The sequence below is a fragment of the Symsagittifera roscoffensis genome, chromosome 3 (genome assembly GCF_963678635.1).
Source record: "Symsagittifera roscoffensis chromosome 3, txSymRosc1.1, whole genome shotgun sequence".
Lineage (NCBI taxonomy): Eukaryota > Metazoa > Xenacoelomorpha > Acoela > Convolutidae > Symsagittifera > Symsagittifera roscoffensis.
This window is the reverse complement of record NC_087064.1, coordinates 68,683,951-68,756,039: the sequence shown is the minus strand read 5'-3', so window position 1 is coordinate 68,756,039 and position 72,089 is coordinate 68,683,951. Positions and strand designations below refer to the sequence as shown.

Below are 72,089 nucleotides of genomic sequence, written 5' to 3'. Positions count from 1 at the left end.
ATACGTGTAATGTTGTTGCTAATTCCGTGCAATATAAATTAATAAAATTCGCCGTTTATTGATTTACCGATTCTGTTTCCTGTTTTTATTCGAGTTATAAAAAAGGCCACAATATGTTGGAGCCGCGACTCGGGAATTGTTATCCGAAAGCAAAATACATCTCTACATTTTTGTGCCACCTCAAGTTCAACGAAACTCATGCCAATGGTCAGATTACGCGAAAACTCACACTAGTGCAACCGACCGAAAAATCAAAAACAAGTCGATTGGCCGAAAGTCAGAAACTGGGAAAAAAACAACCCAGTTAACGAAATCAAGAACGGTGTCGCTTGCCGAGTTTAGCCGAACCGATACGATCGACAACTTTTGCCACAACAGCAAACTACTTTTGTCGAAACAACCAGTTCTTGTAGCAGTATCATCCCAAAAACTATCACTACTCAAAACAAAGCCGACAACCCAGAGGCCGACATCACACAATGCCAAAAGTGGTAATTTGTGAATTATTTGTGGACTTTTGGTCTGAAGCTCGGTGAAATCCCTGCAGAAAAATTTGTAAGACCGAAACTTTTTTTGTCCGTTTCTCAACTCAATTATGCTATAACTTGACCTATGAGTGCTATGATTCGTAGTTTTTTGTCATTATTAGGATTTGCTAGATTTCAAATTCTGCTGTATAATTACATACGATGTTGTTAATTGCAAACCGATTAAGACCGTACTAGATACCTAATCCTAGTACAAACTCAGTACCTTAGTACCCCAGGAGAGTCTCGAACCCAAAAAAGTTTATGAAAAAAAAATCCAGAAAATTAAATTATACCAACTTTTCCCGAAACTTTCACTGACAAATTTTTTTTTTGCCCGAATTTAGAGCAAAATTGGAAAACACCGTTTTCATCTCTCCCGTTCAACCGTTTAAACCATCAATCGTGTCGAGCAAATTTTTTGAGTGAATCTATACCTCGGTTTCCTCCAGTGGTTGGATAAGCTTTAAAAATTTGCTCGACTCGCCCCATTTCGGCCGCATACCGCCGCGACCGTTACTACTACCATTTCGCCGTAACGTCCTTGAGTTTAACCAATAAACCGTACGCGTTAACTTAAATAGTACTGAATCGAAGCCTTAGTAGAACCTTACAAACCGTCAGCTAAGGGTTCTTAAAGTTATTATTGTCATAATTTTTTTAAACTTATTTATTTCTCTGTGACGACTTTACAACAGCAGACTCCTTAAATTGATTGCCATTAAAATCACCGTATCGCTTATCACTCTCAATGGTGTTCATCATTTCTGCGAGTTCTCTCCATCACTCCGTAAATACATTACCATTAACTCTATAAAAACGCCTCGACGACACTTTTAAAGCAGTTCCAGGTTTAAGCTTTAATTTGAATGCAAATAACCGGCAAAAGACTGTTCAATATCTTTTAGGTAATTCCCCAAAATGTATGATAGAGAAAAACTTTATAATTTGGCACGATGTGATAAGCAATTCATTGAGCAAGCATAGATCAAACAACGATAACCCATTTACACCAGAAAGTCTGATTGAAATTTTAAAAGATTAAAAAAACAAAATATCAGCCATTATTTACGTACACCGTCAAAATACCCCCAATATGTATGGACGTTTGGATGAAACAGGAATATTAACCATTAATGTGACCAAATGTTTAATCTCAAAAGGAAAAACTAGCAACAAAGAACTAATTCGTAAGCTTAAATTAATTCATCTTCCGGCGTTTTTAGAAATAAAAAATTTGAGAATCATTCGACGTTATTTCCCCAATCTGTCCGAACATATCAATAAAGTTAAAAGTCGTCGACCAAGTTCAAAGAAAATAACAGCAGATAAGCATAAGATTTCACAAATGACAACAGTCGAACAATATTTAATATTTGTTAAGCATTACAAAACTTGATTTGTTTTTTTCATTGTTTAATTCATCTTTATTTTCAATCTTGTAGTTTATTGTTCTTCTGTTCCGTAGGCAACGAGAATTGTAGGGGTCTTGCGAGGATCCTCTCGTTCGGTATAGGACGAGGCTACTTGAATTGACTCTAGTTTGATTCCGTCAATCGACAATATTTTTTTTTGCTCTTATTTAAAAACAAATACTTCAAAACGGAGCTTGATCTCGGCCAGAAGCTAAACAAAATTTATCTTGCCAGGAAAGAGTTGGAAACAAATCTTTTCATTTACCATGCCAAAATTACAGAATATATAAGTGCGAATGATAGACCAGCTAATATTGAAACGAGTGAGCGTCGAAGAGAGGCAGCCCTTGCAAAAATTAGACGCAAGGAAGTTGAACGTCAGGCAGAGGCTAAGCTTCGTTTGAAAAAGCAAGAGATCCAGAATCAGTCGATGAAGGGTCAACTTGAACTTGATGTGGTTATAGAGGAGAGCCGTTTAAAGTTAGCCGAAGCAACTATCGAAGAGGCTGAATATCTGGAAGACGCCTCTGAAATCTGTGGATTTCGTCGTAGCAGATCGAAATTGGCAATGGCTGTTCAGGAGAACCAAACGGAGGAAGACAGGACAAGAAGTTTTGTGAACACTCAATTCCCCGTTCAGGAGATAGTTCAGCCCGTGGCACCAGTTCAAAGTATCAACCTGGAACCAGCTTCCGAGTTTTTGTCATTTTCAAGTTTTGAACCGCCTTTCAGTAGAAATGTGGCGTTATTTAATAACTCTCATCCAAATGCTAAGTATTTCGAAACCATGTGTATAAACTCACAGAGTGTTAACGTCCCTAATACATCAAATACAAGTGTCAGCCTGCCAAATCTAAATGTAAACAGTACGTATGAGCCACAGAAACAGCTACCTTTGACCAACCTATACAACTACAACCCTTTAATGCAGAGTAGTTTTCATCATTCTAATATCCCGACGAGCTCAATGCCCATTGCTCAACACACCTTTTTCACAAGTAATTCTGCAAATTTTGTGTACCAACTGCTTTTACCCACTAACGTTGGTCCTCTCAATCCTCCAACAGTCAACTTCTCCCCTAACTCATTTTATCTCACACAGCCATCGAATGTTCAACCCTCCTCTAGGGGAGGAACAACTTTTTATGTCGGTGATCCTAATGCTGTAGACGCCGCTATCTATTCGAAACCGCTGATGGCGCCTTATACAAATGAGAACAAACAATATGGCCCAATTACGTCCTCGGGCAGTAAACCAATCACTAATCAAGATCTAGCTGAAATCTTGACACTGAGCCAGAAAGGTCCCTTGCCTGAGTGGAAATTGTCTTCTTTCGATGGAAATCCATTGCAGTGGCCTGAATGGTTTAGTCAGTTCAAAAGTGCAATCGATGCAAAAGTTTTAAGTGATGATGTCAAACTGACATATCTGAAAACTCTCGTTTCAGGCAAAGCGAAGAATGCAATTGCCGATTTCGCTTACAGTGGAGTATTCTACAAGGACGCTTTGAAAACTCTGGAGAGGAAGTTTGGACAACCACAGACGATTGTGGCAGCTCATCTTGAAAAACTTTTGAATATTCCACCTCTCAAAATGCACAATTCAGAAAGCATTACCAGTTTCGCTTCCTGTATATCCAGTCTTGTCGCTGTTTTAAAATCGTTAGGATATGAGTACGACTTGAAGAGTACATCCCAACTCAACGAGCTCAATTCTCCGCACAGAATAGGTTGTGTTTTGCTTGCTTTCAACCTGACCACATGTTCCGAAAATGCCCTAAAGCCCGCAAGTGCACTAAGCCTGGCTGTGAAAGCACCCATAATGTCTTGTTGCATGGTGCTGAGAAAGTTTTCAGCGTAAGGTCTGCAAACAAAGATTTAAACAATAGCAATAACGCAAACCATTCACATTCAAACAGTACCGTCCCGCCGAACCGTAATAAGCCGCAAACTTCGTCATCGAACGTAGCCGGTTCGCCGTCTTACATGAAATTAACGGGACTCCTTCCTGTGATTCAATTGGAAATAAGTTCACACACAGACGTGACCACTGCTCTTGTAATAGGCGATTCCTGTTTTACCCACTCATGGGTCTCGGCGGGCCTAGCACAGCGTTTAAATTTAACTGGCCAAAAGCTAGATATTCTGGTAAACGGCTTCAATTCGACGGAATCCGTTCCCACGCAACAAGTCGAAGTGAATGTTTTTGCCAAATTTGACCACCATGAATACTCGCTTAGGGTTACTCCGTTTGTGAAAGTCAGTTTGAGCGTTGGTTCCGAAACCATCGACGTTACCATTCTCCAAGACAGATTGTACCCATTCTTTTAAAATTGAAAAAGTGTTCATGTTTATTAGTATAATCGGCTCTTTTCCAGTTTCCCACCCCCCTCGTAAAATTACAAAACAAAGCTGTTCATAAATTGTTCACACGGCAATTTGCATGTTAGAAATGTTGTAGAAATTTGTTCACCTGTTCACGCTGACACGTTTTATTGCAGTTTATAACATCGAAAGTCATTTTAATTAGACTTTAATCTAATGAAATTCAGAAAAAAAAACAAAGGGGGGAAACTGGAAAAGAGCCGTAACTTCATACGTGTAATGTTGTTGCTAATTCCGTGCAATATAAACTACTAAAATTTGCGGTTTTTTGATTTTCTTGAATTAAACCGATTCTGTTTCCTGTTTTTATACGAGTTATAAAAAAGGCCAGAATATTTTGGAGCCGCGACTCGGGAATTGTTATCCGAAAGCAAAATAAATCTGTACATTTTTGTGCGACCTCAAGTTCAACGAAACTCATGCCATTGGTCAGATTACGCAAAAACTCACACTAGTGCAACCGACCGAAAAATCAAAAAATAAGTCGATTGGCCGAAAGTCAGAAACTGTGAAAAACAACCCAGTTAACGAAATCAAGAACGGTGTCGCTTGCCGAGTTTAGCCGAACCGATACGATCGACAACTTTTGCCACAACAGCAAACTACTTTTGTCGAAACAACCAGTTCTTGTAGCAGTATCATCCCAAAAACTATCACTATTCAAAACAAAGCCGACAACCCAGAGGCCGACATCACACAAGGCCAAAAGTGGTAATTTGTGGATTATTTGTGGACTTTTGGTCTGAAGCTCGGTGAACTCCCTGCAGAAAAACTTGTAAGACCGAAACTTTTTTTGTCCGTTTCTCAACTCAATTATGCTATAACTTGACCTATGAGTGCTATGATTCGTAGTTTGTTGTCATTATTAGGATTTGCTGGATTTCAAATTCTGCTGTATAATTACATACGATGTTGTTAATTGCAAACCGATTAAGACCGTACTAGATACCTAATCCTAGTACATACCTAGTACCTTAGTACCCCAGGAGAGTCTCGAACCCAAAAAATTTTATGAAAAAAAAATCCAGAAAATTTTCCAAAAGTTTTCGCAAAAAAGTTTTTTCAAAAAAAAATTTTCTCGAAAAAAAAAATTATACCAACTTTTCCCGAAACTTTCACTGACAATTTTTTTTTGCCCGAATTTAGAGCAAAATTGGAAAATACCGTTTTCATCTTTCCCGTTCAACCGTTTAAACCATCAATCGTGTCGAGCAAATTTTTTGAGTGAATCTATACCTCGTTTTCCTCCAGTGGTTGGATAAGCTTTAAAAATTTGCTCGACTCGCCCCATTTCGGCCGCATACCGCCGCGACCGTTACTACTACCATTTCGCCGTAACGTCCTTGAGTTTAACCAATAAACCGTACGCGTTAACTTAAATAATACTGAATCGAAGCCTTAGTAGAACCTTACAAACCGTCAGCTAAGGGTTCTTAAAGTTATTATTGTCATAATTTTTTTAAACTTATTTATTTCTCTGTGACGACTTTACAACAGCAGACTCCTTAAATTGATTGCCATTAAAATCACCGTATCGCTTATCACTCTCAATGGTGTTCATCATTGCTGCGAGTTCTCTCCATCACTCCGTAAATACATTACCATTAACTCTATAAAAACGCCTCGATGAAACTTTTAAAGCAGTTCCAGGTTTAAGCTTTAATTTGAATGCAAATAACCGGCAAAAGACTGTTCAATATCTTTTAGGCAATTTCCTAAAATATATGATAGAGAAAAACTTCATAATTTGGCACGATGTGATAAGCAATTCATTGAGCAAGCATAGATCAAACAACGATAACCCACTTACACCAGAAAGTCTGATTGAAATTTTAAAAGATTACAAAAACAAAATATCAGCCATTATTTACGTACACGGTCAAAATACCCCCAATTTTTATGGACGTTTGGATGAAACAGGAATATTAACCATTAATGTGACCAAATGTTTAATCTCAAAAAGAAAAACTAGCAACAAAGAACTAATTCGTAAGCTTAAATTAATTCATCTTCCGGCGTTTTTAAAAAATAAAAAATATGAGAATCATTCGACGTTATTTCCCCAATCTGTCCGAACATATCAATAAAGTTAAAATTCGTCGACCAAGTTCAAAGAAAAGAAAAGCAGGTAAGCATAATATTTCACAAATGACAACAGTCGAACAATATTTAATATTTGTTAGGCATTACAAATCTTGATTTGTTTTTTTTTTATTGTTAAATTCATCTTTATTTTCAATCTTGTAGTTTATTGTTCTTCTGTTCCGTAGGGGCCTTGCGAGGATCCTCTCGTTCGGTATAGAACAATTCAGAAAGCATTATCAGTTTCGCTTCCTGTTTATCCAGTCTTGTCGCTGTTTCAAAATCGTTAGGATATGAGTACGACTTGAAGAGTACATCCCAACTCAACGAGCTCAATTCTCCGCAAAAAATAGGTTGTGTTTTGCTTGCTTTCAACCTGACCACATGTTCCGAAAATGCCCTAAAGCCCGCAAGTGCACTAAGCCTGGCTGTGAAAGCACCCATAATGTCTTGTTGCATGGTGCTGAGAAAGTTTTCAGCGTAAGGTCTGCAAACAAAGAGTTAAACAATAGCAATAACGCAAGCCGTTCACATTCAAACAGTACCGCCCCGCCTAACCGGAATAAGCCGCAAACTTCGTCATCGAACGTAGCCGGTTCGCCGTCTTACAAGAAATTAACGGGACTCCTTCCTGTGCTTCAATTGGAAACAAGTTCACACACAGACGTGACCACTGCTCTTGTAATAGGCGATTCCTGTTGTACCCACTCATGGGTCTCGGCGGGCCTAGCACAGCGCTTAAATTTAACTGGCCAAAAGCTAGATATTCTGGTAAACGGCTTCAATTCGACGGAATCCGTTCCCACGCAACAAGTCGAAGTGAATGTTTTTGCCAAATTTGACCACATAGAATACTCGTTTAGGGTTACTCCGTTTGTGAAAGTCAGTTTGAGCGTTGGTTCCGAAACCATCGACGTTACCATTCTCCAAGACAGATTGTACCCACTCTTTTAAAATTGAAAAAATGTTCATGTTTATTAGTATAATCGGCTCTTTTCCAGTTTCCCACCCCCCTCGTAAAATTACAAAACAAAGCTGTTCATAAATTGTTCACACGGCAATTTGCATGTTAGAAAAGTTGTAGAAATTTGTTCACCTGTTCACGCTGACACGTTTTATTGCAGTTTATAAAATCGAAAGTCATTTTAATTAGACTTTAACCTAATGAAATTCAGAAAAAAAAAACAAAGGGGGGAAACTGGAAAAGAGCCGTAACTTCATACGTGTTATGTTGTTGCTAATTCCGTGCAATATAAACTACTAAAATTTGCCGTTTATTGATTTTCTTGAATTAAACCGATTCTGTTTCCTGTTTTTATACGAGTTATAAAAAAGGCCAGAATATTTTGGAGCCGCGACTCGGGAATTGTTATCCGAAAGCAAAATACATCTGTACATTTTTGTGCGACCTCAAGTTCAACGAAACTCATGCCATTGGTCAGATTACGCGAAAACTCACACTAGTGCAACCGACCGAAAAATCAAAAACAAGTCGATTGGCCGAAAGTCAGAAACTGTGAAAAACAACCCAGTTAACGAAATCAAGAACGGTGTCGCTTGCCGAGTTTAGCCGAACCGATACGATCGACAACTTTTGCCACAACAGCAAACTACTTTTGTCGAAACAACCAGTTGTTGTAGCAGTATCATCCCAAAAACTATCACTATTCAAAACCAAGCCGACAACCTAGAGGCCGACATCACACAAGGCCAAAAGTGGTAATTTGTGGATTATTTGTGGACTTTTGGTCTGAAGCTCGGTGAACTCCCTGCAGAAAAACTTGTAAGACCGAAACTTTTTTTGTCCGTTTCTCAACTCAATTATGCTATAACTTGACCTATGAGTGCTATGATTCGTAGTTTTTTGTCATTATTAGGATTTGCTGGATTTCAAATTCTGCTGTATAATTACATACGATGTTGTTAATTGCAAACCGATTAAGACCGTACTAGATACCTAATCCTAGTACATACCCAGTACCTTAGTACCCCAGGAGAGTCTCGAACCCAAAAAAATTTATGAAAAAAAATCCAGAAAATTTTCCAAAAGTTTTCGCAAAAAAGTTTTTTCAAAAAAAAAATTTCTCGGAAAAAAAGATTATACCAACTTTTCCCGAAACTTTCACTGACAATTTTTTTTGCCCGAATTTAGAGCAAAATTGGAAAATACCGTTTTCATCTCTCCCGTTCAACCGTTTAAACCATCAATCGTGTCGAGTAAATTTTTTGAGTTAATCTATACCTCGGTTTCCTCCAGTGGTTGGATAAGCTTTAAAAATTTGCTCGACTCGCCCCATTTTCGGCCGCATACCGCCGCGACCGTTACTACTACCATTTCGCCGTAACGTCGTTGAGTTTAACCAATAAACCGTACGCGTTAACTTAAATAGTACTGAATCGAAGCCTTAGTAGAACCTTACAAACCGTCAGCTAAGGGTTCTTAAAGTTATTATTGTCATAATTTTTTTAAACTTATTTATTTCTCTGTGACGACTTTACAACAGCAGACTCCTTAAATTGATTGCCATTAAAATCACCGTATCGCTTATCACTCTCAATGGTGTTCATCGTTGCTGCGAGTTCTCTCCATCACTCCGTAAATACATTACCATTAACTCTATAAAAACGCCTCGATGAAACTTTTAAAGCAGTTCCAGGTTTAAGCTTTAATTTGAATGCAAATAACCGGCAAAAGACTGTTCAATATCTTTTAGGCAATTTCCTAAAATATATGATAGAGAAAAACTTCATAATTTGGCACGATGTGATAAGCAATTCATTGAGCAAGCATAGATCAAACAACGATAACCCACTTACACCAGAAAGTCTGATTGAAATTTTAAAAGATTACAAAAACAAAATATCAGCCATTATTTACGTACACGGTCAAAATACCCCCAATATTTATGGACGTTTGGATGAAACAGGAATATTAACCATTAATGTGACCAAATGTTTAATCTCAAAAAGAAAAACTAGCAACAAAGAACTAATTCGTAAGCTTAAATTAATTCATCTTCCGGCGTTTTTAGAAATAAAAAATATGAGAATCATTCGACGTTATTTCCCCAATCTGTCCGAACATATCAATAAAGTTAAAATTCGTCGACCAAGTTCAAAGAAAAGAAAAGCAGTTAAGCATAATATTTCACAAATGACAACAGTCGAACAATATTTAATATTTGTTAGGCATTACAAATCTTGATTTGTTTTTTTTTATTGTTAAATTCAACTTTATTTTCAATCTTGTAGTTTATTGTTCTTCTGTTCCGTAGGCAACGAGAATTGTAGGGGTCTTGCGAGGATCCTCTCGTTCGGTATATGAAGAGGCTACTTGAATTGACTCTAGTTTGATTCCGTCAATCGACACTATTTTTTTTGCTCTTATTTAAAAACAAATACTTCAAAACGGAGCTTGATCTCGGCCAGAAGCTAAACAAAATCTATCTTGCCAGGAAAGAGTTGGAAACAAATCTTTTCAATTACCATGCCAAAATTACAGAATATGTAAGTGACAATGATAGACCAGCTAAAATTGAAACGTAAATCGAAAAATCTAGCATTTGCTTACAAAAAATTATAGAGAAAAATGATGAGCTTAAATCTTTGTCTACGCACAGCAACAACGCTTCTGAAACAATAAGTCAACTTGAGTTTTACCTAGCATCTATCACTGCAAGAAATGACGATGTATTAGGTATAGCTAAAAATTACTTTCAAATTAAACCTCAAGAGGACCAGGTAGCAACTGCACGAACCCCAACGCCGAGCGAATCCGTCCTTTCCAAGAAACCCCTTTCACAGCGTTCTAAGACTGCATCAATGACTTCGAGTGAGCGTCGAAGAGAGGCAGACCTTGCAAAAATTAGACGCGAGGAAGTTGAACGTCAGGCAGAGGCTAAGCTTCGTTTGAAAAAGCAAGAGATCCAGAATCAGTCGATGAAGGGTCAACTTGAACTTGATGTGGTTGTAGAGGAGAGCCGTCAAAAGTTAGCCGAAGCAACTAACGAAGACGCTGAATATCTGGAAGACGCCTCTGAAATCTGTGGATTTCGTCGTAGCAGATCGAAATTGGCAATGGCCGTTGGAGAACCAAACGGAGGAAGACAGGACAAGAAGTTGGGTGAACACTCAATTCCCCGTTCAGGAGATAGTTCAGCCCGTGGCACCAGTTCAAAGTATCAACCTGGAACCAGTCTCCGAGTTTTTGTCATTTTCAAGTATTGAACCGCCTTTCAGTAGAAATCTGGCGTTATTTAATAGTTCTCATCCAAATGCTAAGTATTTCGAAACCATGTGTATAAACTCACAGAGTGTTAACGTCCCTCATACATCAAATACAAGTGTCAGCCTGCCAAATCCAAATGTAAACAGTACGTATGAGCCACAGAAACAGCTACCTTTGACCAACCTATACAACTACAACCCTTTGATGCAGAGTAGTTTTCATCATTCTAATATCCCGACGAGCTCGATGCCCATTGCTCAACACACCTTTTTCACAAGTAATTCTGCAAATTTTGTGTACCAACTGCTTTTACCCACTAACGTTGGTCCTCTCAATCCTCCAACATTTTATCTCACACAGCCATCGAATGTTCAACCGTTCTCTAGCGGAGGAACAACTTTTTATGTCGGTGATCCTAATGCTGTAGACGCCGCTAACTATTCGAAACCGCTGATGGCGCCTTATACAAATGAAAACAAACAATATGGCCCAATTACGTCCTCGGGCAGTAAACCAATCACTAATCAAGATCTAGCTGAAATCTTGACACTGAGCCAGAAAGGTCCCTTGCCTGAGTGGAAATTGTCTTCTTTCGATGGAAATCCATTGCAGTGGCCTGAATGGTTTAGTCAGTTTAAAAGTGCAATCGATGCAAAAATTCCAAGTGATGATGTCAAACTGACATATCTGAAAACTCTCGTTTCAGGCAAAGCGAAGAATGCAATTGCCGAATTCGCTTACAGTGGAGTATTCTACAAGGACGCTTTGAAAACTCTGGAGAGGAAATTTGGACAACCACAGACGATTGTGGCAGCTCATCTTGAAAAACTTTCGAATATTCCACCTCTCAAAATGCACAATTCAGAAAGCATTATCAGTTTCGCTTCCTGTTTATCCAGTCTTGTCGCTGTTTCAAAATCGTTAGGATATGAGTACGACTTGAAGAGTACAACCCAACTCAACGAGCTCAATTCTCCGCAAAAAATAGGTTGTGTTTTGCTTGCTTTCAACCTGACCACATGTTCCGAAAAAGCCCTAAAGCCCGCAAGTGCACTAAGCCTGGCTGTGAAAGCACCCATAATGTCTTGTTGCATGGTGCTGAGAAAGTTTTCAGCGTAAGGTCTGCAAACAAAGAGTTAAACAATAGCAATAACGCAAGCCATTCACATTCAAACAGTACCGCCCCGCCTAACCAGAATAAGCCGCAAACTTCGTCATCGAACTTAGCCGGTTCGCCGTCTTACAAGAAATTAACGGGACTCCTTCCTGTGCTTCAATTGGAAACAAGATCACACACAGACGTGACCACTGCTCTTCTAATAGGCGATTCCTGTTGTACCCACTCATGGGTCTCGGCGGGCCTAGCACAGCGTTTAAATTTAACTGGCCAAAAGCTAGATATTCTGGTAAACGGCTTCAATTCGACGGAATCCGTTCCCACGCAATAAGTCGAAGTGAATGTTTTTGCCAAATTTGACCACCATGAATACTCGTTTAGGGTTACTCCGTTTGTGAAAGTCAATTTGAGCGTTGGTTCCGAAACCATTGACGTTTCCATTCTCCAAGACAGATTTCCACATCTGCAGCCAATTAAACCTATTGTCTACAACTATTCTGACGTTGAGATGATATTAGGGCAGGATGTATTTCATGCAATCAAGCCTCTCAAATATTTCCAAGGACGAAAGCAAAATACTGCTGTAGCTGTCCGTATGCCCATTGGATGGGTTCTCAGTGGCCCACTTCCATCACCAATTGGTATTCGAGCCACCACTTTCAAGCGCAATGTTGAAAACGTAGCACTTGCTGACCAAAAGAAGAAATGGTACGAGCTAGAATCGTATGGCACGTTTAAACAAGCTGATCCCCGTTCGTCAGCTGATAAACGTGTTCAAAAAATTCTTGACTCTACCACGCTTTATGATGGCAGCCGTTATGTTGACGGAATGCTCTGGGCTGATGACAACATTCATCTCCCGATAATTTTTACGCTTCATTGGTCCAGTTTAAGTCTCTTGAAAAGCGTCTAGAGAAAGATTTAAACCTGAAAACTCAATACGCATCAGATATCCGAAGCGATGTCGAGAAGGGTTACGTAGTCCCGGTTAGCCCTCATGACTCAAAAACCGTTCAGACCGAGAATGGTACGTATCGCACCACCCAGTTTTAAATCCGAAAAAACCCGGCAAAGTTCGGCGCGTTTTAAACGGTGCTTATAGGTTTCACGGCAAATCACTGAATAACTCCCTTCTCGTCGGCCCCGATCTGCTTCAGAAACTTTTATTCGTTTTAATGCGCTTCCGAGTGCACAAATACGTAATTTCTGCAGATATCGAAAGCATCTTTATGCAGGCCGGCTTACTAGAAAGCGATCAATGTTCCTTGCGTTTTTTGTGGCGGGAGGACCCCACATCAGATGTGAGTGTATTTCAATATACAAGGCACTAAGTTTTTCCAAAGTGTTCATGTGGACTGACAGCACAGTGGTTGAACCCGACAAAAGAACAGCCCTTCTTTGTAGCCCATCGAGTAGCCGAGATTCTGGAGTCAACATCAATTGACCACTGGTTCCATGTTTTTAGTGGAGACAACCCCGCTGACACCGGAACTAGAGGTATTACTGCTGAGTCCCTCAAGCAAAGCAGTTGGGTAAACGGCCCTTCCTTTTTGAAAACTTCTGATTGTTCTTTCAATCCAAATAGGGAAGTTACTGACAAATTCGCCTGTGTCGTCCGGTCTACGATCTAAATGAGGGTTTAGAGGTCTCTTCCATTTTTCCGTGCACTGCAGTTTCGACTGACTTTGCCTTTCCTTGGGAAGAGTATAGCTCGTTCTCCAAGATAAAGCGACCGATCGCATATATGTTGAGACTCTCACCTAAGCATATACATTTCAAATCACCAGATAAGGCCATAATTGATCCAGCAGAACTTGTCATTTCAGAGGAAAAACTTTTGCATTTTCGCAGTTAGAGTCATTCGCAGCTGAAAGTAAACAATTAGCAGCTGGAAAATATGTGAAAATATTGAGCCGTATATCATCGTATTCGCCTTTTATCGGGCCGAACGGTTTAATTAGATCTACCGGCCTTATCCAACGTCTCTCTGCAACCGCATTCAAAACTCGCCATCCAATAATTTTGGATAGCCGCCATTGCCTAATCCGATTGTTTTTCCGTTTTTGTCACATTAAGCATAAACATCAGTCAGTCGACTACCTTCGTTCCGCCATTCATCAGCAATTTGTTGTACTACACTTAAGATCTGCACTAAGAGCTACTGAAACACATTGCGTGTGCTGTAGAAAGCGAAAAGCGAAAACCGTTACTCCAATGATGTCTGATCTTCTCGCGGAGCGTCTAGGTTACCGCCAGCCACCGTTCTCGAACTGCGACGTCGATTATTTTGGACCCTTTCACGTAACCATTCGTCGATCTTCCGAGAAACGCTGGGGTTTTCTATTTACTTGTTTAACGACTCGGGCAATTCATATTGAGTTGGTTCCATCCATGGACACAAGTTCATGTGTGATGGCTATCGAGCGCTTTATTTCTAAGCGACGAACACCCTCAATTATTTGGTTGGACAACGGAACAAACATTGTAGAAGCCGAAAAAGAGCTTCTTCTGTGCATCAAAAATTGGAACGCAGAAGCTCCACTGTCGCTCGTACACAAAGGCATTAAGTGGAAAAAGAATCCACCAAGTGCATCACATCAAGGTCGAGCATGGGAGCGAATGGTGCGCAGTTGTAGGCGTGTGTTTTATTCAATCTTAGGGTCAAGAAAGTTGACTGACGAGATTTTTTGAACACAACCATGTGCCTAGTTGAAGGTTCACTAAGCGCCCGTCCAGATAGTCTTGAGGCTTTGACGCCGAATAATTTCCTCTTAGGTAAACACAGTCTAACGTTTCCGTCTCTAAGGTCGAGTGAAAACTATTCTCACTCTAAACGCTATGCCCGTGCGCAGTCGTACGCAAACGCAATTTGGCAGCAATGGTTAAGTGAGTACGTCCCTACACTCAATAAAAGAGTTAATTGGCATGCTCCTCCCGAATACTCTTTGAAAACGGGAGATGTGGTTAGTTGAATACACTAGCCCTAGGGGCCACTACCCACTAGCACGCATAATGTCGCTAAACTACGGCAAAGACAAAACCGCCCACTCCGCAAACCTATGGACCGTTTCCGGAAACTACACTCGGCCGCTCGTTAAGCTCGTTCCGGTTCTCGCTCCTTCGGGTGTGGAAGATGTTAATGCTACATAGCAATAAAGTTAAAAGTATAGTATAATGCCAGTATGGTTGCTTAGCAATACCAGCTATATAGCTCAGCGTATACATAGTGCGTTCCGGGGAGTTCGGCGTGGGTTCGATTCTCACCTAAGCCGTTTAATTTGAGAATCATATTTGAGCCGAACCTGACAGAACATAAAATGCTAATATTTTAATTGGTCAAAATTGGTTTGCAATTGAGTTTCTGTTAATTAAACTGCGTGAACTAAGTATGAACTCATTGTGAAAAAACCCATAAATCACACAAATCGGGGCGTGAACAAGCCCACTGTTGTAACTTGATACGTGTAATGTTGTTGCTAATTCCGTGCAATATGAATTACTAAAATTCGCCGTTTATTTATTCTCTTGAATTAAACCGATTCTGTTTCCTGTTTTTATTCGAGTTATAAAAAAGGCCAGAATATTCGTAACGTTTGGACATTGTGAATGAATTTTATTACTGATAAAATTGGCTCTTTTCCTACAACCCCCCCCCCCCACCCCCCAGCTCACACGACTATCAATTTTATGGTGTAACGAGTGATTTTACTGGGTGGCTGGTGGCAAAAACTCGAGCAAAACTGGGTGGCTGGTGGCAAAAACTCGAGCAATCAATTTTTTTTTCAGGCGATCATCTCAGTTCAATTTTGATTTCAAAACCTTTAAAAATGCGGATATCAAATTGCGTTAAAACCATAAAGAAAATCAGCTCAAAATCAAAAAATCAGTGTCCATTTCTGCAGCAATTTTTGCACGCGGCTCCACCCATTTGTTCTTTATCCTCCTTCCACCCCCACATGCAAATGTTTTATCAGTAAATTTAGAGTCCACATTATCCAGTTGGTATGAAAGTTGAGGCTTTTTTCCTTTTCCCACCTGCAATTTTTTAATAGTAAATTCACTGTTCACATTGTCCGATCGTTTTGAAAATTGACATGCGGACTAATTAAGATGTGCCAAACATATTTGGTCTTCATAAATAACCGTTCAAAACTACTCATTACACCATGAAAGTTGTGGTCGTGTGAGGTGGAGAGGAAAAAGAGCCAAAGTTGACATAAATTAATTCGACCATGGCAAACAATTTTAGTTTTCATATTATACAGTGAAAACCCACTCTTTACACTATAGATTTGACGCTCATAGGAGGTGGTGAGGGGATGAAAAAAGCCGGCTGGTGAAAAAAAGTATATTTAAACATAATAATTAGGCTGTTTTTCCTATAAGATTTTCAAAAATGAAGAGAAAAACTGGAACTCTTTTATGGTGTACAAGGTGGTTCTACTAGGTTCAGTATGGAGGCTGAATATGTTTGCCAACTCTAATTATTCAGCATGCCAATTTTCTTGACAATACGAAAATTTGAAAAAAAAAAAGGAAGAAAATTCCCATGCAGGGTAAAAGTTAATGAGCCACTACATCAAGTTCAAAGTACCAATATGGTTTTATTTAGTGTAAAAGTAACGTCCATGTTTGAGACGACAAATGTGATGCGTTCAAATCTAACCAGGAACCAATTTTGTCCGCCCATTACCTCGCATGAGCATCAATTTTATGGTGCAATGAGTGATTTACTAGGTTAAGTATAAAGATTAATCAGGTTTATCATGGCCTAATTAATCCGCATGACGGCTCTTTTCCACACCCCCCAAATTTAAATTTCTCCCTATTTCTTAGTTGTCTTACGGGTTATTTTGTCTGACTGCCTGATGATACGATGTAAGGTATGAAGAACAAATGTGTTCACAAGTTTTCAATAGTTTACCATTAAGGCAAGGTAAGAAAAATTTCTTAAAATTGAGTGTCAAATGTCGCGGGAAAATGAAAAAAAAAAACGGCAATTTTGAGGCTTTTTTAATTTTCTCACACCCATAGTAAAATTACAACAAAAAACTCCTCAAAAACTGTTCACACGTCCTTTTACATATGAGAAAGGCTGTAAAAATGTATTTGCATGTTCACATTGACACGCTTTAATGTAGTTCACAACTTTCATTTACTGAATTTTTAAAAAAAAAACTAAAAAGAGGGACTTGAAAAGAGCCGAGCCCTGATTTTTTGATGAAGTTCTTTTGGAAAAAAATGTTGGACTACTTTTGTCTACAGAAATTTTTTTTCAGCTCACCCTGCAAATTAAACAATTTTCTCCTGGTTGAAGAAAGTCTTGATAGAAATGAAAAATGTTTAACATTCAACATGTAATTTGTAAAAGTTCGAATTTACATAGACTAATGGACAAAAATAAATGCAAGTTCTCTAAAACATCTAAATTTCTGGACCATTTTGAACACCATATAATTTAAAAAAAACTTCCATTGGCCGATTGCAAATAATCTGAACTACCCTTTCTGAAAATCTCAAACTTCCGGAATGTCAGAAATTTTTTGTCCGCTTGGTTTGTCAGCTTGTCTGGAAATAACAGTTTTTATCTTTTGTAATACGTCATCTATAGACGTGAACACTTTTTCGAACCAGCGGAGGAGACAAATTTGACCATGCCATGTATGAGTTTTTGAACTTTTTTAAACATAAGCACAAACAATGATGTGAAATACTATGTGAGATGCAAAAATTGTAATGGTTTTATTAACAGGTGCGCAAAAAAAAGTTTTAAATTTTCTACAAGATGTCGGAAAGTGTAATGACTTTTCCAAAACACTTGCAAAAAGTGTTTTGCTTATTAGAGAAATGTGCAAACATCTGTTTACATTTTTACGATTAAAAACTTGTTATATTAGCGCTTAGATGCAAACTTTTTTTTTCGTTTTCCAAGATGTGTGCAAAAAATCTTTTGTTTTTTATAAGATGTCATTTAGGTTTTTTTTTTTCAAAATGTGCGCAAACAAGTTGTGAACATTTTTGCAAATTACAAAATCAGTTTGGTTTTTCAGCTTGATGAAAAATTATTGGAACATCTTTCCAGTAAAATCAGCATTTTGCTGGTGCTTTTTACTTAAAATGTAAAACTTTAGTTGCACAAAAAATTAAATTTCAGGACAACAACCAACTTATTTACAAATCAAAGAGCTGTCACAGCTGATATTTCAAAGTCTTGCAAGATCTCAATGGGGCGCAAACCTGCTCCTGGTTACATCGCAGTGATTTTGTGGGCGTACTGATCAACGGAGTTGTTGGCTCTGCAAGACCCATCCTCTTCAATTACACTTAGATAATTGGCAGATTATTGTTCTTCCCAGGGCAAAAGGAAGTCGTTCACAGGTTGAAACACATACCTGGAGACAGAAAAAATGGGATAGTACATCTCAACGTGACCGGCATTCTCTTACAACATCTACATGGCTTCAAATTGATTCTCGGTAATTGGTACATGCATTTGATAAGGTTCACTGAAGTCTCTTCTGATGATTTTTACTAAGTGCCCCTCTTGAGCTGGAACATTCAAATGGTTAACAAATACTTCAGAAGCTGTAGCCCGTACAGAATCAGAAAAAAATGACTGAATAAAAAAATGTACTTCAGAACTGAGAAAAACCTTTTGAATCAAAAGCTTAGGATGGAGTAGAGGAAAAGAAGCTGCTGATTGAAGATTAGAATTGACTCCAGAGGACTTGACTATTTTTGTTGACCGTAGCTGACTAGAAAAGTGAAACGATTTGACTTGAGGGTGAGGAGTACCTTCAATTCAAATGTGGGTTTAACCAATCAGAGTAGAACTACATTTATTGGTCTGTGCCGTGCCCAATCAAATGTCAGCTCATTCATGGATACTTTTAATAAAAGACTTGTCCAATCAGAATAACACTTTCATTTGATGATTTATTTTTTTTACTTCAAATCACAAAAATGTCCGTTTATGTTGTTTTTTGGTTACCATGCCCAATCAGTAAAAACCTTACTTTCTTAAGCGTTCAACTTTACAATTTAAAAAAATATTCACAAAAAAAACTCAAAAATAAAAAACCATAAGTTGTGTGCTGTAAAAATCAGAAAAATTACTGATACAAATAACAAAAAAATAAAATTTAAAAAAGTAGTTTCTGCATTTTTTTATCAGATCAATTAGAATTCTTACTAATAAACAACAAAACAAATTGCTGATTTTTAAGAAAAAAGTCATATGCTTTGGTTTTGATGCATATTGGAGCGAAAAGCCCAATTTTCATAAAGTTTTTAAAGCAAATCTCTGGATACTTTGTTCCAAACCTAATCAAACAAATTTGGAACAATGAAAAATTTTTAATAAATGAATGAAAAAAAAAGAAATAGGTTTTGGAGCTGAACTGGGGGGTGCTTTGCTGACCCCATGTATTATTATGCGGAATAGATTTCATATCACGTATTAAATCAGTTATATTCACAATTTAGATAACGCGCCACGAGATATTTGTAGAAAAAATAGAGATCTCACAAAAACCAAAAAATACCGTTTTTCTTATTATTCTCTTAGCATTACTCAAAGATTCTAATTCCTATCTTAATACAATTTAGGCTCTATACCCAATGTAAATACATAGCGTGGCTGACCTGAAATCTACAATGTAAGTTAGTACATGTGGTCACCCGCGCACCCCCTAGCCGTTTCAGCTCTAACATCTACTGCTGAGGAACGTAAAGCTTTGACACAGATTTTGACAGCTGTAGGTTTTGAGTAGAAGACAACATATGTCTTCAATTTTTTGTCATACGACTTTTTGAATTAACTCGAAATTTCTTAGAACAATTAAAATTCCATCTTTTTTATGTGTAATTCAAAGTCAGAGCTTTGATAAGCAAAATTTTGTTCAAAAGTAAAATTTGTGAGTACACTTCTGAATTACGCCTTCAACTATCCAATTTAAAAATATACTCACGAAAAAACTCAAAATAAAAAGACCACAAGTTGTGTGCTGTGAAAATCAGAAAAATTACTGATATAAATAACAAAAAAATAAGATTTAAAAAAGTAGTTTCTGCATTTTTTATGAGATCAATTGGAATTCTTACTAATAAACAACAAAAAAATTGCTGAGTTTTGAGAAAAAAGTCATATCCTTTGATTTTGATGCATATTGGAGCGAAAAGCCCGATTTTCATAAAGTTTGTAATGCAAATCTCTGGATACTTTGTTCAAAACCTAATCAAACAAATTTGGAACAATGAAAATTTTTTTAAAGAATGAATGCAAAAAAAGTAATAGATTTTGGAGCTGAACTGGGGGGTGCGTTGCTAACCCCATGTATTAACATGCGGAATACATTTCATATCACGTATTAAATCAATTATACTCACAATTTAGATAACGCGCCACGAGATATTTGTAGAAAAAATAGAGATCTCACAAAAACCAAAAAATACCGTTTTTCTTACCATTCTCTTAGCATTACTCAAAGATTCCAATTCCCATCTTAATACAATGTAGGCTCTATACCCAATGTAAATACATAGCGTGGCTGACCTGAATTCTATAAAGTAAGTTAGTACATGGGGTCAGCCGCGCACCCCCTAGCCGTTTCAGCTCTAACATCTACTGCTTAGGAACGTAAAGCTTTCACACAGATTTTGACAGCTGTAGGTTTTGAGTAGAAGACATCAACTGTCTTCAGTTTATTGTCATACGACTTTTTGATTTAACTCGGAATTTTTTAGAACAATTAAAATTCCAACTTTTTCATGTGCAATTCAGAGTCAGAGCTTTGTTAAGCAAAATTTTGTTCAAAGTGAAATTTGTGAGTATACTTCTGAATCAATTTTTCCCTAATTCGATCTTAACCTAGTCAGAGGACTCTAATTTGGACACAATTTTTCTTTTTTCTTGTAGGAATGTCCGAGGACTCTTTTCTGCAAAACATTTTTTTCTTTTCTCTTGTAAAGAAAGTTTTTTTTGTGGTAGAATAATCCAATGTTAAATATTAAATCTGAATGATTTCTGATTTGTTGTCTAATATCCAAAATAAAATGTAGAATTTTCGTCAACTACACCATTAAAGAAAATTTGCGCAGGCAATGACATGACTTCTATAAAAACGATTTACATCATTACCATACAAAGAAAAATGCGTGGGTAGTGATGTCAATTTTGATAAAACATGATGTCATGACCATAAAAGGACAGATGCCAGTCAATCAGAAGACATTCAATTCAAACTTTACAATTCGTGACTCCACAAATAGACAAGTAAATTAGTTATTCATTTTTTTAAAAATCACCTGCGTCTTTTTCGTGAATAAGTCATGTACATAAACGAACATAATAATCTCGAAAACTTGTCTCTCACACTTCTAGGTACTTTACCGAAGTGATATCTAAGACTGTTACTCAACTTTTTCTCTAAGCCTAAAAAGCTTGCAAAACAGAAAAATTCTTTCTGTATGATTGGTCTGAGAACCCTGAATTGCTCGAGTTTCCAGAACTGCTACCGTATGACGCCTTTCTTAGTAAACTCAGAATCAAAAATCCTTTATAAAAAGATTTTCTGAATATGAAAAACTAGGAAATAGTGGAATTGATCATCAATCAGCCCTAAATGTCTTCAAATAACAATAACAATTACTTGCAAAAGATTTGGCACAAAAACGAAATGACTCTGCTCAAAAAATTTTTGTACTTGTATAAAAACTTAAGATAATGAAAACTCATTTAGTTTCACCACAGCAAAAAACTGAAATGCCTAAACTTTGATGTACACTTCCGTATCTAGCTGAAAACCACGAATCAAAAAATTCCAAGTTTTGCTTTGCGAAGTAGAAAAAACTTGCTGGAAAAAGCAGGAAGCCATGGCTTGTGTACTATCCATTGTGTTTGTTCAAAAAACGTAGTTGATGAGGCTTTCATTAGAAACTCATTTAACAATTATATTTCAATTGTTGGAACTGATCAACTGATCCAAATCAGCTTTACCTCTTCTCAATGTGTCAAGATCTGCCAATACGTCTTTAAAAAGGCAGTATAGTTTCAATATGCAGAAATTCAAAGCTGGACATAACAATCTCTTAACTTTGAGAAAACGGTCTTGCCATTTTCTCAGGAGACAAACCCAGAGTGCAACATTGCGTGTTTTTTAACATCTGGCAACCAAAAAAAAACTGATTGTTTTTTGTGGAAGGTTATTGAGATCATCTTGAAATCGCATTCGAAGCAAGGAGATACTACTTTCACTTTTTTGCTGTCAAGAAGCTTGACGATCTTTGACATTTTAAGATAATAAACAAGGTAACAAGAAGAGAGAGAAGTTGGCAAGAAGCGAAAATACTTTAAAGAGGAAGAATACTCAACTGCAGAAATGAGTGGTGTGATAAGTTCAAAAAAAATAAGTCAGAAACCATTTTCCCTACAAAATACTCACTTTTACCAAACTTTTTCTCTCTTCGGGCTTGTTTCAATGAAGATAAGAAAAATCGATCTTTGTGTAGCTTCGTGCAGTGTCCTTTAGTTGTTCCAGATGAACTGAATTTTAAATTTGCAATTTTCCTAAAAATTTCAAAAATACCTAAAATGGAAAAAATTATATTGGGACTCCTTGAAGAATTTTGCAATTAAGAACGAAAAAACGAAAAGCATGCTGCTAACTAGCTTCAAGCCGGAAATTGAAACAGTTATAACACCGCTTTTCAATTTTTCCACGGAACTTGGTTTGCAGTGCAAATTTCACATTTTTGTACAATAATCTCCTGGAAAATTTTTCAATTATTTCGTTTAGCCAGTCACTGAATCTATAAAAGAAGGAGGTGAAAACTCCCTCTCTCTCTATCAAGAGTTTAGAAGAAATTATGAAATTTTCTGTAATTCTTCTTAAGCTAATCAAATAATAGATCATTTTAGATGCACGATTACGAAATATTTGAATGACGAGAAGACTCGCAAAGCTATCAATGAACCCCTATTCACAAGACTGACTACAATTTAGAAGGAATTTCACAAGGTGGAGTTGCTAAAATCTACAATTAAGCACAGAGAACCCGGTATTTTTGGTTTCTGTGTACTGCACTATGCAAAACTGAGATTGTTGGAGCTCTTCTATAAGTTAATCAATAATTTCAGTGTTTTGCGTAAGTTTGAAGAACTGCAAAATGCATGCAGATTTGCTTTACTCAGCTCTGGCTGAGCATAACTTATGAACATACTTTTGAAGTTTCCAGAGAAAAAACTCATTTTTGTGCAAAAATATTTCCATTGCCGTACCACTTGAACCCAAAAGCATGTTCTAGTATTTCCAAGTTATATTCTAAGCATTGATAATGACCATTGATAATTACCAATTAGATGAAGCGCGCGAGTGCAAAAAATATGGTTTTCTACACAAAAAAGTCAAAACTACCCTTTTTCTCACCCTTTTCCTATCATGGTACTCACACTGAAACCTCACCATTTATCTTCAGTGTCCAAATATTTTGTAGACTCTATACCCTATTTTTATTACATAGCGAGAACGACCTGAACTTTATAATGTATCTTAACTTACGACTAATATTGAAAATGGATCTGTTCTCCGATCAGATCTATTCTCCGGTATCCTTAGTAATCAAACAAAAAGCGAATGAAGTCTATTTTCTCTAGTTCAAATAAAGAATAAAGCTACTTTTCTTCAGTTCAAATCTTCGACAAGAAGCAAGCGGCTTGTCTTGAGTTTTCTTTTTTTTTCTCTAGTTAATCGCTGGTGCTGTGAAGGTCACCTCAGTACACTGATTTTCATGGCCGAACAAAAAGCTTACATCAAAAAACTTAGGATGTATATTATATGTATATAATCTATATAAGTACATGGTTAAATATTTCAGGATGGATAACAATCGCTTTAGCATTCGTTTGTCTAATTTTCATTATGAGAGGGAAACAATTTTTTGATCCAGTCGCGGACCAGCTTCAGTTCTCTGGCGTAGCTCCTTCCACTTCTCTTAGTGACCTTGTCTTGTTCGGATCGTATTAGTTTCAAGCCAATTGCGGTCGATTCCTTCCACTCCACATCTTTATCAGTCATCATTCGCACTTTCCTCACCTGTGTTAAAAATTACATATCAATATGCTCGTACTCTCGAAAAGTTTCCGATCACTTTCAAATAAGAATGCGGACCAGGGGCGGACTTAAAAGGGGGGGGGGGGGCGGGGGGCTTGGACGGACGCCTCCACCCCTCAGGGATTCGACCGCCTGCCGACCCAAAAGGTCCCCCTTTGATACTTTTTCAGAAATCCATTTTTTTCAAAAAGTTCCCAAAAACGGCTTTTTAACAGTTTTTTCCAAAAATTTGCCTGCGGCGCACAAAGTTTCACCAAAATAGGGGCAAAACAGTGCTTTGGGAGAGCTCGAAAAATCAATTTGGTCGACCTAAAAAAAAAGGTCGTCAAAATTTTGGAAAATTTTTTGAAAATCCGCCCCCCCCCCCCCCTCGAGAAAATCCTAGATCCGCCCCTGATGCGGACCAATTAGTTTTTAACTCGTTTAACGTACTCGATAGTCTAACAAAAAAGGAAGTGTGGCTTGTTCTACTTCAACTTTTTTCAGCAAGATTAGTCGGTTGCTGTGCAAGAAGCACTGAATGATCCGACCACGCTGATTAAGGATAAGAAATTCAAAAATATAGATAAATTTTTATAAAAGATTAGAAAAAAATGGAAAAATTGAAATTTTGCCTAATATAGCTTTTTTCTGGGAAATACTATTGGATGGACTGTGGCAGGGTCGGGCAGCTAAATCTGGATGTTTTGAAAACCCTTTGGGTGCCAGGGTGTCGAACTCCTGAACGGGGAGCGCCCCCCCCCCCTTAATTCGCTACTAGATGGAATCATAGCTAAAATAACGTTACTATTGTAGTAATATTGAATTAAAACTTAGTACCTCATTGCGTGTTTTTCTTAAGCTCGCCTGTCATTAAGGCTGAGAAACGAAAAAAAAATGAACCCTTTTTTCTACATTAAAGTTGTTTTTGGAAATTTGATGCGAATCAAGACGAATAGGGCTTTTATGTGCTTCTCAATTTGCTTTGGAGTTTTCTTGGGGTATTCAAAAATGAGAGAAAAAAGTACAACTAGAGTCATTCATAACTTCTTCTCTTTGTTTCGATCGCATACTGTTTCAGAGAGCGCAAGAAAAGATATATCATTAATTCAGATCTCTAAGTATGCATCAAACGCTATTACCGCCGAGCAGCGGACCTATTGATTGCAATAACTTTTGCCACCACGGTTAATTATTTTATATTTTTGTTAATATTGGCCTGAGGCATTCTTGACTGCAATTTGGATTTGAACTACACTTTTTATTGACGTTTTGGGGTAATAATAGAACTGACAGAAGAATATGGCAGTGACTTTGGCAAGTTAGACTAAATATCAAGAGAGTTGGGAAAAATATAAACAGATCACAAGACAGAGAAGATAAACTTCATAAAACTCTCGATCGAACAAGAACTGCTAAAAAATTTGCAACTAGCAAAATTTTCTAGCAAAGACTAGAAAAAAATACTGTATTTAAATTTCATTCCGCTTAACTATATTATAATCTCAATTGTGTACTTTTCAAATAAAAAAATACTATTTAATCGGGACTCAAATTTTAATAATCCTGATTGCAGACTCACAACAGTGAAAACAAAATGTATTTCCGCATCAGAAAAATTTCTTACAAAACTTTAAGGCTCAGATAAAAACTAGACTAAAAAGTCTAATGACATCAGGTCAAACTGCAAGATAGGCCTCTAAATTAATAGTAGCAAGAGATAGTTTGCAAAAAAACAATCCAAAAATAATTGAAAAAATCTGATCGAATAAATCCATTTGTTGTTCTTTAATTACACTCAAAAGTTTTCCAATACAATAATTTTATGTTGATACGATCAGATAACAGGATCAAAAAATAACAGAAAAAAGACGACGAGCAAGTCAGCGACTATAGAAGAACAACTGCATGTTCAGGCCGGAGAAGACACAAAACGAAATTGATGGATCATGGCTGAAAGAAGAAAAATGGACAGTTACGATCGAGAATTTGTTCGCACATACAATAAGGTGAGTCAATTTATGGAGTGGAAAAGATGATCTTGCCGAGTAAAAGCATAATTGGAAACTTTTACAAACGCGCAGATAAAGGGGCAGAGAAAAGTGGGAACAAACAACAAACTGAAAAAACCGACAACAGGTAATCCACATAGTTTTACGAAGACTTCATCAAAGAAACTCAAGAGTATAGTGACCATACTGGCAAGGCCGAAGTGCTTACCGAAAATAAATCTCAATTAAGCTCAGGACTGAGTCAACGACATAATTCCATAGAAACGTTGTTGCATGCCAGCAACCAAATCAAGGACCTCGAAAACTAGCAACTGATAGAAAGAATAGCATAATCAGAGATGAAAAACTGTAAAATGAATCAAGGAGTTTCTGAGCAATAGTCGAAAATGAATATCACTAACGCAGAAGAAGCAGCACGGCTAACTGAGAAGCTTTGTGAAATGAGAAGTTTTTCGTATGACAAAAAACAATGGGAACTCGCAAGTGTCAGAAGCAAAAGATACACGTTTCCACATAGAAAAACTATCATATATGACGAAGTAGGTCCGGAAAAGACCTACACAAATCACTGGTTAAAATTATCAAACCAAAGAGATGGGCAGAAGCTAGAGTCAAAAGCAAGGTTTAAACCTGGAGAACCAAGTAAATCACACGAAGAGCGAACTCATGACAGATACACCGAAGAACTAAATACAGAGTTTAGGCAATGGAATTTACCAAAACCTAGGCCACCAAAAGTAAAGTTAGAAACACTTTTTGGTGATCCACTGGAATGGCTAGAATGGTCAGGATTCTTCACAGCAACAGTGCATGCATAACGCGAACATAACAAAAAGCAATATTGCTTGGTTGATTCCGACTTCTCTGATGGGTCAATAAACTACGATCAATAAAGAATACAAAAGAAGATATCCGCATGTATTGATTCTAACCAGCCAGAAAACTCCGCAGTCCGAAATCAAAAAATTAATTGGTTAGGATAACTTCAGTTTGATAAGACCAACAGAATACAAAAATCTGAGCAAGAAAAGTCCATGACAAGAACAAGTCAAGGTGAAAAAACTCGTTGTATGAGATTTCTATATCCATTTATATCCAGATATCGAAAATAAAAGCGACAAAATAGTGATATACAAATATAACAGACATATATTTGGAGCCAGAAGTTCACCAATTTGTGCAAATTATGCTCTGGAAAAATCAATGGATATTGACAACTTACAAGAAATGCTCAATCATTTCTACATGGATGATTTCATATCCTCAAGCAATAATAAAACATAAGCCGAAAACCTCAAAAAACAGTAGCTAGAAGTTTAAGTAAAAGGAGTTTCAAGCTGGCAAAACTTCAAAGTAACATCGCAGAGTTATCTGAAGAAAAGAAAACATCAACTCTGGGAATCAAATGAAACATAAAATTAGAGAGTTCAGCAGTCTTTCGAACGAAGGATAACCCAGTCGAAGGATTCTCAGAAAAAAATTGCTTAGCGTCGTTTCTTCACTATTTGATCCACTAGGACTGTTGCCAACCTTCAACATTCGGATAAGGAAGATATTGAAGAGACAAAACAAATATTGAATAGACAAAACAATTCCGGAAAACATTGCTAAAAAGTCTAAGTGTTGGAGAAAAAACTTACACAAATCAAAAACATTGAAATCATGAGAAACTACTTCAGTTCCATTCCAACAGAGTATGATCTCCACGTGTTCGCTGATCCTTCACTTGAAGGACTATGTGCGGTAGGTTGATTTTGTGCTTCAGAGTAAGATGGCACTTAAAAAGTATCTTTTGCTAATGGAAAAACGAGAATTTGCGCCAAAGAAATAAATAAGCATACCACCTACAGAGCTGCAAGAGTGATAGCCTAAGAATTGAAAACAATATACTGGAAACACATAGAAACACTGTGAATAAAGTCTACATGTGTTCAGGTTCCAGCACAGTATTAGCTTAGTTGTCTTCTGAAAAGAAATTGACGATCTTTGTAGCAAATGAGTTTCAATGAGTCTGAAGGATTCTCGACACCACAGCAAATAATACATGGAGACATCTTATAGGAGAAAGGAATCCGACAAATCTAGGCACAAAATGACTGACAATAGCTCAAACATTTCAAACTACTTGGTTTCATGGGCCGACCTGGATAAAATTTGAAGAGGAATGGCCGAAGAGAGTGAACTTCAAAAATGATGAAGTGAAAAAAGGTTATTGAAAAAACATATAGTCAATTACAATTATTAAACCTTTGATCGATTGAAATAGGTTTAAGAAGTTTAAACGACTTCAAATCTCAATTTCTTATGTATTGAAAACAATACCAAAATAGAAACTCGAGTGTAACAGTTGAAGAGAAGCAGCATGTTACGAAAACTATCTCAGATGTGTTAGACAAGAAAGTTTCAATAAACACATCTGGAAAAATTGAATCCACTCATTGATGCAGAAGGGTTGATGAGAGCAAGAGGCAGATTGATAAAGTCAAAAGACTTCTCATTTACACAAAAGCATTCATTTATTTTGTATTCAAAACACAGTGTAACTGTAATTTTCATGCGGAGTGAACATCTGGAAAATCATTACATTGGAATCAGACAATTTATAAGCATGGTTCAGGAGACTTATCAGTCTTTTGGTGCAAGAAACAAACTCACACAAATCAAGGCTAATTGTGTACCCTGTAGAATATCATCACAGAGGGTTGAGTCTCCACTCATGGCTGACTTACCTGAGTTCAGGATGGATTTCACAAGAACCTTCACAAATACTGGTGTAGAGTACTTTGGACTTTTTAATGTAAAAATGAGGAGATTGTTAGAAAAAAGATGAATATGTCTGATAACTTGTCTTACATGAGAGCCGTGCATCTTGAAGTTGCTCATGATTTGTCAACCGAATCCTTGTGAAACAGCTTGTTTCGATTCCTCGCTCGAAGAGATAAACCAGATCTTATCATGAGCGACAAAAGAACGAATTTTGTTAGAGCGATTAATCACTTACAAGAAGAAATTTAATTATAGTCACCGAAAATTGAAGAATCAATGGCAAAACGACACATTGAATGGAGGTTTAATCCACCAAATGAGTTTAGCTTTGGGGGTGTATGGAAACGACTAGTGAGAAGTTCAAAAAAAGCAATTTATTTTGTCATGGGAAAACAAAAGATAACAGAGGACGTTTTGACCACAACTGTCTGCATAGTTGAAGTTATAGTAAACCAAAGACATCTCACATCAGTTTCGGATGACATTGATAGTTACGTAGCGATTACCTCAAAGCATTTCTTGAATGGATCATCAGAATCGGAAATGTTCCGAATGTACTCGAAAAAGTATGAACGTCATCGGAAGCTGAAAAAAATGCTTTTCAGATCTGGCGCAGGCTTAAAAAAAACTGCATCCCGATGCATTTGGCAAGAAACAAATGGTTCAAAAATCAGAAAACACAATTCCAAGAAGGTGAAGTTGAACGAATTGTAGACCCACAAGTATTCACAAACAATTTCACGTTAAATATCTGAAAAACAGTTACTCGAATGGTTACCATGAAGCGGAAATCACTTTCATTGGATTATCTGGTTTAAGGGTTAACTGTTGGAAAGATAAGGTTAATACCCAATATTTGCAGAAATTCACTCATATTGCAATACAGTGTGGCGCAAGCGATGCCTGCGATCATCCTAGACAGGAGTTTCTGAAACAAAAAAGGCGCGTGAAATCGCAAAAGCGATGACGGAATGGGTTGACAAAATACCCCACTCACGGATTCTCGTTTAAATTGTTCTACCAAGAGAATTGTGGCAAGCAAAAACAATTGTTTTCAAAAATTTCCTCGAGAAAAAGTTTCGAAAATTTTTTAAATTATGCGACGATATTGGTAGAACTACCAATCAAACACGGACCATGTTCACTACAGTTATCACACGCACTATGCGATAATATCCCAACTAATGCAAATAATTAATGTTTGGCATGAACAGTTTGTTTGTCTGGTTTGGCCGCTGGCATTCAGGATAAACATTCTTACTCAGAATATTTTATTAAGATTAGATTATAATGAATGAAATATTTCTTTATAAATATTTGGTTAATTCAAAGTTTTAATATAACCATTTATTTATTTAATCTTATTTTGTTTTTTTTTTGATGCCAAAAAAGGGCCGACTATTACCGACTATTATCACTGTGATGCAATGCTGGAATTGAGAGGTGTTTATTGCGCTGCTCTTTGACAATTAGACTAAATAACAACAGAAATGGGAAAGAAATCGGAACAGATCACAAGACAGAAAAGAGGGACTAAAACTTGATGCAATTCTCGATCGAACTAGAACTGCTACGAAATTTGCAGTTGGCAAAACTTTCTAGCAAAGGCTAGAAAAAAATACTAATTATTTTTTGTTCCGCTGATTTATATTATAATTTCAATTGTGTACGTTTCAAATCAATAAAAAAGTACCATTTAATCGGGACTCAATTTTTATTAACCCTGATTGCAGACTCACAACAGTGAAAATAAATTGTAATACCGCATCAAAAATTTTTTCCTAAAAAATATCACCTCTATGATAAATAATTAGACTACAAAAACATCAGGTCACATTGTGAGGTAGGCCTCTAAAATTATTTAGCCAACACAATTTTAACTGGTTATCGACCAAACGTACGAGCTTCAGCGATTGAAAAATTCGAAAAAAAAATAATTATCTGAGAGACTTAAAATATCACAAAAGTTGTCGCATCAATTAGTATGTTTTTTGACTTGAAACTTTACATTGAAGCTAAAAAACTTTTAAACTTAGTTATGTCTCAATGGTTCCAGACTGAAGCAAAAAAAAAACCAACTTAGTTATGTCTCAATGACTCCCATTGAAACAAAAATTGTTCAAACTTAGTTTTGTCTCAATGACATACAATTGAAACTAAGTTTCCACCGTTCAATTAAGTTGATATATTTGGCGCTACAATCGAAGTATCTAAACATCTCAATTTTCATTCCTTTATCTTCAATCTTATATATTTTTTATAAATTTCTTGAAAATAGTAGCAATCACCTTAACACGGAGTAGCACTGTGCACCCTTGGTCTGAGTCATCAGAGTCAATTTCTTTCACCCAATATTTCGTTTCCAAAATCCGTTTTATGCAGCACACTCGCCAATCTTCAGTTCCATAGGGAAGTTTGTTGGAGGAGCTACTGGACGAGTCTTCAGAACATCTGTTGAGCACCTCTTGGATACCTTCAGGTAGAACTTGCCTCTCTTTGAGAACTAAACTTGCACGCCATTCTAGAGGAGCAGCGCTCAGCTCACTGATGTTCAAAAATCCAAGTTGTTTCATAACCTTAACAGGTTTTTGAGCAGCATTGTTTGGCGCACATTCAGCTGTGCTTTCAATTTTGAGCGCTGATTCTGTTGGTGAAGCTTCATGGGTCATCCTATTATAAGCATCATCTAATATTTGCAAGGCATCGCGTGTTTGGTTACTGGTTTTGTCGCCCGATTTCAGCAATTTTTTCTTCTTGAAGTGAGTCATTTTGACATCCTTTTTGTCGACATTGTCGAGAACATCTCCAAGTGTTTCAGCACTGAGGATAGCTGAAATGAGTTCACTTTTCTTTTTTTCCTTGATTTCTGCTGCTTGATGATTTTCAGCTATTTCGACACTCATAGTCGCCCGTTTTTCGCGTAGACGTGCAAAAGTTACTAACATATCCCGCTTGGGATACAAGTCTGAAACTTCTTCGAACTCCAACATCTCAAACTGCTTCATTAAATGTCCCTCATGGGTGAAATAATCAGGGTTCAAAATAGGAGCAAATTCTGGTATCAGACCATGTTTATTCGAGAGGTAATAATTTTGGGTAACCAGGTTTTTTTTCTCGAGGATTCTGTTTGTTTGTTTGTTTTTAATTTTCCGGAACACTATCTTTCCGGGCCTGGTGTGGAAACTCAGTTTAGTGTTTGCGTATTGCGGGAAGTTACTCAACACGTGGTCAAAAAGTGACTCAACATTTTCCTCTGAGAAATCAAAAAAGAATGTAAAGTGATCGTGAAACCTGGCATCGAATGTGATTGGTTGAAACTCATCGGGAATTTCGGTTTGAACAAACTTCAAAGCAGTGAAAAGTTTTTGTTCCTCTTGTTCTTCGCGTTGTTGTTTTGGAACCAGTACAGATTCAGATGAGTCTCGTTTAAGCCTCCGCAGCTTGATCGAATCGAAACTTGAAGCGGTTGGGTCGAATGCGGTTGCAAAAAATTGCAACTTGGAGTGAGCTAATTTTTGCTCCACTTAACAAAACATGATTAAAACAATTTAAAACAAGGATATACGGTTACTGTGCAAGTAGCAAGGAATGTTCCGACCATAGTCTTAGAAAAAAAATACAACAAAGTTTTTTCAAATTATTGTTGTTTTTTTTGGAGTGGCGTGATAAAAGGAACTGAAGAAAAAGTTGAGGATTAGGTATATTCGACAGCCATACTGAAACAAGCAAATTGAAAAACTGTTTTTCTAGGAAAATTACTAGAAAAAACTGAAAAAAAAATCAACAATTTTTTTTTTTAATTTTTAATAGTTTTGATTCCAAAAAGGCGCTTAAATACTCATACTAAACTAACGTCACCAGTGTAGGACTAAGTTTTCACATTTGATATTAAGCTGTTGTAAGCCTTTAAGCAATACGCATTCGCTCGAAATAAGACGAAAAATCAAAAATTACGAACCAGTTTTTCTCCGACACTTTTATGTGATATATCACTCAACTCTCTCCCATGATTAATGGTGGTAGCTGATTTAATAATGGTAGTGGAAAACAAAAAAACTAAAACAGACCCACCGGAATGCAAAATTCCTCTCCATTTTTCATGGTCGGAACAAAAAACACTATTAAAAATGGTTGAGGATTATAACTCTTGAAAGCATTATAGAAAAAGTTACAATAAAAGGAAGAAAGCCAGTTTTTAATAGCTCGATTCAAAAAATCTCGTACATAACTAAAAATTTCGACACAGGCAAATTGCTGAATTGCAAGGAGACGGGTCTGATCCAGACAATGAACTTAATGGACAATTATGAGAGACAGTTAATCAAACAAAGCAGTTTCAATGTACTCAATTCGAAAACAAGTTATTAGCCGAATATTGAATCACAATTTGTAACAGCAGCTAGTCTTATTTTTGCTTGGTTTAAGAGCAAGCAGTTTCTGAAACATTTATTCCTTTACCGCCAAAATGTTTTTGTTCCGAATTTCGATGCGAAAGTAACGGAATATTTGTGCTCGGGGTGGGTTTTTTTTCTTCAGACAAATTTCGACTTTTGAACTAGCCATTTTTAACGGAATTTTTTTATATCATTCAAAAGGTATTGTTGTCCCGAGCTTAAATTTAAATGATATTTCACCTGTGATCCTTTTTTGTAAAGTTATGAGGGTTTAAAGATTGCCATTTTGGCCAATTTGGGACAATTAACGCGCGATATATTTCGCGCTATTAACGCGTAAGCGGAGAGTTAATCCGTCTTAAACTCGTTCCAAATTGGTTGAAAGAAGCTTATTTGCCATAATTGATTTGTTACAAGGAGCGAAATCTATCCTTTCTACTTTATATGGTGTGTGGGGTGATGATTTTTATTTAAAAAAATTTCAATTTTTAGAAGAAAAAAAATTTCATTTTATTTTAATACATTTAATTTTTTAATGTTATTACTGCTCCATAAAACCTCAAAAGGCAGTCGGAACATTCAGGGCTTCGCCCTGATACGAGCAGTCTTGTTATTTTGATTCTTTAGCTCGTTATTAAGTCCATTATCTGGATCAGACCTGTCTCCTAGTCATTCACCCAATTATTAATGTGTGCGAGAAAAGATTGTTCTAGCGCCGACGACGGACTTGTATTGCCAATCTTTTCCAGCGTTCATAGATAGAATTAAATTATGCTTTTATGTGGTTTTTAACCAGTAACGAGCTAGTTCTTGACTTGAAGGCTAAATGATGCTTATCTTACTCCGAAGAAAACTTGGAATTTTTTTAAGATAAAGGCAAAATAAAAAAACAAACGTTTTTAAAAAGACTTGTTGAAGGATATTTTTGTGTCCTTCTAAGGTGATTTTTTTAAAACCAATGTTTATCAAAAATCTAAAAAAAATAGATTGGAAATGTTATAATCGTCATAACTAATTTTTTAGATTTCCAGAAAAATTATCCCACAGTTCAAATTTTGCATGCAAGTTTTGGTAAGTCGAATAATTTAGAGAAGATCCTTTCGGTTATGCCCCCCCCCCCCTAAATGTTGAAGAATCGAATTCAAATTTCTTTGCAAAATTGGATCGGTATTACTAAGAATTGCTGGCTTTCAATATAGCGCACGCTGAAACGAAGCAAAAAACTCTAGTTAGGCCCCATACAGGCCCTTGTCATTGTTTTTTATATAAATTTCACAAATGAGTCCGCAAGCTTGTTCTGAAAATGCAGTTCGATTTCCATTTTTGCAGTTTTCCGAGTTGACTTAAGGTTCTTGATATCCGTCTTGTGTTTCGTAGTAATATCAATTCAGTTTTCTGTTTTCATCATTTAGGGAGGGGTGGCATAATCAGAAACAGCAGAATTTAGCTAAGTCTGTATCTAAACCTCTATTTGTCTCAGTTTTAGAATCAAAGCATCGAAACTGCGTTTTCCTAGCGCTTAAACAGCTATGTTGAGTCTCTTTTTAACGACTCAAAGAACAATTCAGCTTTTTATTCAGTTCGCGTATAGGTCGGAGATTCCAAAACATTAGGATTTGTTATGTTTTTTATTCAAACAAAGCTCTGCGATCGACGTATTAATTTCTACCAAACATTTTTAAACCCCCTTTGAAGATATCGACTCCCTGACTAAATTATGCTGGATGCGAAAAGTTTGCTTATGGTGCTGACAAGATAACGCGACTTATTTATGCGTGGCAAATTATCCCCTAAATCATTCAAAATTGAATGGAAGCATTCTATCGTTCTACTCAAATTTTCTATTCAAATGTTTGACATTGTCCAAAATTTATGGTTATAAAGAATTAATGGATACCTTTTTCTTTACATTCTCTAAAAGTTTATGTGTTTCAGTTGAATAATTTTTTCTGGTTGTTTGTTTGGATCAGCATGTTTGGCACGTTGGGTATTGCAACCAATCTGTAGTCGGTAGTTTTATAATGACTTTTGAGCTATGGTTGCAAATTCAAATTTTCAGCCCACTTCGGTTAATCAAAAAGTAAAAAAAGATTTGCGACATTCTGAAAAGCTCCTTAGAGTTGCCATTCATCAATTGAACCGTTCTTAGACGGAGTAAGATACCGCTCCCTAATGAAGTGAAAACGCAAGCCGGGCCAAAATAACATCCTCCCCCCAAATCGGTTCAGGGGGGAGGATGTTAACTTGGTTCTGGGTTCGAATTTTTAGCCAATCAGAATAGAGCATTTTATATGCACCGCTAAGTAGAAGTAAATTAAGAAGAACGCTGGGGTGGAGGATCTTAACTTGGTCTATTGGGGAGGGGGAGGAAGAAGTTAACTTGATCCCGCAAGCCAAATTGAGTCAAAACAAAAAATTGAAAGAAAGATTACCTTCTACAAAACCAAAATGGATAAAGTATAGTCGGCTACAGTGCGAGTAGCTTAGAATGTTTTGACCAAAGTCTTTAGAAAACTACTAATTATATTTTTTTCCCAAATTATCTTCAGACCAAAGTCTTTAGAAAACTACGGTTCAGAAAGTTTTTTGTACTAATTTTCCTGACTAGATTATGCTAGTTGTGAAAAATTTGCCTGAGCTGCTGAAAAGATAACACGACTTATTTATGCGTTGCGAATTATCCCCCAAATTTTTCAAAATTGAATGGAAGCATTCTATCGTTCTTCTCAAAATTTCTACTCAGTTGTTTGATATTGTCCAAAATTTGTGGTTGTAAGAAGATATTGGACACCTTTTCCAATATTTTCTCTAAAAGTTTTTGCGTTTCTGTTCTCTTGTTAAAGTATTTTGTCTAGTTGTTTGTTTTGATCACCATGTTTGGCGCATTGGATATTGGAACTAAAATGCAGTCGGTGGTTTTAAAATGACTTTTGAGCTAGGGCTGCAAATTCGAACTTTCAGCCCATTTCTGTTAATCAAAGTGATTTGCGAAATTCTGAAAAATTCCTTTGATTTTTCAATTATTCAATTGAGCCGTACTTAGACGAAGTAAAAAACCGCTCCCTAATAGGGTGAAAACGCAATCCGGACAGAGTTAACATACTCCCCCCCCCCCCCCAAATCCGTTCAGGTGGGGTGAGGTTAACTTGGTTCTGGGTTCGAATTTTCAGCCAATCAGAATGGAGCCTTTTACATGCAGCGCTGAGTAGATTTAAATTTAAACAAACGCTGGGCTGGGGTATCTTAACTTTTTTTGTTTGGGGGGAAGTTAACTTGATCCCGCCAGCCAAAGTGAGTTAAAAGATACAAAAAAGGATCAAAACTCAGCCGAGCTTTGAGTTCCTTGCGATACAAAAATGTAAAAAGAAAAAACTATCCTTAAAACCAAAATGGATCAATAATCGCCGATTACTGTGCAAGCAGCACAGAATGTTCCGACAAAAGTCTTTAGAAAACTACTGTTTAGTGGTTATTTTCCAAATTAGTATAGTTTTTTTTCTGCTTGGCGAGATAAAAGGATCTACCGTAAAAATACAATTTAGGCAGTCATAGTGATACAAGCAAATCGCAGAAAAACATTTGTACAAAAATGACTAGAAAAACTTTTAAAATTTTTTGGTATTTCCAGACTTTGCGGACCGAGGCAATGTGTCCGCGAATTGCGCGACTGAAGGAAAGTTAATCGCGACCAGCGCGAACAAAGGAACACTTACCACGACCGGCGCGACCGAAAGAAATTTAGTCGCAGCAGTGGAAAAGTGAGTCGCGGTGGTCGAAAAATTAGTCGCGGCGGTCAAAAAACTAGTCGCTGCATGGTCGAAAATTAGTCGCGGTGGTCAAAAAATTAGTCGCGGTGGTCGAAAAATTAGTCGCGGCGGTCGAAAAATTAGTCGCGGCGTTCGAAAAACTAGTCGCTGCATGGTCTAATAATGATTCGTGGTGGTCAAAAAATTAGTCGCGGCGGTCGAAAAATTAATCGCGGTGGTCAAAAAATTAGTCGCGTCGGTCGAAAAATTAGTCGCTGCATGGTCTAATAATTAGTTGCGACGGTTAACAAATTAGTCGCGGCATTGTCAGAAAATTAGTCGCGAGGTTCGAAAAATTAGTCGCGGTGGTCAAAAAATTAGTAGCGGCGGTCAAAAACTTCACCGAGACTATTTTTTAGACCAAGCCGCGGCTAACTTTTTGACCATCCTTACCGAGATATTGTATATCCAGAGTTTGTCCACCACTTAAAACCCTGTCCGGACTATGGGTTTTTGGTCGCGCATTTTGCATTTCCGCGACACACAAAGTCGAAAAATGTCAACTACACCGCAAAAAATACCTTCGTGGAGAGAAAAATAGAAGAATATTTGCTGGCTGCTGAAAAAAAAACATAATGCTGCGAACACAGTGCATTAATCAAAACAGGAAAAAAAATCATCTTTCAGTTTTTTCAAAATTCAAAAAACTGAATTTAAAATTTGGCCGAAGAAGGTCCACGATATCATCAATAAGTTATGAAAACTTTTGGCCATCGATTTATATTTCAATTAATGACATTGGATATGAATTTAACAAAACTGCTCGTATCAGGGTGAAACTTTGAATGTTCCGACTGCATTTTAAGGTCTATGAAGCAGTGATAACACGAAAAAATTAGATGTAAAAATAGGAAAAAGTTAAAATTATTATTTTTAATGTGAGTTTTTTGTCAAAATCATCACCCAAACGCAGTATAAAATACAAAGTGATAAATTTCGCTCCTAGTAATAAATCAAATAAGCAAATACGCTTCCATCAACCAATTTGGAACGATTTATAGAACGTGTATTATATCTCCGCTTACGCGTTAATAGCGCGAAATATATCGCGCGTTAATTGTCCCAAATTGGCCAAGATGCCGATCGTTAAACCCCCATATTTTTACGAAAAATGATCACAGGTAAAATATCATTTCAAATTTAAGCTCGGGACAACAATACCTTTTTAATGATATAAAAAGAGTCCGTCAAAAATGGCTAGCTAAAAAGACGAAATATGTCCGAAGAAAAAAACCCACTCCGATCACAAATATTCCGTTACTTTGGTTACCAAAGACGGAAGAATAATAACCCAAGCATGTATATTGGACTCAAAAAACGGTTATTTCCTAATGAAAAAGAATAGACAATTTAATTCAATTTCAAGTTGTCATAATTTGAGATCATCAAAACGCCTTCGCCGACCAAAATTGCATTCAAAAGCGTAGTGGAAATTAAAATTTCGAAATTTGGAAATCATTGCACTCTCAAATCGAAAAACAATGGATCTAAAGACACCGATGCAAGCTACTTTTATTTTGCACCACTAAGAAAGTATGAAAGCTTACTTGATTTAGTAGGTCGACTTGCAGATGTATAAAGAAGCGAAAATAAAAAGTTGAACCAAGTTTAACTATTTAAATACAAGCTGCAAAGCAGTTTCTAATTTTACTTGATTGTCTTTAAGCGCGTCTATGAAGTAAAAAAGAGGTGTTTTAGATTTTGTATATCTGAGAAATCTTGGCATCAAATTTCAATAAATTATAAAACAAAACACTTTAACATACAAAAGCAAGATACATGTTTTAATATTTTTGATAGTTTAACTATTTAAATACAAGCTGCAAAGCAGTTTCTAATTTTACTTGATTGTCTTTAAGCGCGTCTATGAAGTAAAAAAGAGGTGTTTTAGATTTTGTATATCTGAGAAATCTTGGCATCAAAAATCAATAAATTATAAAACAAAACACTTTAACATACAAAAGCAAGATACATGTTTTAATATTTTTGATCTGCGGATTTGAGATGTTCTGACGATACCTAAACTGAAAATATTATTTTTCAGATTTGCCAATATCAAAAAAGGACAAACAATGTTATTACTCTGTGCTGAACAATTGTACATTTATAACCAATTCTTTTCGAAACAGCTGTGCTATCGTGGCAAAATTACTATGTTATTGACTGCAAACCAGTTGCAGCTGGTGGTGTTGGTTGAAAAGGTCGAAAAAAGCTCGCACCGAAGTTTCATGGATAAAATCGGTTATAATGGAACTTTGCTGACTAAAATTTTGTCTATATAATCAAGGATCATGGCAAGTTAGTCAACGTGAGAGATTTTTAATCAATTTTATGTGATATATTTCGAAAAACAAAATCTCATAAAATCCATTATAATCGATTATATTTCATCTTTGTTTTCATTATAATCGATTATTTTTTGTACAAAAAATCCATGAAACTTGATTAATTGTTGTAAATAAATCTCTACTTTTTGCAACTTTCTGCAAAACTCGAACAAACACGTTCATCCAGGGGCAGCCATTACGTAATAAGTTTGAAGAGGCCAATATGTAGTAATTTTCCAAAAAGTGCCCAAAAACGTCATTTTTGACCGGTTTTTTTTCCCGCAGCAAGATATTCCTGCAGCTGAAAAAAATTGACTAAACTTTCAAACAGTTTTGTGTCTCTATGTTCCTGGATTCCAGAGACAAGTCTTAAAATATGTTCCAAAATGTAAGTGGATTCCAATTACAAAACTTCTGTGAATTCCGCGTACAAATACCTGTAACGTAAGTTTGGTCGGCACATTTGTTGTGTCATGGATTCCGCAACAAGCTATACACACGTCCTATTGTTTGTTTTTGGATTCCACTGTTCTGGATTCCGCAAATACGGTTGAGGATTCCGCAAATTCGCCTATTTTTGGAGCGGTTTTGAGCGGTACAGTGTTGTAGGTATTTGTTTGTGGAATCCAAAACAGCAAAGAAGATAAAAAAGTAGCAATGTTGCGGATACCGGGACAAGTACGATTTTAGCCAGTAGCGGATTCCGCTTACAATGCACAAAATGCACAGTTTGACCTCGTAATGATACAGTACACCAAAATATTTTATAAAATGAATTATAAGCCATTATAATCGATTAAAATTGACAATTTGTTTCCAATAATATTTTTTTGAAATTAAGTTGAAAATAATCGATAATAAGAGATTATATTGGGATTTTATTGCTTAAAAAATAGTCTCATTATAATCCATTTTCAATCAATTATAATCGATTATTTTTTGTTATTTTATAGAGACAACGAAAATCCAAAATAATTGATTATTATCCATGAAACTTCAGTGCGGGAGAAGACGAGATAAAGATAAAGACCAGGTACCAGTTTACTTTTTTGGTCCCGGGACAAAACTAGTTTAGATGATTGGTCCCGCCTATTTTCTATAAAACGCGATCGCACTTTTTAATCTACGCCTTGGGCTTGGTATCCGGATTCGTACCCGCTAGACTAACTAAGCCGCTTCGACAGCAAAATAGAGAATTACAAATGCTCACTGTTAGAGTTAGCCACATACTGTACCTCGGTTTTTATCAGGGACCACAGCCTTTTTGAGGGACCAAAAAAGTAAGACTAGTGCCCAGAAAATTACTAGGCGTGCCATTACGTAAAACCAACTATTCAACTTCCATTGCGCATGATGAGTTTGTAGCTAATTTTGGAAAAAATATAAAACGCCCAGTGGTTGCTGTGTTATAATAGAAGATAAAGCACAACCTTTTTCCTAATTTCGCAGGCTAACATATTACGGACCACAATTATCTCGGCAACAGCTCGTGAAGGGCGGTTGCAAGTAACCTAAGCGATCAATGGGAATAACAGCTATCATCGGTTTTCCTGACATGTCGTTTCCAGAACTACTTCGGAAGAACTGAGTTTAAGACCAAGCACAACTTGATAACAATGACATAAAAAAACACAAATTATCAATATTTGGTGATGTTTGTTTTGTAGAGCGAACAACAAAAAATGCTAAAAAGGGTCATTCGAAATTGCCGGAACCGTTTTTTAAAAAAGAACTTGACTAAACCGGTGGAACGAATAAAGCTTTTTTTTCGCCTTCATATAGCGCGAAATGACCCATCATCACTGAAATTTCTTCACGCAAAATCATTCCGTCAATTTTTGTGAAAGCGAAAATAACAAAACTGTGTGTATCATGGTAAAGTTTTTATCGTTCAGACTGACTGCCCTTTAAGCTAACTGCAAACATTTGTTTAGAATTCACAGTTTTTTTAGCCATATTTTTACTTTTGTTTGTTTACCGCCACACGCAATGTTAACTATGAAGCCTCAATGATGCCTCAAGGGAAAACTCAAAAATCAATTTTTAGTGGATTTTGAAAACAAAAACTATAGGAAAAAATTGCAATTTAATTTATCCGGCAAACAAACTCAGCTTTAATTTCAAAGCAAGTTTTTTTCAAATAAAGAAAAATTTTGCATTGATTTTTAGCAGAATTATTATGGTGCATTTTTTTGCCAAACCATATTCTCTATAGCCTCTAATGTAAGCCAACACAAAAAAAGTAAATTTTCTGAAAACATTGAGCAAAGTGTTTTAAAATTGTTTTCAAATAAAAAATTGAAAACAATTTTACAATTATCTAGTAAAATTGTAATATTGACACATTTTGAATATTACAAAAAAGTTTCTAGGCAAAACTTATTAAGAAAACTTATACTCAATTGAAAATTTGCCGGGCTCTATAAAAGCTCACTTTAGTATAGCTTTGACAGCCAATGATCCGGTATAATATATACCTCATTCTAGTTTGTATTATAACTAATTTTTCCAAACTGATTTAAGAATACTTTTGAGGCTTTTTTGAGCTAATACCGTCTCGCAGTTATTGGCATAATAGAGTGCCGGATGAAACAAAAAGCAATAGAAATTTTATACGCGTTTTTCTCAAATTGAGTTCATATTTAGTGAAGAAATTAAAGGTCCATGGGTCCAGAATAACCATGAGGTAATCAAAAAAGCCCTCAAACATCGCACACAACAACAGAAAGTTCTATAATAATGAAATTCTTCCAAGTATTTGAGTTTTTTATAAAAGAAAATTTTTTTTTAAATATCAGGCTAAACTATTTTCTCTTGTACAGAAATTGGTAGTTTTTTACCCGCACCGAGCGCCCATGGATTCTAACCAATTATAATGGGTTCCCGAGACAAAATGATCCATAATAATTAACTATAGATGTGAAATTGAGGCCTCGAAATTGATTATACTACCATTTTAATCTTTTATTTTTGAAAAACAATCCATTATAATTCGTTATAATTGATTATAATCCATTTCATTTTTAGAACTAAATTTGATATTTTTTGCGAAGTTTTGCAAGTTTTGCAAGAAAGTTTCAAAATGTATGCCATGTCTTTTACTAAATGCCATGTCTCAACGTCATCTCTCAACGTCTCAACGTCATGTCTCGCCCCTCAAGCTTTTTACCTCCCCCCAAGTAAAAGGGTGGGGTAAACTGGGGGGGAGGGGGTTTGTAAGCTGGGGGTAAACATTGGGGGGTGTAAGCTGGGGGTGAACATTGGGGGTGATAACGGGTGGGGGATGTGAAAACGGGGGGGGGGGGGTTGTAAACGGGGAAACGGGGGGGGGGGGGTGTAAACGGGGGAGGGGGTAAATTGAGGGGAGGTAAACTGGGGGCGGTTGTGGTGAAAACTGTGAAATGAGGTGTTAAACTGCAATGAATTAAAAAAGAGACAAAAAAAATTATTGTGAAATGTAAAATTTCATGAAATGCAATGCGTAGCAACTGCCTTAAATGGAAGTGAGATAACTTTGAATAAAATTGTAAACTTCATGAATAACCTCTCGAAAAAATCCATTATTATCGATTATAATCTATTATAATGGACTTTTTATTGGCATAAAAAATATTAGGATTAAAAACCATTTTTAATGGATTATCATCGATTACTTTGTCACTTTTTAGATATTGACCATATTATGACAAAATTATCGCATATGATCCACGGGCGCTCAGTGCGGGTACCCTTCTAGAACTTTGATGATATGTTTTATATACACAGTGCTATGAAAACACAGTTATGAAAAAGATATATTTTATATTTAACTTTTTCATCAAAAAATTCGATAGCTCAGCGTAATTCTTGATCAACTAAAAAAGCCGAAATGACTAATTTTGGAGTAAACTTTGGTTGCCAATTTTGCTCAATGAATTGCCCAAGATAATTTAGTTAAATTGAAGCATTTTTTGTTCTCTTCATTTTTTGTCTAATCTTTGTCAGAAAAAAGTGTTTAAACTTCAGGTTCTGTAGTACAAATTTAAAAACTCTGAAATTTGAAACTTGTTTTTCTCAAATTGTTTTGACATAAGATTAGACAGAAAAATGAAATCAGAAAAAAATTTTTTTTTGAAGTTTGGCCGAATCAGTATGATGCAGTTTATTTTGCTTGGAACAGGAATACACAAAAATGAATTTTTTGGGCTTCTTTTAGTCAGCCAAGAATTACGCTAAAAATACTAGGCGATGTTATAAGATTGAAAAAATCTGCTACACAGTCCAACAAAAACATAGAAGGGTTTTCTATTCAAGAAATCTGTTTACTTGCATGAAATTTTGGTTGCTATCCAAAAAAAAACTGTTTTTACTCTGAAATATTCCAATTCCTTGCTTAAAATCAATAAATTGTTTAAATTAGAACTTGTTCGAACTATGATAGAAGCTAATTTTCTTAAATTTTAAATTTTTCATCACTTGACCCGGTAGTTTCAGCGTAATTCTTGGTTGAATAAAAGACCCAAAATTTATCCATTATGATTTGTGTAAAACTCAGTATCCGAAAGGCGCGCTTAAAGTGTCAAAACTTGTTATAATTGTGTCAGGACTTTTTTTTATTAGAAATCTGTCTGAAAAATCATTTTAAATACAATCTAGAATAATTTTTGTTTTTGTAGCTTAAATTACATAGGAAAAAAAATTGGAACAGTAAAATTTTTTGTTAAAATCATTTTTTTTCTTTTTCAAAAATTTTCTCGGCACTCATGTAAAAAATGTCGTCGGTCCATTGATTGCGTGCAGTGAACACATCAACCAACTGCTTTCCTTCGAAAACGGCTTTTGCACCGTCTTACCGTTTTTGCTTGGTGGTTTTTTTTGTCATTACGGAGGCATGCGGGGTCAATTAATCCGATTAAAAAATTAATGTTCTTTTTTTCCAAAGATCGGAGGCCTTACAAATTCTTAGACCAATATTTGATTGCTTTTTACTGTCTCCAAAATATCAGCTCAATAGTTCTGATTTAAATACTCCTGACAAGATAGTCAAAAATGTTGAAAAATTAAAGACATTTTCCTCAAATTGAGCTGACAGTAGACAGAAAGTGACGAGAAGAAAAACTTGCCAGAACTTTCATGGTGCAAAGCATTGTGCTCAAACTCGGTACTTAAATTCCAAGTCAAAAACTGATATTTTGGCTTTTTTTCGTCAACCAAGAAATTACCAGATCAAGTGATAAAAGGTTTTTTTTTTTTTAATGAGCCTCTCTTCATTTTAAATGAGCCTTCTCTTCATTTTTTGTCTAATCTTAATCCTATTTGAGAAAAGTGTGTTAAAAGTTTCAGGTTCTGTAGTACAGATTTAAAAACTGTAAAGTTTTTAACTTGTTTTTCTCAAATTGGTTTGACATAAGATTTGATAGAAAAATGAAAACAGAAAAAAAAATTTTTTTTGAAGTTTGGCCGAATCAGTATGATGCAGTTTATTTTGCTTGGAACAGGAATACCAAAAAATGAGTTTTTTTGGCTTCTTTTAGTCAGCCAAAAATTACGCTAAAACTACTAGGCGATGTTATAAGATTGAAAAAAACTGCTACACAGTCCAACAAAAACCTAGAAGGGTTTTAAATTCAAGAAATCTGTTTACTTGAATGCAATTTTGGTTGCTATCCAAAAAAAAAAAACTGTTTTTACTCTGAAATATTCCAATTCCTTGCTTAAAATCAATAAACTGTATAAATTAGAACTTGTTCGAACTATGAAAGAAGGTAATTTTTATAAATTTTAAATTTTTCATCACTTGACCCGGTAGTTTCAGCGAAATTCTTGGTTGAATAAAAGACGCAAAAATTATCCATTTTTGGGCTAGAAGTTGTGTAAAAATCAGTGTCAGAAAGGCGCACTTAAACTGTCAACACTTGTGATAATTGTGTTAGGACTTTTTAAATTAGAAATCTGTCCGGAAAATCATTTTAAATACAATCTAGAATAAACTTTGTTTTTGTAGCTTAAATTACACAGGAAAAAATATTTGGAACAGTAAAATTTTTTGTTAAAATCAATTTTTTTGTTTTTCAAAAATTTTCTCGACACTCATGTAAAAAATGTCGTCGGTCCATTGATTGCGTGCAGTGAACACATCAACCAACTGCTTTCCTTCGAAAATGTCTTTTGCACCGTCTTACCGTTTTTGTTTGGTGGTTTTTTTTGTCATTACGGGCGGGATGCGGGGTCAATTAATCCGCTCAAAGAGTAATGTTCTTTTTTCCAAAGAACGGAGGCCTTACAAAATTTCAGACCAATATTTGGTATCTTAGAAGGGGAATTGAAGGATCCGAGAATGGGTAAAACCTCCGAGCTTTGGTAAAAAAAAGGTCATTACTCTTTGAACAGATCAATTGAACCTCCACTCCCTCCCCCTTATGATCAATTGAGCAATACCTCCAAGCAAAAACGGTAAAACGCAACAAAAGACGTCATCAAACGCAAGCAGCTGGCTGATCTGTTCTCAGTTCGCAATCTGTAGACCAATCGACATTTTTTATATGAGTGTCGAGAAAAATTTTAAATATGAAAAAACAAAACTTAAAAAAAGTTCATCAGTTCCGATTATTTCTATTTCTTCCTGTTTTTTTAAGTACCAGATCAAGTGATAAAAGGTTTTTTTTTTTAATGAGCCTCTCTTCATTTTAAATGAGCCTTCTCTTCATTTTTTGTCTAATCTTAATCCTATTTGAGAAAAGTGTGTTCCAAGTTTCAGGTTCTGTAGTACAGATTTAAAAACTGTAAAATTTTTAACTTGTTTTTCTCAAATTGGTTTGACATAAGATTTGATAGAAAAAAGAAAACAGAAAAAAAAATTTTTTTTGAAGTTTGGCCGAATCAGTATGATGCAGTTTATTTTGCTTGGAACAGGAATACCAAAAAATGAGTTTTTTTGGCTTCTTTTAGACAGCCAAAAATTACGCTAAAACTACTAGGCGATGTTATAAGATTGAAAAAAACTGCTACACAGTCCAACAAAAACCTAGAAGGGTTTTAAATTCAAGAAATCTGTTTACTTGAATGCAATTTTGGTTGCTATCCAAAAAAAAACTGTTTTTACTCTGAAATATTCCAATTCCTTGCTTAAAATCAATAAACTGTATAAATTAGAACTTGTTCGAACTATGAAAGAAGGTAATTTCTATAAATTTTAAATTTTTCATCACTTAACCCGGTAGTTTCAGCGTAATTCTTGGTTGAATAAAAGACGCAAAAATTATCCATTTTTGGGCTAGAAATTGTGTAAAAATCAGTGTCAGAAAGGCGCACTTAAACTGTCAACACTTGTGATAATTGTGTTAGGACTTTTTAAATTAGAAATCTGTCCGGAAAATCATTTTAAATACAATCTAGAATAAACTTTGTTTTTGTAGCTTAAATTACACAGGAAAAAATATTTGGAACAGTAAAATTTTTTGTTAAAATCAATTTTTTTGTTTTTCAAAATTTTCTCGACACTCATGTAAAAAATGTCGTCGGTCCATTGATTGCGTGCAGTGAACACATCAACCAACTGCTTTCCTTCGAAAATGTCTTTTGCACCGTCTTACCGTTTTTGTTTGGTGGTTTTTTTTGTCATTACGGGCGGGATGCGGGGTCAATTAATCCGCTCAAAGAGTAATGTTCTTTTTTCCAAAGAACGGAGGCCTTACAAAATTTCAGACCAATATTTGGTATCTTAGAAGGGGAATTGAAGGATCCGAGAATGGGTAAAACCTCCGAGCTTTGGTAATAAAAAGGTCATTACTCTTTGATCAGATCAATTGACCCTCCACTCCCTCCCATTAATGACCAATTGAGCAATACCCCCGAGCAAAAACGGTAAAACGCAACAAAAGACGTTATCAAACGCAATCTGTAGACCAATCGACGTTTTTAATATGAGTGTCGAAAAAAATTTTAAATAAGAAAAAACAAAACTTAGAAAAAAATTCATCAGTTCCGATTATTTCTATTTCTTCCTGTTTTTTTTGAAACTAAGAAAACAAAACTTGAAAAATTTAAATATGAAAAAATTTAATTTTAAATATGAAAAAACAAAACTTAAAAAAAGTTCATCAGTTCCGATTATTTCTATTTCTTCCTGTTTTTTAAGCTTGCAAATACAGTTTATTCTTGTTTTTATGATAACTGATTTTCCAAACAGATTGTTAAAAAAACTTTGTTTGATTGCTTTTTACTGTCTCCAAAATATCAGCTCAATAGTTCTGATTTAAATACTCCTGACAAGATAGTCAAAACTTTTGAAAATTTAAAGGCATTTTTCTCAAATTGGGCTGACAGTAGACAGAAAGTGACGAGAAGAAAAATGTTTTTTTTTTTAATTTGCCAGAACTATCATGGTGCAAAGCATTGTGCTCAAACTCGGTACTTAAATTCTAAGTCAAAAACTGATATTTTTGGCTTTTTTTGTCAACCAACAAAATAACAGATCAAGTGATTAAAGGTTTTTTTTTTTTAATGAGCCTCTCTTCATTTTAAATGAGCCTTCTCTTCATTTTTTGTCTAATCTTAATCCTATTTGAGAAAAGTGTGTTTAAAGTTTCAGGTTCTGTAGTACAGATTTAACAACTAGGAAATTTTACACTTGTTTTTCTCAAATTGGTTTGACATAAGATTAGACAGAAAAATGAAAACAGAAAAAAAAATTTTTTTTTTGAAGTTTGGCCGAATCAGTATGATGCAGTTTATTTTGCTTGGAACAGGAATACCCAAAAATGAGTTTTTTGGCTTCTTTTAGTGAGCCAAGAAATACGCTAAAACTACTAGGCGATGTTATAAGATTGAAAAAAACTACTACACAGTCCAACAAAAACCTAGAAGGGTTTTATATTCAGGAAATCTGTTTACTTGAATGCAATTTTGGTTGCTATCCAAAAAAAAACTGTTTTTTCTCTGAAATATTCCAATTCCTTGCTTAAAATTAAAAAAACTGTTTAGGTTAGAACTTGTTCGAACTATGTAAGAAGTTAATTATCTTAATTTTTATTTTTTTCATCACTTGACCCGTTAGTTTCAACGTAATTCTTGGTTGAATAAAAGACGCAAAATTTATTCATTTTTGGGGTAGAATTTGTGTAAAACTCAGTGTCAGAAAGGCGCCCTTAAAGTGTCAACACTTGTGATAATTGTGTCAGGACTTTTTAAATTAGAAATCTGTCTGGAAAATCAATTTAAATACAATCTAGAATAAACTTTGTTTTTGTAGCTTTAATTACACAGGAAAAAATAATTGGAACAGTAAAATTTTTGTTAAATTCAGTTTTTTTGTTTTTCAAAAGTTTTCTCGGCACTCATGTAAAAAATGTCGTCGGTCCATTGATTGCATGCAGTGAACACATCAACCAACTGCTTTCCTTCAAACGTCTTTTGCACCGTCTTACCGTTTTTGCTTGGTGGTTTTTTTGTCCTTACGGGCGGGATGCGGGGTCAAATAATCCGCTCAAAGAGTAATGTTCTTTTTTCCAAAGATTGGAGGCCTTAAAAATTCTCAGACCAATATTTGATATCTTGGAAGGAGAATTGAAGGATCCGAGAATGGGTAAAACCTCCGAGCTTTGGTAAAAAAAGGTCATTACTCTTTGAACAGATCAATTGAACCTCCACTCCCTCCCCCATATGATCAATTGAGCAATACCTCCAAGCAAAAACGGTAAAACGCAACAAAAGACGTCATCAAACGCAAGCAGCTGGCTGATCTGTTCTCAGTACGCAATCTGTAGACCAATCGACATTTTTTATATGAGTGTCGAGAAAAATTTTAAATATGAAAAAATTTAATTTTAAATATGAAAAAACAAAACTTAAAAAAAGTTCATCAGTTCCGATTATTTCTATTTCTTCCTGTTTTTTTAAGCTTGCAAATACAGTTTATTCTTGTTTTTATGATAAATGATTTTCCAAACAGATTGTTAAAAAAACTTTGTTTGATTGCTTTTTACTGTCTCCAAAATATCAGCTCAATAGTTCTGATTTAAATACTCCTGACAAGATAGTCAAAAATGTTGAAAATTAAAGACATTTTTCTCAAATTGGGCTGACAGTAGACAGAAAGGGACGAGAAGAAAAACTTGCCAGAACTAGCATGCTTCAAAACATTGTGCTCAAACTCGGTACCTAAATTCCAAGTCCAAAACGGGTAATTTTGGCTTTTTTTCTTCAACCAAGAAATTACCAGGTCAAGTGATGAAAGGTTTTAATTTTTTTAAATTGAGCCTCTCTTCATTTTAAATGAGCCTTCTCTTCATTTTTTGTCTAATCTTAATCCTATTTGAGAAAAGTGTCTTTAAAGTTTCAGGTTCTGTAGTACAGATTTGAAAACTCTGAAATTTTAAATTTGTTTTTCTCAAATTGGTTTGAGATAAGATTAGACAGAAAAAAGAAAACAAAAATTTTTTTTTGAAGTTTGGCCGAATCAGTATGATGCAGTTTTTTTTTGCTTGGAACAGGAATACCCAAAAATGAGTTTTTTAATTTCTTTTAGTCAGCCAAGAACTACGCTAAAACTACTAGGCGATGTTATAAGATTGAAAAAAACTGCTACACAGTCCAACAAAAACCTAGAAAGGTTTTATATTCAAGAAATCTGTTTACTTGATTGCAATTTTGGTTGCTATCCAAAAAAAAACTGTTTTTACTCTGAAATATTCCAATTCCTTGCTTAAAATCAATAAACTGTTTAAATTAGAACTTGTTCGAGCTATGTAAGAAGCTAATTATCTTATTTTTTATTTTTTTCATCACTTGACCCGGTAGTTTCAGCGTAATTCTTGGTTGAATAAAAGACGCAAAAATTATCCATTTTTGGGGTAGAGTTTGTGTAAAACTCTGTCAGAAAGGCGCCCTTAAAATGTCAACACTTGTGATAATTGTGTCAGGACTTTTTAAATTAGAAATCTGTCTGGAAAATCATTTTAAATACAATCTAGAATAAATTTTGTTTTTGTAGCTTTAATTACACAGGAAAAAATAGTTGGAACAGTAAAATTTTTGTTAAATTCAGTTTTTTTGTTTTTCAAAAGTTTTCTCGGCACTCATGTTAAAAATGTCGTCGGTCCATTGATTGCGTGCAGTGATCACATCAACCAACTGCTTTCCTTCGAAAACGGCTTTTGCACCGTCTTACCATTTTTGCTTGGTGGTTTTTTTGTCATTACGGGCGGGATGCGGGGGTCAATTAATCCGCTCAAAGAGTAATGTTTTTTTTCCCAAAGATCGGAGGCCTTACCAATTCTCAGACCAATATTTGGTATCTTGGAAGGGGAATTGAAGGATCCGAGAATGGGTAAAACCTCCGAGCTTTGGTAAAAAAAAGGTCATTACTCTTTGAACAGATCAATTGAACCTCCACTCCCTCCCCCTAATGATCAATTGAGCAATACCTCCAACCAAAAACGGTAAAACGCAACAAAAGACGTTATCAAACGCAATCTGTAGACCAATCGACGTTTTTTATATGAGTGTCGAGAAAAATTTTAAATAAGAAAAATTAAAACTTAAAAAAAAGTACATCAGTTCCGATTATTTCTATTTCTTCCTGTTTTTTAAGCTTGCAAATATAGTTTATTCAAATTTTATAATAACTGATTTTCCAAACAGATTCTTAAAAAAACTTTGTTTGACTGCTTTATGAGCTATTTCTGTCCCAAAAATATCAGCTTAATAGTTGATTTAAATACTCCTGATAAAGTAGTAAAAAAAATTGAAAATTTAAAAGCATTTTTCTCAAATTGGGCTGAAACTAGACAGAAAGTGACGAGAAGAAAAACATTTTTCTGAAATTTGCCAGAACTATTATGGTGCAAACCATTGTGCTCAAACTCAGTACGCAAATTCCAAGCCGAAAATGGGTTAGGCTTTTTTTGTCAACCCAGAAATTACCAGGTCAAGTGATAATAGGTTTTTATTTTTTTTAAATGAGCCTGTTGCATGTATCAAAAACTTCCAGCAAAACAATTTCCAAAAGCTGAGAGAAACGTTTCGAAAATTGATTTTAAACAAAGAGTTGAAAAGTTACATAGTTAAAATGAAATCTTTGGCCATCAGTCGAAAATACATTCAAATGAACCAATTTTTGAAGATTAAACCCTTTAGAATTTAGTTGTACTTTGTAAGAGTCTTTTTTAAAACAAAAATTTTTTATCAATTGACCTAATAATTTCGGCGTGATTCTTTATTGACTAAAAAACCCAAGTTCAGAGGTAAAAATTGTTTTCTGTTCCGACCAAAACAAAAGACATCAGAACCATTCTGGTAAAATTTTTCTTAACCCTTGTTCTTTTCATTTTTGTCTAACTTCAACCCATTTTGGGGGGTAGATTGTTCACATGGGCCGACCTATTAAAACATATAATCGAAATTTACATTCCCAACAAATTATCATGAAAAAACATTAGTGAAGCGTTCAAACTAAAACCAAAAATTTTTCAGCTAACACATTTTGATGAAAAGTATCAGTGAAAAGTTCAAACCGAAACCGGAAGTTTTTCAGTTAACACATTCTGATCAAAATATCAGTGAAACGTTGAAATTAAACACGAACTTTTCAGCTAACACATTTTGATGAAAAATATCAGTGAAAAGTTCAAACTGAAACCGAAAGTTTTTCAGTTAACACATTTTGATGAAAATATCAGTGAAACGTTCAAACTAAAACCGAAAGTTTTTCAGTTAACACATTTTGATGTAAATACCAAGGAAGCGTTCAAACTAAAACCAAAAATTTTTTCAGTTAACACTTTTTGATGAAAAATAACAGTGAAACGTTGAAGCTTAAACCGAATGTTTTTCAGCTAACACATTTTGATGAAAAGTATCAGTGAAAATTTCAAACTGAAACCCAAAGTTTTCCAGTTAACACATTTGGATGAAAATATCAGTGAAACGTTCAAACTAAAAACGATTTTTTTTCAGCTAACATATTTTGTGAAAAGTATCAGTGAAACGTTCAAACTGAAACTGAAAGTTTTTCAGTTAACACATTTTGATGAAAATATCAGTGAAACGTTCAAACTAAAACCAATTTTTTTTCAGCTAACACATTTTGTGAGAAATATCAGTGAAACGTTCAAACTAAAACCAAAAGTTTTCAGTTAACACTTTTTGATGAAAAATAACAGTGAAACCTTGAAGCTAAAACCGAATGTTTTTCAGCTAACACATTTTGTGAAAAATATCAGTGAAAAGTTCAAACTGAAACCGAAAGTTTTTCAGTTAACACATTTTGTGAAAAGTATCAGTGAAACGTTCAAACTGAAACCAAAAGTTTTTCAGTTAACTCATTTTGATGAAAATATCAGTGAAACGTTCAAACTGAAACCGACTTTTTTTCAGCTAACACATTTTGTGAAAAATATCAGTGAAAAGTTCAAACTAAAACCGAAAGTTTTTCAGTTAACAATTTTTGATGAAAAATAACAGTGAAACGTTGAAGCTAAAACCGAATATTTTTCAGCTAGCACATTTTGATGGAAAATATCAGTGAAAATTTCAAACTGAATGAAACCGAAAATTTTTCAGTTAACACATTTTGATGAAAATATCAGTGAAACGTTCAAACTAAAACCAAAAGTTTTTCAGTTAACTTATTTTGATCAAAATATCAGTGAAACGTTCAAAATAAAACCAAAAGTTTTTCGGTTAACACTTTTTTATGAAAAATAACAGTGAAACGTTGAAGCTAAAACCGAATGTTTTTCAGCTAACACATTTTGATGAAAAATATCAGTGAAAAGATCAAAGTAAAACCAATTTTTTTTTCAGCTGACACATTTTGTGAAAAGTATCAGTGAAACGTTCAAACTAAAACCAAAAGTTTTTCAGTTAATACTTTTTGTGAAAATTATCCGTGAAACGTTCAAACTAAAACCAAAAGTTTTTCAGTTAACACTTTTTGATAAAAAAAACAGTGAAACGTTGAAGCTAAAACCGAATTTTTTTCAGCTAACACGTTTTGATGAAAAGTATCAGTGAAAATTTCAAACTGAAACCGAAAGTTTTTCAGTTAACAATTTTTGATGAAAAATAACAGCGAAACGTGGAAGCTAAAACCGAATGTTTCTCAGCTAACACATTTTGATGAAAATATCAGTGAAACGTTCAAACTAAAACCAAAAGTTTTTCAGTTAATACTTTTTGTGAAAAGTATCCGTGAAACGTTCAAACTAAAACCAAAAGTTTTTCATATAACACTTTTTGATAAAAAATAACAGTGAAACTTTGAAGCTAAAACCGAATAATTTTCAGCTAGCACTTTTTGATGGAAAATATCAGTGAAAATTTCAAACTGAATGAAACCGAAAGTTTTTCAGTTAACACATTTTGATGAAAATATCAGTGAAACGTTCAAACTAAAACCAAAAGTTTTTCAGTTAACTTATTTTGATGAAAATATCAGTGAAACGTTCAAAATAAAACCAAAAGTTTTTCAGTTAACACTTTTTGATGAAAAATAACAGTAAAACGTTGAAGCTAAAACCGAATGTTTTTCAGCTAACATATTTTGATGAAAAATATCAGTGAAAAGATCAAACTAAAACCAATTTTTTTTCAGCTAACACATTTTGTGAAAAGTATCGATTAACGTTCAAACTAAAACCAAAAGTTTTTCAGTTAACACTTTTTGTGAAAAGTATCCGTGAAACGTTCAAACTAAAACCAAAAGTTTTTCAGTTAACAGTTTTTGATGAAAAATAACAGTGAAACGTAGAAGCTAAAACCGAATTTTTTTCAGCTAACACGTTTTGATGAAAAGTATCAGTGAAAATTTCAAACTGAAACCGAAAGTTTTTCAGTTAACACATTTTGATGAAAATATCAGTGAAACGTTTAAACTAAAACCGAAAGTTTTTCAGTTAACACATTTTGATGAAAATATCAGTGAAACGTTCAAACTAAAACCGAAAGTTTTTCAGTTAACACTTTTTGATGAAAAATAATAGTGAAAAATTGAAGCTAAAACCGAATGTTTTTCAGCTAACACATTTTGATGAAAAGTATCAGTGAAAAGTTCAAACTGAAACCGAAAGTTTTTCAGTTAACACATTTTGATGAAAATATCAGTGAAACGTTCAAACTAAAACCGATTTTTTTTCAGCTAACACATTTTGTGAAAAGTATCAGTGAAACGTTCAAACTGAAACCGAAAACTTTTCAGTTAACACATTTTGATGAAAATATCAGTGAAACGTTCATACTAAAACCGATTTTTTTTCAGCTAATACATTTTGTGAAAAGTATCAGTGAAACGTTCAAACTAAAACCAAAAGTTTTTCAGTTAACACTTTTTGATGAAAAATAACATTGAAACGTTGAAGCTAAAACCGAATGTTTTTCAGCTAACACATTTTGATGAAAAATATCAGTGAAAAGTTCAAACTGAAACCGAAAGTTTTTCAGTTAACACATTTTGATGAAAATACCAGTGAAACGCTCAAACTATAACCGAAAGTTTTTCAGTTAACACATTTTGATGAAAATATCAGTGAAACGTTCAAACTAAAACCAAAAGTTTTTCAGTTAACACTTTTTGATGAAAAATAACAGTGAAACGTTGAAGCTAAAACTGAATTTTTTTCAGCTAACACATTTTGATGAAAAATATCAGTGAACAGTTCAAACTGAAGCCAAAAGTTTTTCAGTTAACACATTTTGATGAAAATATCAGTGAAACGTTGAAGCTAAAACCGAATGTTTTTCAGCTAACATATATTGATGAAAAATATCAGTGAAAAGATCAAACTAAAACCAATTTTTTTTCAGCTAACACATTTTGTGAAAAGTATCGATTAACGTTCAAACTAAAACCAAAAGTTTTTCAGTTAACACTTTTTGTGAAAAGTATCCGTGAAACGTTCAAACTAAAACCAAAAGTTTTTCAGTTAACACTTTTTGATGAAAAATAACAGTGAAACGTAGAAGCTAAAACCGAATTTTTTTCAGCTAACACGTTTTGATGAAAAGTATCAGTGAAAATTTCAAACTGAAACCGAAAGTTTTTCAGTTAACACATTTTGATGAAAATATCAGTGAAACGTTTAAACTAAAACCGAAAGTTTTTCAGTTAACACATTTTGATGAAAATATCAGTGAAACGTTCAAACTAAAACCGAAAGTTTTTCAGTTAACACTTTTTGATGAAAATATCAGTGAAACGTTCAAACTGAAACCGATTTTTTTTTCAGCTAATACATTTTGTGAAAAGTATCAGTGAAACGTTCAAACTGAAACCGAAAATTTTTCAGTTAACACATTTTGATGAAAATATCAGTGAAACGTTCAAACTGAAACCGATTTTTTTTTCAGCTAATACATTTTGTGAAAAGTATCAGTGAAACGTTCAAACTAAAACCAAAAGTTTTTCAGTTAACACTTTTTGATGAAAAATAACATTGAAACGTTGAAGCTAAAACCGAATGTTTTTCAGCTAACACATTTTGATGAAAAATATCAGTGAAAAGTTCAAACTGAAACCGAAAGTTTTTCAGTTAACACATTTTGATGAAAATATCAGTGAAACGTTCAAACTGAAACCGATTTTTTTTTCAGCTAATACATTTTGTGAAAAGTATCAGTGAAACGTTCAAACTGAAACCGAAAATTTTTCAGTTAACACATTTTGATGAAAATATCAGTGAAACGTTCAAACTGAAACCGATTTTTTTTTCGGCTAATACATTTTGTGAAAAGTATCAGTGAAACGTTCAAACTAAAACCAAAAGTTTTTCAGTTAACACTTTTTGATGAAAAATAACATTGAAACGTTGAAGCTAAAACCGAATGTTTTTCAGTTAACACATTTTGATGAAAATATCAGTGAAACGTTCAAACTAAAACCGAAAGTTTTTCAGTTAACACTTTTTGATGAAAAATAACAGTGAAAAATTGAAGCTAAAACCGAATGTTTTTCAGCTAACACATTTTGATGAAAAGTATCAGTGAAAATTTCAAACTGAAACCGAAAGTTTTTCAGTTAACACATTTTGATGAAAATATCAGTGAAACGTTCAAACTAAAACCGATTTTTTTTCAGCTAACACATTTTGTGAAAAGTATCAGTGAAACGTTCAAACTGAAACCGAAAATTTTTCAGTTAACACATTTTGATGAAAATATCAGTGAAACGTTCAAACTGAAACCGATTTTTTTTTCAGCTAATACATTTTGTGAAAAGTATCAGTGAAACGTTCAAACTAAAACCAAAAGTTTTTCAGTTAACACTTTTTGATGAAAAATAACATTGAAACGTTGAAGCTAAAACCGAATGTTTTTCAGCTAACACATTTTGATGAAAAATATCAGTGAAAAGTTCAAACTGAAACCGAAAGTTTTTCAGTTAACACATTTTGATGAAAATACCAGTGAAACGTTCAAACTATAACCGAAAGTTTTTCAGTTAACACATTTTGATGAAAATATCAGTGAAACGTTCAAACTAAAACCAAAAGTTTTTCAGTTAACACTTTTTGATGAAAAATAACAGTGAAACGTTGAAGCTAAAACCGAATTTTTTTCAGCTAACACATTTTGATGAAAAATATCAGTGAACAGTTCAAACTGAAGCCAAAAGTTTTTCAGTTAACACATTTTGATGAAAATATCAGTGAAACGTTCAAACTAAAACCTATTTTTTTTTCAGCTAACACATCTTGATGAAAAGTATCAGTGAAACGTTCAAAGTGAAGCCGTACGTTTTTCAGCCCTACAAAACAATTACCCTTCTCCATGTTAAGGTTTCATTTTCTTTGTCCTATTTTGTCCTGGTGGATAACATTTTTATTATTTCAATTTTTCAATCTTAAATTGTCATTAAAATGTCAGAAAATATCGGTACTTTGATGGGCAAAATTTTTCAATTGGATGCAGGAGAGAGCTGTTAGTTTTGTTCAGTTCACATCAATCCGTGTTCAATTTTGCCCTTCAGTTGTTTGTCAATTATCCCTCTGTATCTCGCCTAAAACAAAAAAAGCATTAGCAAATTTTAACTTTAATCACAGCAAATCACTTTTTGCCATCCCAGCTTTTTTGCAATTATTTCCTGATTTTGGTATGTTTTGTTTTTCTCGATCGATTTTTGTTGGATCGTTTTTGCCGACCCAAGGCAAAAAAAGTGTGTTATATTTTGCTCGACCCAGTTCAAGTAAGCTTCCAGTTTCTCGGCCAAAAGTTGCTGTTTCGTTTTTCTCGACCTTTTCGGCCACTTTTTCAAAAAAAAGACTATTCGGCCCCAAATTGATGTGTTGTGACACTGTCAACTAAAAATGGTTTAGCTCGATTATCTCGACAGAGAAAAGTCCAAAATTTAGTCGACCCTTTTCAGATATGTTTTAACCAGAATTTTCCTAACTCATGGAAAGCTAGTAGAATTAGTGAGTGTGGTATAGTTTTAAAGACTTGTTTGACGCGATTTGGACTCCTACAGCAAAATACCAAACAGTTTCTCAGTGTTGAAATAAATTGGTCCGAACAAATGTTTGGTTTTCAGATAAAACTAGATCACCCAAAGGTCGCAAAAGGTTAATCTTCTAATCAACTGACAGAAGTCTCTAGGCGGTCTTACCACCAAAAAAAATTCCATTTCATACTCTCGGTTTTTCCCCGATTTAGAGGTTGATTGTCACTTTTCAGTAAATTGTTTTTAAAACCTTAGGTGGGAGGGATAGTTTTCTAAGTTTCTTTGTTTCGTAAAACCTCCCCCCTCAACATTATGAGGTCAAAAATTCAAAAAAAAATCAAAATTGAATTTTGTTGACAAATAAGACAATCCAATTATTGTTGTTAAATCGTAAATTAAGTTCAAGCGAGCAACTTTTCAGATATATAGGACCTAGTTAACATCCTCCCCCCAAAGCCGTTTGGTGGTAGGATGTTAACTTGGTTCTAAGTTGGGATTTTTTAGCCAATCAGAATCGAGCATTTGATATGCAGCGCTTAGCAAACTTAATTTAAATTAAGCGCTGGGTTGGAGGATCTTAACTTGATCTATTTGGCGGGGAGGATGCTTACTTGATCCGATATATACGATGTAGTAATTTCAATTTTTAGTCTGAAAGTTTTTTGATTACATATTTTGTGAGATTTTTCATTACGAGGCTAAATTGTGCACTGAATAGGCGCACAATTCTGTTTCTGTGTGTTCCTGGATTCCAGAGACAAATCTTTAACATGTTGAAAATTTGTCGGAACGATCAAAGAGAATGAAAGAGCAAAATAAGAACGAAGGAAGCTTCCTTGTTGCAGAATCTGCTCACAATTCACAAAATACACTGTTTGGCCTCGTAATGATGAAATGAATAACTTATAAACAAACTGTTTTTCAAAATTAGAACATGCCAAATGCATGCGGGAACTGTCTATCATAGTTGCTATGACATAGTCTTATCGGCAATGTTCTTCAGGCAGGGATGTATTTATCGCAAAAAGGGGCTTGGCCAACCCCTAAGAGTTGATCTAGCTAAGAGTAGATAGTTAGATTGACTCAAGGTGGTCCCGAATTGACTCAAAAGTAGTACCAAGAAAATTACTAAGCGTGCCATTACGCAAAGCCAACTATTCAACTTCCATTGCGCATTAGTTTGTATCTAATTTTGGAAAAACCATACAACGCACAGTGATTGCTGTCTTACAATACAAGTTAAAGATCAACATTTTTGCGAAATTTGCAAGATAATGACATATTACGGACCACAATTATCTCGACAACAGCTCGTGAATTGCGTTTGCAAATAACCTAGGCGATCAATGGGAATATCAGCTATCATCGTTTTTCCTGACATGTCCTTTTCCAGAACTAATGCGAAAGAACTGCGTTTGAGACCAAACAAAACTTGATAACAATGAGATTAAAACTCAAAACACGAATTATCAATTTTTAGTGATGTTTGTTTTATCGAGCGAGCAAGGAAAAACGCAAATTAGGATCAGAAAAAATTGCCGGGAGCCTTTTTTTGATGAGAACTTGACAAAATCGGTGGAACGGATAAAATTTTGTTCGCCTACCTATAGCGCGAAATGACTCATCATCACTGAAATTTCTTCACGCAAAATTATTCCGTCAATTTTTCTGAAAGCCGAAATAACAAAATTGTGTATCACAGCAAAGCCTTTATTGTTCCCCGCACTGACAAAAATGGTTTGGGATCGATTTAATTTGATTTTAAGTCGATTTTAAATCAATCCAAATCGATTAACAATGTACATTTTACGAAACTAAATGAACTTTAAATCGATTTAATTTGATGTTTTTTGAAAATTTTGGATCAATTTAAGTGACTAAAAATTTAAGTCGATCTGGATGGATTTTCCGACTCACTAAAACCAAAATTCATTTAAATCCATTTTTAATCGATTTACATTGATCTTATTTGAAAATTTTGGATCGATTTGAGTGCCATAAAAATCGATTTAAATCAATTTGGATGGATTCTCAGACTCAGTAAAATCAATTTTTTTGCTTACACGGCGAAGGAATTTTTTATTCTCAATTTTTTATATATAAACACTTGTGCCAGATGTTATAGAATTCAATAAACGATTCACATAAATCCAATTTTGAGCTCCAAAGTAGGCAATGATATCATAGAAAACTTTTGTACGTCAGATTTTGCAAAATGTTTTGTAACAAACAAGAAAAGGGTCAGAATAAATTTAAATTTGATCTCATTAATATGCAATTAAATCATAGAAATTATGAAGATAAATCAGAATTTGGGCAAAACGGATCAAAAAAAGGGTCAATATAGGTCAGTTTTTGAACTCAGAACATGCAAGAAAATAATAGAATGTTATCGATATTTTGGTCTTTTTATTTGGTCTTTTTACGCTACAATACGCTATAGATGTAAAATGAAAAATGATAGGCAATGATCAAATGCTATAGAAATTCGAAACTGATAAATCTAGAATGAAAAAAATCAATTTATATCAATATAAATCCGTTTTAATTCCCTAAAAATAAAAACAAATTAAGACTAGAAAAAATGTATTTAAATCGATTTAAAATCGATTTGGATCAATTTTTTTTACTGGAATTTAAGATCAATTTAAATCAATTTTAAATCAATCCAAATCAATCTTCATCTTTTTTATTTAATCGTCGGACTTTTCTTTTTTCATACTAAAATTGATCTAAACTTAATCAATGTACTTTTTTCATAGTAAAATTGATCCTATTCTTTTTTTGTCAGTGCGGGTCACACTGCCTTTTAAGATAACTGCAAATCTTTGTTTAGAATTCATAGTTTTTTAACCATATTTCCACTTTTGTTTAATTACCGCTACACGCAATGTTAACTATGAAGTCTCAATGATGCCTCAAGAGAAACCTCAAAAACCAATTATAGTAGATTTTAAAAACGAAAACTATAGGAAAAGTTTGCAATTTAAATTATCCGTCAAAACAAACAAAGCTTGAACTTCAAAACAAGTTTTACTCAATTAAAGACAAACTTTGCATTGAATTTTAGCGGAATTATTATGGTGCTTTTTTGCGAAATTCGGGCCGAAAATTAACCGCAAATCCAATTTTTTTCGTCAATCAAATTTTTAACAAGAACTGCCGTTCTAATTGCTCGACAATAAAATTCAAGATTTTATTGAAAATTTGATTTAAAAAATTGCGTTTTCTAGATCGAATTTTGAATGGGGGAGGAATTCAAATGCGAGTAACATGGGGAAAGGTGAAGTAGGTGGAGAAAAACAAATAAAAACCAGCGAACATAAACAAACTTCGAAAATAAAGAAATAGTTATGAAGAAAAAATGGAAAGCATGATAACAAATATCTTGCCAAAGTAACCTTGCTTCGAGTTCCAAAAAATATGTTTCTCATCATGTAGTAGCGCGTTAGTTTGAACAAATAGCTCAACTGAATTAGCTCAATTAAAAACTGGAAATTAACGCGGATTGGTTGCATAATTTCACATAATATATCGGGTAAAATTTTTTAACATGATTTTTAGCTCTATTACAGCAATACATTTCAGATCATTTCAGCAAAACTTCTCAAAAATGTCTAGATAAAAAATTGAAGTTTGTCTGGAGACAAAACCACGCAGAGCTCAAATGTTTTGTCACATTCTGCGTAAATTAGAACAAAAATTGAATATCTCTACAAAATACAGTATTTACTAATTATAGTCACGTCATTCGCTGAAATAGTGCAGTATTGCAATTTAAAATATCCGGCAAAACAAACAAAGCTTGAACTTCAAAACAATTTTTTTCAAATAAAAACAAACTTTGCATTGAATTTTAGCTGAATTATTATGGTGCATTTTTTTGCAAAGTTCGGGCCAATCATTTAACGCAAACCCAATATTTTTTCGACAATAAAAATTTAACAAGAACTACGGTTTTAATTGCGGGCAATAAACTATATTATCTATAGCCTCTAATGTAAACCAAAACGAAATGAAAAAAGTAAATTTTCTAAAAACATTGAAAATTATCTGATAAAATTGTAATATTGACACATTTTAATTACAAAAAAAACATATAGGCAAAACTTATTAGGGAAGATTCTACTCCTTTCAAAGTTTGCCGGGCTCCATAAGAGGCTCACTTTAGTATAGTTTTGACAGCAAATGATCCGGTATAACATATAATTTATTCTAGCTTGCTTTAAAACCAATTATTTCAAACTGTCTTAAGAATAGATTTGTGGCTTTTTTGAGCTATTATCGTCTAGCAGTTATCTAATACAGTGCCGGACAAAACGAAAAGCAATGGAAACTTTATACGCATTTTTTTCAAATTGGGTTCATATTTAGTGAAGAGATTAAAGGTCCATGAGTCCAGAACAACCATGAGGTAATTAACCATGAGGTTATAAAAAAGTCCTCAAACATCGCACACAACAGGGGCGGATTTAGGGGGGGGGGGTGGTGGGGCGATGGCGGACGCCTTTTTCTTTCCTCCTCAGGGATTCGATCCCCTGCCGACCCCAAGGGGCCCCCTTTGGAAATTTTTAACAAATCCATACGGGCCGACCGACCCTAAAATTTTTCTACAGATTTTTCTTTGGCGCCAATGTATATTATTTTTGAGGGGGAGCTCGCGCCGAAGAATGCCATTTTTTGGTCAAAATTTTCCAAAAAATGCCACAAAAACGCCTTTTGTGGACTGTTTTTTTTCAAAACTTTGGCTGCGGTGCAGAAAATTTGACCAAAACAGGGACTAAACAGTGCTTAGGGAGAGCTGGAAAAATCAATTCGGTCGACCTAAAAAAAGATCGACAAAATTTTCGAAATTTTTTTTTAAATCCGCCCTCCCCTCGAGAAAATCCTAGATCCGCCCCTGGCACACAACAAAAGAAAAGTTCTAGAATAATGAAAATCTCCCAAGATTTTGAAACTTTCATATTAAAAAGTACCTTTTTAAATATGAAGCTAAACTTTTTTCTTGTACAGAAGCTTGGAGATTTTTACCCTTCTGCAACTATGATGAGCTGGGTTATAAACACAGTGTTATGAAAACAGTTATGAAAGGTTTTATCTTTTGATTTAACTTTTTCATCAATAAGTTCGGTAGTTCAGCGTAGTTCTTGATCAACTAAGAAAGCCAAATATTTTCTAACATTCTTTTTGATCAAGTAAAAAAGCCAAAAGTTTTTTTATCATTTTTTATTGCGGTAAAGTTTGAGCAAACCGTTTTTAAGTATCTAAGAACTTACGTGTGTTCTTCACATTTTTGAAAAAATATACTACGATGAAAAAAGTACATAGCTTGCTTGCATAAATAAAAATGGGCGAAAGATATTTCTAGTTTAAGAGTAACGCTCAAAACATCTTTATACCAAGGCGAAAATTCGTTGTTTTTACGGTTGTTTCCAGTTAAAGCTAGAAAAACAGTTTATTAACCTACCCAAGGAGAAACTGCTCTTTTTTCCGGTATCCAGTTGTCCAGATAGTATCTTCTCATACTCATGTCTCCTGCAAATGCCAACTGCGTCAGAACCACTGTCACAGCCAGAACAGCGAAGAGAACAATTTTCAGATTCAGCATTTTTTAAGCAATTTTTTTGATGATTCGGCAAATGTTTTGATGATGTTTTCAAAAATGAATCTACTAAAGACAACTTTTTAAAGAGGTTTTAATCAACGATTTGCTCAAAGCAAAACTGAATTTCAAAATATTATTTTCAAAAGTTTTTATTTCAAAGGTTTTTTTTATTTTTGAGCTGTTAAACGGCAGTAATTATTCGGTTACTAAGCTAATTTGCTGTATCAGCGGGCGTGCCAGTTGCATCATACCCGCCCCCATCCATTCTGGTTTCCCAATTTTTTTCCAAACGGTCCCCCCTTTTTTCTTTTTTTTCAGTAGTCCAAACTTGAACTTTTTCTATGATGCGTCATCGCTCCAAAAAATGCCACTTGAGGTCATTTTAAAACTGCTTGTTTGTTCAAAACTTCTTTATAGAGTTATATGGGAGCTCAAGAAACCAATTTGGTCGACATGATAAAGCTCGACATTATTTTAAATTTTTTTCTCAGAAAAAGTGCCCCCTCTTCGGAAAATTCCTGCGTTTGTCATTAGATGCTGCCTTGGTAGCTTAAAAGTATCTGTTTGAGATAGAATGAACAAATTGACAGAAAAAATTGTCATGGATCAACAAAGATGCGGCAGTCAAAGTTATCGAATCTGGAAAAATGTATCAAAAAATTATTTCGATTTAAAAATAAATGACTCAAAAAGTTTTAGATTATATTTGGCAACAGAAAAATCTTGAAAACACCAGGAAGCCAGAAAATTAAACAATATAAATTTGAAACTGAATACATTTCCAAGGAGTATTGAATTGGGCTCACAATAAAAGCAATAATAAGTCGATTTCAGAGATAAACTGAGCTAATACAATCAAATAGCGGTGGGAAATAAGTAATAACCTGTAATTTATTACCTCTGTGGGCATTAAAATTAATTTCTTGGAAAAAATTGCCTCTGAAAAAAACAACAGATAACTAGATTTGAACGATGGGAGGGGAAAAAAGGGGTCTTGGCATATCTTCAAAAACTGATAATTGCTGCAACAAATCAAAATCGAATTATTCCCAAACCTCAACTTGACACCATTTTTGGTGACATAAAATTGTAACAGCCGGCCATATATCGAAGAAAAAGTTGCAGAAGTATAAATTATGAAAAGAGGTGTGAGAAAAACCGAGTTTGAGTATTGCATGGAGACGGCTGGATGAGAAAAGTAAATTTTGAGGTGTCAAATTAGCACAATCATTCAAAACAATTTGACCAGTTTGAGCAACACTCTCAGATTCACAAAGCTTAAAACACGGTTTAATTTTAAAATTTGATTAAAATGAACACTGGGGTAGACAATCATAACTTGGTATATTGGGGTAGGGGGGATGTTAACTTGATCCCGCAAGCCAAAGTGAGTTGAAAGATACAAAAAAAGGATCAAGACTCAGCCGAGCGTTGAACCCCTTGCGATACAAAAATTGAAAGAAAAAATACCACCTCTAAAACCAAAATGGAACAAGGATAGCCGCGATTACTGTGCGAGCAGGGCAAAATGTTCCGACCAAAGTTTTTAGAAAACCACTCTTTTTATTTCTAAATTAGTGTAGTTTTTTTCTGGTAGGTGAGATAAAAGGATCTGACGTGAAAACACATATAAGGCAAATTAGGCAGTCATAGTAATACAGGCAAATTGGAGAAAAATTTTTGTACAAAAATGGCTAGGAAAACTAAAAAAAAACTTTAAAAAAACTTGGTTTTTCCAGACTTTGCGAAACTGAAGGAAAGTTAACTGTCACCAGCGCAACCAAATTAACACTAACCACCTCCGGCGTGATCAAAGGAAAGTTAGTCGCGGCGGTCGAAAAATGAGTCGCGATGGTCGAAAAAATTAGTCGCGGCGGTTGAAAAGTTAATTACCGATTAACTCATTTGCCTGGCGCTTTTGCTTGCCTTTCTCTGATTCTTACCTAAGGAAAGACATCAACATTATTTGAGTAAATCTCTAAATTCCTTGTCAATACTTTAGTAATGCTGAAGTAGTGGACAAAACTAAAAGCAAATTCAATTTTTCACTTTAAAATTGCCTAACTTCAAGGGCCATTGTGGGCAAAGTTTGTCAGAAAAACAACAAAGCTCTTACATCCACGGACAGCTAGTGATCTGAGCTACCCACGCTGAAAGTCTGAGTTTTAAATTTGAAACACTTACCATTTTTTTCCGGTCTAAATAACTTCCATTTCCTTTCCACTTTGCTAGGTTTTGCAACGCAGTGAAATCTTTCTCGAAAAAGCGTGTACAAAATTTGTTCACGTGACACGTAGGATTTTCATCGAGTAAATTAAAATAATCAATGTGACATTATTACAGTTTCACGCATTTTGAAAACCTTAGTGCGGATGATGGCGATTGGCACAGTTTTGGTTACCTAGCAGTATTTAGACAATCGCGTATTCAGACTCGCCAGTAAGCAGAGAAATTATTAACCAATCAGAATCGAGACAACAAAGAAATAAACAAACAAAAACTGTAATAATAATATAGCACTTGAACCGTTGAACGCAATATTGAATTGCTAAAATTAAAAGAAAACGCCAGGATTGTTTGATATTTCAGCATGGGCTCTGAAAATTGAATGCACCTAACATTCCTGATAAGTGAATTCTTGAAAAAGAAAATGTATTCGGAGATAACCAAAAAGCATTTGTTACGCCCATTTTTGAAAAAGACGATTCAGAGGACAGAAAATACTACATACCTGTTTCAATAACCAAAAAGATATTGAATAATTTTGAAAAATATTATCTGAGCAATTACACTAGTACTTACAACCCAACAAACTTTTTATCAACTCTTAGTTTGTGTTTCATTTTTCCTATTTGGCCGTTTACGCTATTTTGTACTGTAGAGAGTTAGATCAATCAGTTAGATCAATCAAAATTGATCAAATCTATTAATGACAGAATTCTACAAAAAAAAACTAAGTTTGTTAGATTTTTCAAAAAAAAAACGAGATTTCGAGGATTAATTATTTCATAAGCAACAGACAGCTATAAAAACAAATCTAGCAAGTATCGAGTCTCATATGAGTTCACTGCATCATGGTGTCCCACAGAGTACATCATTAGGATTTCTGAATTGTAATCTGCATTAATTGATCTTAATAAACAATTGTCCGATTCGTATAAAACTGTGCAAGACAATGACGACACGGTATATTTTGTGAGAAAGCCAGGATGTAAATTCAGCACTTCATCAACTGGAAGATAGTATTAAAAGATTATCAGAATATTTCAAATCTCATTGTCTTAAACTGAAGGCAAAACAAACTGAATTCAAATTTTTTGGTCAAAAACATTCAGAAAATAGTTTTCACAAGTATCAAAGTATATTAGCCGACAATTTAAAAACGAAAAACTCAATTTAGGTAAGTTGTAGTCGCCATAGACCAATTTTTAAAATTCCAAGGGGAATCTGAATTGGTTTTGGGCAAACACGCATGAGGACTAAGGAATACTGCAAGCAACTTAACCACTATACCCAATCAGAGCAAGAAAATTTCTTACAAATAGGCGTGTCATAAGTCATCCACGCTATTCAGCCATTCTTTTAAGCAAAGTTTTGAGAAATAAACCAAATCACTTGAAAATCTCGAATATCCGGTCAACTACAAAACTATGTTGCAATCTTTTAAATTATAGCCTCAAATGACGTTCTGACATCCAGAAAATTAAAAGAAATTTATAAGAATTACTAGAAATCTCTATTTGTGAAAAGACACACTCTAACAAACTATGGTAAGCTGTCAAGGAAAGACATCAACATTATTTGAGTAAATCTCTAAATTCCTTGTCAATACTTTAGTAATGCTGAAGTAGTGGACAAAACTAAAAGCAAATTCAATTTTTCACTTTAAAATTGCCTAACTTCAAGGGCCATTGTGGGCAAAGTTTGTCAGAAAAACAACAAAGTTCTTACATCCACGGACAGCTAGTGATCTGAGCTACCCACGCTGAAAGTCTGAGTTTTAAATTTGAAACACTTACCATTTTTTTCCGGTCTAAATAACTTCCATTTCCTTTCCACTTTGCTAGGTTTTGCAACGCAGTGAAATCTTTCTCGAAAAAGCGTGTACAAAATTTGTTCACGTGACACGTAGGATTTTCATCGAGTAAATTAAAATAATCAATGTGACATTATTACAGTTTCACGCATTTTGAAAACCTTAGTGCGGATGATGGCGATTGGCACAGTTTTGGTTACCTAGCAGTATTTAGACAATCGCGTATTCAGACTCGCCAGTAAGCAGAGAAATTATTAACCAATCAGAATCGAGACAACAAAGAAATAAACAAACAAAAACTGTAATAATAATATAGCACTTGAACCGTTGAACGCAATATTGAATTGCTAAAATTAAAAAAAAACGCCAGGATTGTTTGATATTTCAGCAGGGGCTCTGAAAAATGAATGCACCTAACATTCCTGATTAGTGAATTCTTGAAAAAAAAAATGTATTCGGAGATCACCAAAAAGCATTTGTTACGCCCATTTTTGAAAAAGACGATTCAGAGGACTGGAAATACTAAATACCTATTTCAATAGCCAAAAAGATATTGAATAATTTTGAAAAACATTATCTGAGCAATTACACTAGTACTTACAACCCAACAAACTCTTTATCAACTCTTAGTTTGTGTTTCATTTTTCCTATTTGGCCGTTTACGCTATTTTGTACTGTAGAGAGTTAGATCAATCAGTTAGATCAATCAAAATTGATCAAATCTATTAATGACAGAATTCTACAAAAATAAACTAAGTTTGTTAGATTTTTCAAAAAAAAAACGAGATTTCGAGGATTAATTATTTCATAAGCAACAGACAGCTATAAAAACAAATCTAGCAAGTATCGAGTCTCATATGAGTTCACTGCATCATGGTGTCCCACAGAGTACATCATTAGGATTTCTGAATTGTAATCTGCATTAATTGATCTTAATAAACAATTGTCCGATTCGTATAAAACTGTGCAAGACAATGACGACACGGTATATTTTGTGAGAAAGCCAGGATGTAAATTCAGCACTTCATCAACTGGAAGATAGTATTAAAAGATTATCAGAATATTTCAAATCTCATTGTCTTAAACTGAAGGCAAAACAAACTGAATTCAAATTTTTTGGTCAAAAACATTCAGAAAATAGTTTTCACAAGTATCAAAGTATATTAGCCGACAATTTAAAAACGAAAAACTCAATTTAGGTAAGTTGTAGTCGCCATAGACCAATTTTTAAAATTCCAAGGGGAATCTGAATTGGTTTTGGGCAAACACGCATGAGGACTAAGGAATACTGCAAGCAACTTAACCACTATACCCAATCAGAGCAAGAAAATTTCTTACAAATAGGCGTGTCATAAGTCATCCACGCTATTCAGCCATTCTTTTAAGCAAAGTTTTGAGAAATAAACCAAATCACTTGAAAATCTCGAATATCCGGTCAACTACAAAACTATGTTGCAATCTTTTAAATTATAGCCTCAAATGACGTTCTGACATCCAGAAAATTAAAAGAAATTTATAAGAATTACTAGAAATCTCTATTTGTGAAAAGACACACTCTAACAAACTATGGTAAGCTGTCAAGGAAAGACATCAACATTATTTGAGTAAATCTCTAAATTCCTTGTCAATACTTTAGTAATGCTGAAGTAGTGGACAAAACTAAAAGCAAATTCAATTTTTCACTTTAAAATTGCCTAACTTCAAGGGCCATTGTGGGCAAAGTTTGTCAGAAAACAACAAAGTTCTTACATCCACGGACAGCTAGTGATCTGAGCTACCCACGCTGAAAGTCTGAGTTTTAAATTTGAAACACTTACCATTTGTTTCCGGTCTAAATAACTTCCATTTCCTTTCCACTTTGCTAGGTTTTGCAACGCAGTGAAATCTTTCTCAAAAAAGCGTGTACAAAATTTGTTCACCTGACGCGTGAGATTTTCATCGAGTAAATTAAAATAATCAATGTGACATTATTACAGTTTCATGCATTTTGAAAACCTTACTGCGGATGATGGCGATTGGCACAGTTTTGGTTACCTAGCAGTATTTAGACAATCGCGTATTCAGACTCGCCAGTAAGCAGAGAAATTATTAACCAATCAGAATCGAGAGAAGAAAGAAATAAACAAACAAAAACTGTAATAATAATATAGTACTTGAACCGTTGAACGCAATATTGAATTGCTAAAATTAAAAGAAAACGCCAGGAATGTTTGATATTTGAGCATGGGCTCTGAAAAATGAATGCACCTAACATTCCTGATAAGTGAATTCTTGAAAAAGAAAATGTATTCGGAGATAACCAAAAAGCATTTGTTACGCCCATTTTTGAAAAAGACGATTCAGAGGACTGAAAATACTACATACCTGTTTCAATAACCAAAAAGATATTGAATAATTTTGAAAAATATTATCTGAGCAATTACACTAGTACTTACAACCCAACAAACTCTTTATCAACTCTTAGTTTGTGTTTCATTTTTCCTATTTGGCCGTTTACGCTATTTTGTACTGTAGAGAGTTAGTTCAATCAGTTAGATCAATCAAAATTGATCAAATCTATTAATGACAGAATTCTACAAAAATAAACTAAGTTTGTTAGATTTTTCAAAAAAAAAACGAGATTTCGAGGATTAACTATTTCATAAGCAACAGACAGCTATAAAAACAAATCTAGCAAGTATCGAATCTCATATGAGTTCACTGCATCATGGTGTCCCACAGAGTAAATCATTAGGATTTCTGAATTGTAATCTGCATTAATTGATCTTAATAAACAATCGTCCGATTCGTATAAAATTGTGCAAGACAATGACGACACGGTACATTTTGTGAGAATGCCAGGATGTAAATTCAGCACTTCATCAACTGGAAGATAGTATTAAAAGATTATCAGAATATTTCAAATCTCATTGTCTTAAACTGAAGGCAAAACTAACTGAATTCAAATTTTTTGGTCAAAAACATTCAGAAAATAGTTTTCACAAGCATCAAAGTATATTAGCCGACAATTTAAAAACGAAAAACTCAATTTAGGTAAGTTGTAGTCGCCATAGACCAATTTTTAAAATTCCAAGGGGAATCTGAATTGGTTTTGGGCAAACACGCATGAGGACTAAGGAATACTGCAAGCAACTTAACCACTATACCCAATCAGAGCAAGAAAATTTCTTACAAATAGGCGTGTCAAAAGTCATCCACGCTATTCAGCCATTCTTTTAAGCAACGTTTTGAGAAATAAACCAAATCACTTGAAAATCTCGAATATCTGGTCAACTACAAAACTATGTTGCAATCTTTTAAATTATAGCCTCAAATGACGTTCTGACATCCAGAAAATTAAAAGAAATTTATAAGAATTACTAGAAATCTCTATTTGTGAAAACACACACTCTAACAAACTATGGTAAGCTGTCAAGGAAAGACATCAACATTATTTGAGTAAATCTCTAAATTCCTTGTCAATACTTTAGTAATGCTGAAGTAGTGGACAAAACTAAAAGCAAATTCAATTTTTCACTTTAAAATTGCCTAACTTCAAGGGCCATTGTGGGCAAAGTTTGTCAGAAAAACAACAAAGCTCTTACATCCACGGACAGCTAGTGATCTGAGCTACCCACGCTGAAAGTCTGAGTTTTAAATTTGAAACACTTACCATTTTTTTCCGGTCTAAATAACTTCCATTTCCTTTCCACTTTGCTAGGTTTTGCAACGCAGTGAAATCTTTCTCGAAAAAGCGTGTACAAAATTTGTTCATGTGACACGTAGGATTTTCATCGAGTAAATTAAAATAATCAATGTGACATTATTACAGTTTCACGCATTTTGAAAACCTTAGTGCGGATGATGGCGATTGGCACAGTTTTGATTACCTAGCAGTATTTAGACAATCGCGTATTCAGACTCGCCAGTAAGCAGAGAAATTATTAACCAATCAGAATCGAGACAACAAAGAAATAAACAAACAAAAACTGTAATAATAATATAGCACTTGAACCGTTGAACGCAATATTGAATTGCTAAAATTAAAAAAAAACGCCAGGATTGTTTGATATTTCAGCAGGGGCTCTGAAAAATGAATGCACCTAACATCCCTGATAAGTGAATTCTTGAAAAAAAAAATGTATTCGGAGATCACCAAAAAGCATTTGTTACGCCCATTTTTGAAAAAGACGATTCAGAGAACTGGAAATACTACATACCTATTTCAATAGCCAAAAAGATATTGAATAATTTTGAAAAACATTATCTGAGCAATTACACTAGTACTTACAACCCAACAAACTCTTTATCAACTCTTAGTTTGTGTTTCGTTTTTCCTATTTGGCCGTTTACGCTATTTTGTACTGTAGAGAGTTAGATCAATCAGTTAGATCAATCAAAATTGATCAAATCTATTAATGACAGAATTCTACAAAAATAAACTAAGTTTGTTAGATTTTTCAAAAAAAAAAAACGAGATTTCGAGGATTAATTATTTCATAAGCAACAGACAGCTATAAAAACAAATCTAGCAAGTATCGAGTCTCATATGAGTTCACTTTTTCATTTTATGACATTTTATTGAACCAAGTAAAATTGGAATATTTTTTTTATTTATCATGGAAAAAAAAGAGCGATCGAATTTAATTGAGAATACGAAAAATCTGGACGTTGACCAGAGAACAGAGGTGACTGCTGAAGTAGATCGCTTTTTCTTTTTTTTTCTTTTTTATGATTCAACCCTTGTAAAGTTCTTCTAAAAATCTCAATATACCGATTCTGTGTGTTGAAATTTTTCCAAACTAATTTGTTCAATAAGCTTTCAAATAAAATAGCTTATAAGCTAAAAACGAATACATGGTTGAAAAACTTGATTAGGAGCTAGAATCAGAATATTTAATTCCAAAAC

The 72,089-nt window shown here is 34.6% G+C and overlaps 1 protein-coding gene and 1 long non-coding RNA gene across 2 annotated transcripts; both read right to left on the bottom strand.

The window, feature by feature from the left end:
- Positions 1-23,572: 23,572 nt before the first annotated feature.
- LOC134842231 (uncharacterized) lies at positions 23,573-38,518 on the bottom strand. Its single transcript, XM_063858474.1, has 3 exons — positions 38,369-38,518; positions 30,910-32,144; positions 23,573-23,846 (listed from the first exon to the last, which is right to left on the bottom strand). Coding segments are annotated over exons 1-3 (1,422 nt in total). The 5' UTR covers positions 38,370-38,518; the 3' UTR covers positions 23,573-23,660.
- Positions 38,519-56,973: 18,455 nt separating this feature from the next.
- Positions 56,974-64,064, bottom strand: LOC134842755 (uncharacterized). The gene is made up of 3 exons (XR_010162542.1): positions 63,943-64,064; positions 63,028-63,231; positions 56,974-57,119 (listed from the first exon to the last, which is right to left on the bottom strand). It is a non-coding gene; the product is annotated as an uncharacterized LOC134842755 (long non-coding RNA).
- Positions 64,065-72,089: the final 8,025 nt, after the last annotated feature.

Excerpts from the sequence above, each read along its gene's own strand:
- LOC134842231 (XM_063858474.1), bottom strand. Across the intron at positions 23,847-30,909 it reads CAGTGCTACTCCGTGTTAAG|GTGAGGAAAGTGCGAATGAT; the intron begins GTGATTGCTACT and ends TTTTTAACACAG.